This window comes from Lycium ferocissimum, chromosome 10 (assembly GCF_029784015.1).
Source record: "Lycium ferocissimum isolate CSIRO_LF1 chromosome 10, AGI_CSIRO_Lferr_CH_V1, whole genome shotgun sequence".
In the NCBI taxonomy this organism is placed as follows: Eukaryota; Viridiplantae; Streptophyta; class Magnoliopsida; order Solanales; family Solanaceae; genus Lycium; species Lycium ferocissimum.
In genome coordinates this window covers 35821914-35893635 of record NC_081351.1, presented here as the reverse complement: position 1 = coordinate 35893635, position 71722 = coordinate 35821914, and the positions used below count along the sequence as shown (strand labels likewise).

Sequence of the window (71722 nt, the reverse complement as noted above, 5' to 3'; positions counted from 1 at the left end):
GTCAGGGGCGGAGCTAGGTTGGGCCAAGGGGGTTTTGGCAAAAAAATTACACTATATATGCAGGGTTAAAAATATTTTCTACGTATCTATAGTAGATGTTGAACCCCCTTGACTTGTTTATATATTTACTTCTTTATATTTTTTAATCCCTTTAATAAAAGTTTTGACTCTGCCACTTATTATAATAGATAATGTGTCTTATTTCCAGAATTACAAATCCTACGTGATATTATAAACACTTATTCATGTAATCAGTGTATACATGATTTAAAGGGAAAAGGGTCAAAAATATTCCTCTACTTTGGAAAAAGGGCTAAAATTATCCTCCGAACTTATTTTGGGTCAAAAATACCCCTCTCATCCTTAAAGTTTTCAAATATACCCCTGTCTTGACAGAAATTATCCCCTAAAATAACCCGAAATTATTTTTTAAATCCGCTCCATCATTTAAACCCGACCCAAGTAAATAATAACCATAAGATCCCCTTATTCCCCTAATTCCCTCAAATTTCAAACCTACATATTGGGAGAATAAGAGAATCTTATGGGTTATTATTTAGTTGGGTTGGGTTTAAATAATGGATCAGGTTTAAAAAATGATTTTGGGTTATATTGGGGGATAATTTCCATCAAGACAGGGGTATATTTGAAAACTTTAAGGATGGAAGGGGTATTTTTGATTCAAAATAAATTCGGAGGATATTTTTAGCCCTTTTTTCAAAGTAAAGGGGTATTTTTGACCCTTTTCCTTATTTAAACTCTTTATTTTACAAAAACGAAAATGGCATAATTTATTAGGGAGCGGTAAATTTGTAACATGTGAGGGGCAATTCTGTAAAAGAAAAATGGTGAAAGGACCAATTGGCTGTAAAATTTGTCATCTTCCTGGGGTATTGACACGTAGGCTTAGATTCATTAGTTGAAGTGTAGTGGGGAGGCAATGGCTATGTGCCGTTTCAGTCGGAAACTCCAATGATGAATGTGTAGTACTAATTTTGAGAGGCTTTTTTGGATTTTATATCTACTTTTTGTGTACAAAACAAATTATTTCCCTGAAAATACGGTCTAATTTTTTTTTATGAACAGAGGTCTAGTTATATTTGTCAGAAATGTCAATTTTCTACTAATTTTCATTCAACAAACAAAAATAGTTAACCCCCCCCCCCCCCCGGGCCTCACATGTTACAAATTTACCACCTCTGCTATGAACTATGCCATTTTCTTTGTTTTTTTGTCATCAGAATTCAGAAATATATTTTTTCTTCTCCTAACTTTTCATTCAATAAACAAAAATAGCCCCTTTCAAATAATTACCATTATTAGTGCATGATACAAGACTTTTTTTTTTTTGTATTGATGGTAATTTGAAATCGTAAATGTGCACTTCAGTTAACTTATTGCACTATCTAATTGACGCATATAAATTATGTTGTTAAAGTAATCATGTCCACTAAAATTAGATTAGATAGTCCCACACGAATTGGAACTTGAATTTTACATGCGTTAATTCTCATGTCTCAACCACTAAGTCATTCATTAGGATACATGCTATATTGCTTTTTGTAGCTTTTTTTAGATTTTAATTATGTTCTAGTGAGGTGTTTATTATTTCCTGGTAATATTGTGGGATTTTACTTGATCTAATAGATAATATATGATTTATAGCGACAAAAAAATGAAACTAAATAATAACCTCGTTATGTTTACTATGATATTCAGTATATATAGCATCATTCTATTGATCGCACCTTTAATTGAGAAATAAAAACCGTTCAAGGCATAACAAAGTATATTAGGAAGAAAATAAGAGAAAAAGAAAAAAGAAACTACAATTTGGATAGATGAAAAAAAATATAGCTTTATGCAAGAAAATGGATTTGGGGTTTGCCTCGACAATTTTCATTTGTTTATGTAGGTGTTTAATCGTTATTTGACCCCTCTAAATATAACAAATTTCTTGGTTTGTTCCACTAAAAACGATTTTCGCACAAAGTGTCTGTCAATTCGAATGAATTTGATGTGGTCCAACTACCTCATCACTCACAATTGGTTCACTAGGTGTGAAAGTGGCTTGTACTGTGTGTTAAAAGAAAAGAAGAAAAATATATATATTGCGTTTATCTCTAATTTATCCCTTTTCTCTATTTCTTAATTTTTCTGAAATATATAGTCAAGATTGTCCACTTAATTTTGTTTGGCAAGGATATTAATTTTTGTTTGGTAAGGATATTAATTTTTGTTTGGTAAGGAATAAGGATAACCTTGAACTTCTTTACTACTAATAGTACTCCATTATTCTTCGTTATTTTCCATTCGCACCCTCCATAATTTTCACTAAATATCAAGAAATGCAAGTCCTTAAAAAGTAAAATAAATTACTTTATGTTCTCCACTTGTTTTGTTTGATCATTTTCTGTAAATAACCCTCCATAATTTTCTATTGCTTCTAGGATATTTTCAGTTCGCCGTGGTTAATTTGATTTTAGTGGTAATAGTAGTACTTTACTCTTGATCCGGTTGTGGTGCAATGATAAGTACTCTTTCATTTTTAATCAAAAATCTCAAGTTCAAGCTTACGTATGGAATTGGCTTTGTTAGAGAGCGGTTTACCCACAATATGGGACTTTCCGATACAAATTTGGATTTAGTCGGCCCCAGTATAAATACCGAACATCAAAGGAGGAGGAGAAAAAAAAAAAGATACTTCACATTTGGCTATATCAAGAAAATGAAAAATAATTTATATGCAAGAAGAAGCAAAACTGGAAGAGATCTTTAATATTACTGATTGACAATAGACGACGTAGCGACACATTTTTCGAAAGACCGAAACGACAATATGTGGTTAAAAGGGAGTTCAATCAACTATTCAGGCACATCAACTTACTATAAAAGGGAATCCAATCACCTTCAAATGTAAATATTGATTTGCACTCGGACATTATATTGCTTACTGGAATTTTCTCTAATCACTCTTTCTAACAACTTTCTTTGATATAAAATAGACCATACTTAATCCAGCCCTTCGGTTACTAGTTCGGCAAAACCAATGTTATCGACTTCAAACATAAAATGATTTGCATTCGAACATTACATTGCGTATTGAAATTTTCCATAAGTCACTCTCTCTATCAACTTTCTTTAGTATAAAATAAATCATTCTCATGATGGAGCCGGCATTTCAGCTACGAGTTCGGCAGAACGTAATAGTTTTGACTCAAATTTTATAATTGTGTTAATAATTCATTTGATATGTATAGATAATATATTAAGAATCCAGTAAATAAAATCATTGTAATTAAGATTTCATAAACTAAAACTAATAGTTCCGTTGATAATCATGCTTTATCTAATTCTTATCTTATATTGACTGTTGGACGTATTAATTGTACTTAATCAAACTCTCTCACACACCTAACCAAATAAAAATCTTTCTCATGAATTTTGTCAATTGATTCTTGGGAATATATATATATATATATATATATATATATATATATATATATATATATATATATATATATATATATATATTCTTTGTTTTAATTTGTTGTCAAAGTCTATTTCATTAACAAGTTAATTTTCATATCCACAAATACAGTTATATTAAATTTTCCAAATGAAAAACAAATTATCAATGAAATAATCATAGAAGGTGAAAATAAGAAAATAAAAAATCTAGGATTCCATGAGAAAAGGGCTAGTCGTGTATATCGTGTATCTTTGTAAGATGCATCGATCCATTCCAAAAGAAAGTATAAAATTTATTTAAAAGGATGTGGAAAATGTAATATTCCAAATGAGGTGTTGGACTAATTAAAGTTAAATCTCTTTATACTGACCAAAGTTACCACTAAAAGAAATGACCTTTTGCTTTTTGTTGCTTTTGGGAGCGTTTCTATGGGCCTCTCCAGACTCCAATATACCAACTATCATTCAAAGAGTACAATTTTATTTTTCCCTATTTTTCAGCAATGGTGATTAGGACAGCTCAAAAATCAAAATGTTGATTAAGCAGATAATCTGGATGATTATTTAGTCAGCCTAATTATAACTCAAATTTTGCTTGTTGACGATGTTGACTAAGGCAGTCATCTTTTCATTGTTAAGTACTCTCTAGGCATTGTGGTAAAAGTTGGGTGCTAAAAGTGCAACAATTGCAAAAAATAGGACGCTATAGTGTAAATATATATTACACCCTCTCTTTTATTCCTTAACTAATATTCGTACCCGCGAGGTGCGCAGGTGTAGTATATTACAGTAGTCATATCCTATTTTAGTATCACATCTAATTGCTTTAACATTGAAATTGACATTTTTGCAGAGATCACAATTTTTCTTCCTAAGTTATTTTTTAAGACTCCTCTTATTCGTGAAAAAAAAAAAACTTTGAAATTAGTTTTATAGTGATTTTGTTTTCTAAATATTATTTTCAGTTATTTACCCATTTCAATCTATATTAATATTCTTTGAGAAAAATATAATAGTATTATTTAAGACTTTCCAAAAATATTACTCCAATCCTATTTCCTTTTTATACTAAATTTTTTTTTTTTTTATCTTTTAATTAAATGAAGAATTAACTACATTCAATTTAAAAAGTTTATATTTCAGATCAAATTGAAAATAAAAACAATACTCAATTCAAAAATTAACTACAGACCATGCAATTGCATTGCCTGTAGATATTATCCAAAACTTGCCATGTGATATTGTAAAAGCCACTTGACTAAAATTGTTCCACACTACACACATATACACACAGGTGTTATGATTGAAAACTTAGTTTGATCTCTTTATAATTTACCAATATGGTTATCACATTTTCCTTGACATGGCAAGCCAGCAGAAAGATATAAATTTTATTGACTAAGAAAAAAACTTTTTAAAAGTAATTGAATAAAATTGTATACTGAAAATTTAGAATTTACATTTTTCAAACTGTTAAATAAAATATAAGCACAAATTACTCAAAATAAAATTACTAATTAATTTCGATAATAATATATATGCATCTGTACACTCAAACCATATTGAAATCCTCTTTCATATATAGTCAACAAAAACACATAACTTTCCATCATCACTCTGATTCTTTCTTTTCCTTGAAAAATTCAAAGAACGTTGGCCCTTCAAAAAAACAAAAAAATAGAGAAATTAAAGATGGACCCATCAATGCAAAAATTAAATTAATGAAACCAAACTTAAAAAGTATAATGAATAATGTATTCATCATTAAATTTTTGTAAGTTGTTGTCTAAGTATTATAATTTCTTTCCTTATATTACACGGATAATATAAATCTGACAATCTGAAAATCCTTGGTATGTATTCGCAAATTAAAATTAAATTTGAAAAACTTTGATACATATACACCAACTTAAAATTAAATCTAAAAATCTTTGACACATATTCACCAACTTTAAATTCAATCTGACAAAATACTTTCGTTTGTATTTATTAGAAGTACTCTTCCTCTTTTAAGTAAATCATAATGTAAGTTTGAATTGTAAACGAACTCTCGAGACGATAGATCAATAAAGTTGCATCTTATTCAAACTATACTACCAAATTAATTATAAATTCTAACTCCAGTATCTTAGAGAAATCTAATAAAATAATACATAAATTAGAAGATATAGCATCACGTATATGTAGTGTGTCAATTTAAAAATACTTTTTATTTTCAATATAAAGTTTGAGTTTTAATTTAAGTTATTTAAATTTCTATGTGATTTTTTTTAAATTATTTATAGATTCCATTTATTTATTTGTATGTGTAATTGTCTTAACAACGTTCTAAGAGATCTTATAATTAGAGGCAAAACTTAAAAGTAATATATTATTATCTTTCAGTTTTATTGCAATTCAAATTGTATGTTGTATTACTGCTCATCGCTAATAGTATCCTAAAATTGGCAGTATTACACGTATTTCTTCATAGCAATTGTAATGCTGCAAAGGTAACTCCTTCAATTGTAGTAATATGTTAAATCCATTCACTATTAACCTGCAAAATGCTTTATTGCACAAAAGGAAAACAATACATACGTTCCTCTATAACTTATCTAACTTCTGAGCCAAACCAAGTCTTTTCAAGCTCATCATCGGAACCTAAACCATAGCTCATTAATTGTCTTACTAAATATCGATTTTAGATGGTTGACAGAGTTAGTAAATTTCTAAAAACGACATGTATACCAATATATGATTATTTCGAAAAAGAAACTCCATATGCTTCTCTCTTATTTTTTTAGTTTTAGATTTCAATAGTTATTTTTAAAGGATTCTCTAATACTTATACTATGGAATAAATCTGTTTTCTTATAAGTAACTTCACAGAGAAACTATTTTAGGAGTTCTCCGTTACTTAAACTGTAGCAGAAAATAAATCAATTCCACTGAATATGCTTTGAAAGAGAATAACTCAAAAAGAGTAGCAAATATACCTGCTGTAAAAGGGGCTACATGCCAGTGAGTGTACTCTCATTATTGCATAATGAAAACATCAAGTAATTGGAATATATTTTTCAAATTATTGTTCAACCAACAATATAATCTTTGCGACTTATATCATAAAATTTCAAGAAATCTGTAAGGACAAGCGAAGAATAAAATAATGAAGCTAAGAACAAATAAACTAACTAAACAAATTTCTTGAAACCATTAAAGAAAATCAATTTCTGAATATGATAGACTTCTCTAAAAAAGTTGTGTTAAAGATGAGGTAAGTAACGTTTTATAGTGGCAAACTATAATATATTATGGAATAATAGAAAAGAGTCCTATTCTGAATTTGAAAACTACTATTGTGGCATCTATTAGATAAACGATACAATTAATCAAGGGTAAGCTTAGAAGAGGTTTAAAAAAAAAGTAAATAATTTGGCTAAAATTTGATTTTGAATACTAAATTGGAATAAGGTACGTAAGGCTGTGAAGAAAAAAGCAATAAAGTTAAATCATATTCAATTAATTACGACATTACTACGGATAACCACATTTTATCTTTTAATTTAAATGAAATGTAGTATTTGGTTAATGTATTACTCTCTCTCTTTTTTCTTTTCTTTTTTCAATTGAAAAGATATATTTGAGTTTGAATAGTCCTATAATCAGAAAATTGTTAAGAATAAATCTAACCACATTTTTATCTTTTGAATTATAGTTTAATTAAATGTGAATTGGTTCATAAGTAACTCTTTCTTAACAGATGTATTTGTATTTGGATAAAAATCCTATGGAGGTGATCATATGTGTTAAGGATAAAGTGCAAAGCTTGAAAAATGCGGATAAATATGGTTTATTTAACTTTTTTTTTTTAATAGAAAAATTGGATGATACCAACTAAAGGAACATAATTGTACGTTTAAGATTTGAATTCTTCATTTTTGAATATAAAATGAAAAAGAAATCCATTAGGTTTAGATCACATCTTCAAAATTCAAATTTAAATTTAACCAAATCTAATTCAATGATTTTATCTTCTCATTCAAATTTGAAACTTTATCTCACAATTATCAATTCAACACTTGTATTACAATTATTATTAACTTTGTCTTAATTTTCATTAACTTTGTCTTATAATTGCTAAGTGGCTTGTTATTAGCTTGCCACTTGGCTTAACCACGTTGCTTGTACCTCTCCTATTTCATATATATAGATAGATATAGATATAGATGTGTATATCAGTTTTAGAGTTTCGGTTCCCATTAATGTATTATCTTGTAATTAAATCATAATTTAAATTTCATATAAAATACAACAGATAATAATTAAGGAATTTGTTATAAAATAGTATATTTTTGTTTTTAATAATTATTTATATTTTATATACATGCATTGAGTATATATTAAAGAAGTTTTAATTCTCTTCCATTCTCAATTGTGTAGATAAGTTCTTGAGTTTTGGTTTTTTATTACCAAACTTACTGATACGAACAGAATATATTAAGTGTATCATATGATTTAGGTAAATGTATATATTATAATTTTATTTTAAAAGCTTCTTTCTTCAACTATTCTTCGGTCTAATGTTACACTTTTTGTATTAAAATGTTCAAATATTTAAGCTATTCTACTTGCCTACTTACCACCCCCGCGCCATTTGGACAAAGAGATTAAACTGATGTTTATTACGTAAATATTGTATTGTAAAAGTTTGTGATGTTTGATAAATTGTAAATTTATAAAAGTAATAGATCTGTTGTTAAAAATATGGCAAGCTTTTTTTTATAGCACGACCTCGGAACAAAATAAAGAATAGTTGGCAAAACCTTTTCGTGTTTTCTCTATGAATTTGGATAAAGAATGGAGGGTACAACTTGTTTGTTGTGCCCAATTCCGCATCTACTACAGGATGTTGTTGAGGACTGATATTTTGGTGGTTTTTTATTTTTGTCCCTTATAACAAATAGTTTTTTTGCGAGACATAAGTTTACATTTTCGCATTATAATATTTCACAACTACAAGACTGTTGCCCTTAAAGAACTTATGACCTGCTAGGAACAAATTCAATTTTGAAGGGCAAAAGTGTATTTTTCTCAAATAGGGGTGAAAAAAATTAACATTAAAAAACATGAATCCATTCAAGTTTGGGCGGGTCATTGATCCATCATTTATTAAGGAATTTTTACGCGTCATAGCTACTTCTAATACATAATTAGTGGTAATAACTACCTTTTATTTTAATTACTAATAATAACTAAATATTTTTCTAATTTAACTATTATAGTTACACAGTAACTTTCAATTAACATTTCACAAATACACCTAAAAATTAGCATCCCCAATCCCATATCCCCTTTTAATGGTAACAATATTAATCACTTAATATACATTACCGTCGTCTCTCCTTTTTCATAAATTCTTACCTTTTTAAAAATGGAAGAATCTGTGAATGCCCAGTGAAATAGTCGTCTTCTTCCTCTCTTCACCCTTATGCAAAATTCGATTTTCCATTTTGGGATGTTGCAATCCGAAACGGCATTTTCAGTACAGTTATTTCGATTCAAGGCATATGTGGTCAAAGTGGACCTCTTTCACATTCTATCCCATCTCCTTTGTTTCGTGAAATTTTCGCTATTAGTGTTATTATTCTTCCACAAAAACAACTTGGTGGAAGTGATTGTTTTTGCTCTAGGCCGTGGTGGTGGTTATGGCGGCGCACACGAGAGAAGGAGAGAGAGAATTTTTTTTAGGGTTTTTGCGAAGATGAAAAATATATCTATTTGTGTATGTTCTATGATATAACTACCAATTGTTGTGGTTGGTGGTGTATTTTTGTAAGTTTTTCTATATATTTGTGTATTTTGTTCAAATTAATTCCATCGGTTCATCTAGTTTCAAATACACGGGTGACGCAAATACATGGTAAGTTTTCTATATATTTATGTATTTTGTTCAAATTAATCCCATCAAATACATGGGTGATGCAAATTGTTACTCACACAAATACATGAGATTTAATATAAAATACACGGGGTTTGATTGGAAACTTCAAATACATTAGTTATGCTATCAAATACATGGGTAAATAAAAAACGAAATCAATATTGAAAACTTCAAATACATTACCACTAAATACATGGGTGATGCAAATTGTTACTCACACAAATACATGATATTTAATATAAAATACATGAAGTTTGATTGGAAACTTCAAATACATTAGTTATGCTATCAAATACATGGGTAAATAAAAAACGAAATCAATATTGAAAACTTCAAATACATTGGGCATTGTTGAATGTTTTCAAATTTTGAATTTTTGATTTTTTACGTTTGAATGTTGAATATTGGATGAAGGAATAAAAAACGGTTATGGAAAAGAAATCTAAAATCTGATTTTGTGCAAAAGTATGGTAAAAAATACCAATTAATAACTAATTAAATGATCCCACCGTTATGGCCTAAAATCAAGGGATATGTTTTCTTTTTTTACTGTGTTTCTACGAATTTACACGCATCAAATACATCCGAAAAAATACCTTAATTTGGGAAAACATAGTTACAAATGGTAATATTTAAAAGGGTAGCTATAAATGATAGGAAACTACCATAAGGTATTCATTTGAGTAATTTTACCATTTATTAGCTCAGTCCATCTTGCCCATCAAATTTAATCCATATAAAAATTGGGTTGATATGTAGCCTACATTTGACCCATGAGAAATCTTGTCAAAATTTGTTTGATATGTTATATATTGTCATAATAAAAAAAAATTTTAAAAAAAGTTTTATTAGGTACTTAAACAAAGAAATTAAAACGTAATAGTAATAATTTGACAAATATTAACTCATTTCAACCCAAATAAAACGGATCATTTATTAACTCATCCCATTGTGACCCCTCCCCCACGCCCCCAACACACACACTCAACCAGCTCATTTAACACCTTTGTCGGTAACTATGCCATAGAGCTTGTGAAAGTGTAGTGCGGTGAAAATCTGATGATCCAAAATGTTTACGGGAAAATTCCTTTTACACCCTTTTAACCAATTATAACATAAATATTAAATAAGACTTGTATAGGTCACTTGCATGTCATTTAGTCTGAGGATACAAAAAGAATTTCACAGTACCATGAGAGCTAAATTCATTCCTGAATTGATGCTTTCACAATGTGATGAATTTAGACTAGAAAAAGATTTCAACTTTGTGTGGGAAAGGACATAGAGTAATAACGGTGATCATATGCCTACGTTGAATTCTACGCCACGTTTTATTTCCATAATAATAACAAACAGTTCGTTTTAGATTAATGAAGTTGTTAACTTATCAGCCAGACACTTCACTGTTTAATGTAATAATATGATCATTTCTTAATAAAACGTTCAAACACTTTTATACGACCAAAATCTTGTCATTTCCCCCCTTCTATTTTTCTTGGGGATCACAAATAACAATTTTGACCCAACAAGAAAATAAAAAAGGAAAAATAATTCAACCTTCTAAAAAGTCGTAATGATCTAATTCAACGGTAGAAAAGAAATAAGAGAAAATTTTAACCTTGGATTCTTGATGCTTTGTTTACCAAGTTAGCACTGGCCTCATGCATATGCTTAAAACGGGTTCTAAAAAGAGACTTTTAAGACACAAATTTCAAACCCTTTTTCCTCAAATCCTACTTTGGATTTCACCTTTTCATATATTGACCCTTTTTTATTTTGATGTTATTATGTTATATACACCGTCAATGTAAATAATATTTATATATATTAGTCTCTTCGTTCAAATTTATGTGATACTTTTTGCTTTTCAAGAGTCAATTTGACTAAACTTTAAAGCTAAATTGGATTAGATTAAGTCAATATTTTAAGATTTAAAATTTATATATTTGAAAACTACATGAAAAGTACTATCAATTGCAACTTTTCTCATATCATTTGGATGAAAAAATACTTCTTAAAATGTTGGTCAAAGTTCATGTGGTATGAATTTCGATAAACGAAAAGTATCACATAAATTGGACAAAGGTGGTATTAGTCTTTCGAAAAGATATTTACGTGTAAGATCTTTAAAATATGAGTTTTGAATTTTGAAAATAAGATAGACTACCCGTCACAACAAATAAATGTAACCTAATAATATATATATAAAAAATTATTACACTGGCAATGTATAGAATTTAAACCCTTTTCTTTACATATATCTTTAAAAGTTTCAATCTCCCAAAATTCTCTCTTATGCAACATGTCAGGAAGCAGTGTAGTTTTCAATGAGTTTTCACATGAGTCCTTTTTATATATTTAAAGAGAAAAAGAAAAGAGGAGCCCGAGTGAGGACCCTCATTTTAAGACTTGTTTGTTCAGTCTTTATTTTCTTGAAATAAATATGTTGGTCTAAAGATGAGTCTAAATTCTAGTCGTGTTTGAGATTCGAGCTATACAGGGTGTCATGCATTCACCACATGAATTGGGGTCAATTATATAACCATATCCTGATATCCATTAATTTCTTTTAGTTCTTACTGCTGCAAAACCCAATGCTAGGTCACATACTGTGTCATATAATATATGATCATCTCCATCCAGGTAGAAACATGGTTACGGCAAGAGTCTCAAATAGGCGGGTTGAACTGAAATTGAGCATATTAAAATTGACTGAATTTATAAATAAACGGGTCATGATTTGTCCAAAAGTTACTTGGACTAAAATGCATTGGGCGAAAGTGAGCTAAAAATCGGATCTAACTCAACTTGCCTAATTCTTACTAAGTTTTAAATTTCTTGTTTGTTTTCTTATAATTTGTTTGAGTACCTAATAAAACTTTTTTTCCATATTTTATGACTATGTATAACATATCCAAAAATGAAAAAAAAAACTTTTTTAAAAATATTCAGACAAAGTTTTTAATGGGTCATTCTGGATTGTATACCACCCAGTTTTTAAATGGGTTGAATTAAGCAGATCAAATGGATTGAGTTAATTAAATAAGAGGATCGTTAACCTGCCCAAACCTAAATGGGTTGGGCGGGTCATGATTTTATGAGATGATTTTGCCACTCCTAATTACGCATACAACATATAGCCGAACCCAGTAATTTTAACTTAAACAATATATTATACTTAAAATTCATTAAACAAACACCCAATTACTAAGACTTAAAATCCTCATTCCAAATTAAGCATCCATAAAATTGAAATCCTATTTTCGCCTCTCAATCCATCCTCCTCTTTGAAAGGGTGTTGTGTGGCGGTCGGTGGTGGATGACTCCATGTGTCGTTGTTCGTGTTCAGTGCTCCAAATTACACCTAAGATTTTAATCTTAATTTTTGTATTATGTGTGTCTTTGACAAAATTCGATGCAGAAGAGTGTCCACGGTTCGGTTTAATTCACTTTTTATTTTTAAAAGACACCAAACAATTATGTCATCAGTCTACAAATGTACAAAACCAAATCCAATGAAGTATATACACGCACATAAGAGACAGACCCTGTACACACGTATCAAAGAAAGTGACGATTTTTATGACAATTTTAGTTTTTTTCCGGACGAACAAATTAGAGCGACAAAGAATTAAATCTCAATGAATTGTGACAGTCAAGGGTGTACATAAATTGGGGTCGTTTGGGTTTTTCATTTACCAAAACTAAATCAGTTATATCGGTTTTTATATTTATAAACCAAATCAAATCAATAAATCTCGAGTCTTTTATTATTGATTTTTGTGGATTGGGGTGGTGAGGGTGGGGTGGGGGGTGGATTTTCAGTTTTTGAGGATTTGTTAAATTTTTTTGTGGGTTCGATTTGAAGCATCTTACAACAAAAATTCTTTAATGTGCGAATGTAAACGGCATACTATTTCATATAATCATATGTAATCAAACCATCTATAACAACATCACAAAAGTGAGAAATTTCATATCATATATTATAAAAAATTGATTGAACGTAGATGAATTGTTGCCAAGGACAAGGAAAACATTAGAGTTGTAATAGCTTAATTTAAGTTAATATATATGGATAAAGCAAAAAGTATTTGATATTGGTTTGGGCCTCAGTTGGATAATATTACAAGCCCAATATGGTGCTACAAAAGAAACCAAATACTAATAAAGTTACAGAAATAATCACAAAATAAATTATTAAAAATATTAATGTATAAAATAATCTTAAGCAATGTATCTATATAGTACTAGGTTGATTTAATTTCCATTTAACTTATTTTATTTAATACAAAAACAAATAATTATGATTGGTTCTTTTAATACCAGACCAATAATGATCAAATCTTTTTCTTCAATCAAATCAAATCAAACTAAATTACTACGTGAACTTTTTTTTCGATTTAACTCAATTTGTCAATTTGTCAATCTGTTAGGATTTGTCGGTTTTTTGGTATACCGTTAGTGGCAACAAATCCATTCTATCACTTAAAATATCTATCGCATAGGGCTATTTAATTTGATTTTTGGCTTACTTGATTTTTTAGTTTTTCATGAACATAGGATTCCTATATTATCTCCCGTGTTAGGTGCCAGCATTTTGCTAGAGAAAAATACAGCTGGTAGACTAAGATTGATTGTCAAGCTCATATTGATCACTAATTTTATTATGCTGTACAATGATGTTTTGAGGATAATTCGATTCACGAATTGAAATCTATCTCCACAGCAAGCTTCTCAATTTGATCCGATTCATCATGCTTTGGATATCACCACCTAGATTGTTGATTTCTGAATGGCCTCTCTACATTTAATAGTTTTGTAAATTATATATTGTGGAAGTATCCCCTAGATTTATTTGAGTTGTCCCTAGTGGCCATTTGGTCATTGTTGCCTTATATTAAGTTATCAGAACGTCAAGTTGTACCAAACATATCATCAGGTGACTCTACCAATTCTTTAATAAAAAATAAAAAAATAAAAACAAGAGCCATGTCCCCTTTTGATAGGTGATGAACACTAAAATTTGTGTATCGATTATATAATATCTAGCAATTTTGTAGAACTTTTCCACTTTAAGCATGCTTTTTGTTTTCTTATTTAATTTGAATGATAGTCTTAATTATAATTGTTTAGATAGTTTTGTAAAGCAATTATTATTGTTTATATAGTTTAGTAAATAATGTCGTGTATTTAATTTCATTATTTTGATGTTTGAAGTAACATACCTAACGTATTGATCTGTTAGATTAAGGGAGGCAGCTAAAAGAAGGGCTTTGGAGAAACCTATTTAACTCCAAAGGCTACTATGAGATAACGTAATTTATAGGGCCCAATTTGAATATATTAAATGTATAAGGACCAGTAAGGAATTCATTGTAAATCACACGAGAATAGCTCGTCATTGGCACTTCTGCCCCTATTTTGTGCTGGTCTATAATTTTGCCCTCGTAACAAATAGCTTTTTCACGGATCATAAGTTTATATTTTTGCATCGTAACATCTCACAAGTTATGCCCCGTATGACTTTTGGAAAATGACATGGGACACCTACTTAAGATTTTTTATTACAAAATATATAGATAGTTTTCCTTATTTACAAAACATAACGATATTTTATGAAACATGACTGATTTTCATATATTTTTCATTTTTTTTTTAAGAAAATAATATATTTTAAACTTTTTTTTAAAAAAAAAATTTAAATTTTTTTTTTAAACAAAATTAAATTTTTTTTTTGCTCAAAGGTTTAAAAAATTACCTCAATTTTTTTTTGTATGAAAGCTATATGAAATGTGTATGTGTGAGCGAAATTTTTAATATAGTTTTCAGACACAAAATTGTGAGCGAAAACTTTAAGCCTTGAATATTGTATGAAAGTTGTTACAATGTTGTTGTAGTTGTATTAATTTTCCAGAAACCTAATATGAACTTTATATTTGAAAAATGTGAATGAAATTCTAAGTCTTGAGCAAGATATACACATTTTATATCATTCTCATACATAAAATTTTGAGCGTAATGTTTAAGCCTTGATCGAGATATACACATTTCATACGTGTTTCGTACACAAAATTTGAGTGAACTTTTTAAGCCTTGAGCAAGATATACACATTTCATACACAAAAATTTGAGCGATTATTTTAAGTCTTGAATGTTGTATCAAAGTTGTATACAATGTTGTTGTACTTGTATTAATTTTACAGAAATCTAACATGAACTTTATACACGAAAATGTGAGCGAAATTCTAAGCCTTGAGCGAGATACAAATTTTATACACACAATTTTGAGCGAATTTTTTAAGCCTTGAACGAGATATACACATTTCATACCGTTTCTATACACTAAATTTTGAGCGAACTTTTTAAGCCTTGGGTGAGATATACACATTTCATACAACTTACATACATAAATTTTTGAGCAATTTTTTTTTAAAAAAAAGTATGTTTTGTATAGGATTTGTAATGTTATGTTTTGTAAATAGAAAACTATCGTCATATTTCGTAAATATTTATCTTTGATATGTATATATACGTACTTTAACCATGATTTTTTCCTTAAAGAACTTATAGCCTGCTAGACATAGTAAGACATAAATTAAAAACCAGCCCATTTTAAGGGTAAAAATTGAAGGGGCAATTCACAGAATTGCCCTTCTTTTGGGGTGGTCTTTAAATTTTGCCCCTCATATTTGAAATATTTAAATTTTGCCCCTCGGCTAAAACCCATAGGTTCCAGGTTCGAACCCACACACAGTCAAAATTTTTAAAAAATTCGCCAGGCAGAGTTTAAATTTCGCTATGCCTCCACCGACATACACTTGTGAAGGAATTACCAAAGTTATGCCGGACCCGGCATACTTATGCCTTATGGGCAGACTTGGCATAAGTATGCCGGTCCGCAGATAACTTTGATAATTCCTTCACAAGTTTTTGCTGTCCCAAGATAAAAGTTTGCCCATTAAAAGTATGCCCCCACCGTAATTGTGAAGGAATTACCAAAGTTATGCGGACCAACATACTTATGCCTTATGGGCGAAGAACTTGGAATAAGTATCGGTCTGAAGATAACACTTTGATAATTCCTTCTGAAGTTTATGCCGGTCCGCATAAAAGTTTGCCCGATTAAAAGTATGCCCCCACGTAAACTTGTGAAGGAATTATCAAAGTTATGCGGACCGGCATATTTATGCCAAATCGCCCATAAGGCGTAGAGTATGTCGGGTCCCCGGTGATACACGCGACCCAAACCTTGCCTTGCAATTTTTTTTTAATTTATGCTTGAGCGGGGGTTCGAACTCAGAACCTCACATGATTTGCGTGATGAAATTTCCAAGGGAGTTGCAACGCGAAGGGCAAAAATTAAAGACCAAAGAATATATGAGGATAATTTAAAGACCACAAATATGAGGGGTAAAATTTAAAGACCACCCCAAAAGAAGGGCAATCCGCGCAAAAAATTGAAATTGAAGACCAGCCCATATGAAGGACAAAACGTGCAATTTCTTCGACTTTTAAAACAATTTCCAATGAGACCTTGATTGCAATTAAATCCCCATTCATAGGATTCGGAAATATCGACATTCAACCTTTATATGCCAACCGGCTTTGAACTTTAAATAAAATTGACACTAGTGTATCACATGACTTTGTTGTTTTGTTTTTCTTCTTCTACGAAACGATCCAAATATATTAAAGACAACTTTTTCGGAGGTTCATTTCATTATACAGAGGCGGATGTAAATTCTTACCTTGCGATGTAAAAAATATATAAATATTTATAATATAAAATTATATAGTATTGTTAATCAAGCATATATGCTTATACTACCGGGAGCATAACTAAGTAGTTGACCCGCTGGCAAAGGAAGGTGTAAAGAAAAAGTGATCCGATGATTTTACTAGTTCCTCCCATGTATGTCAAAGTTATTTTTGGACAGACATAGCAGGAACTACTTTTGCTAGACAATGTCTAACTCTTAACTATTAGTGTTTAATATATAATTGAATGATCTTTATTACCAAAAAAAAAAAAGGCCTCAAGTCCATAATTAAATTATTCCCCAAAAAAAAAAAAAAAACAAGAGTGAAAGAGGGGGAAGAGTGGTCCTTCTTTTTAGACTTAGAAGATATAGAGTTTTTATTTTTTATTTTTAAATTTAATATATGTTTTTGTTTAAATTTTAAGAAGTTGCTTTTTGGGCTTTGTAATATATTAATGGCTAGATTATGCTCCTTCTCTTGTTGCTTTTAATTTCTCATTTCCTCTAATATTTATATTTTTAAATTAATTTTTTTCATTTGGCCCACAAGCCGACCCAACTCAGACAAACATCATGAGCCGACCCAGTCTCAGACAAACCTCACGGGCCGACCCAGATTCAGACAAGCCTTACGAGTTGGGCTAGCCTCGGACGAATCTCACAGGCCGACGAACTCACATGGACCGGGCTAAAAGCCTCATTCTTAAACGGGCTTTAAAATCTTAGCCCGATTAAATTACGGATCAGGATGGGCCGACCCAGCGGGCCCAACCCATATTGACAGCTCTCATAAGAAGGTGGTCTATCATTGCTTGAGAATCATTTATCACAATGAATGAAAATAAATTCTTGGTATATGTCGATTCTAGATCACAAGTAGCCCATGGGGGTCCGGCATGTAACACAAAAATGTCAATTTCATGGAAAATTCTACTTGTGCGTTAAGATAGGATCAGATCACCTTTTATAACCACATGCGTGGAGTATTTGATATCCCTTATAAAAATAAACAATGTGAAATATAGAGAACGGGAAAAGTAAACAAAAATATACTCTACTTCGAAGTTTTTCTAGCGTTAGCTTATTCAGATTATATATATAGACACACACACACTAACCCTATATACACGACCAATATTAAATATTTGTATTACTTAGAAGGACTAAAACCCCAAAAAATTATTTACCGGTGTACATCATAACTTAAAAGGAATACTGATGCATACAACTATGTCCAACATGCGGTGGTCCAAAACCACAACCACCCCGAATATTTGCCGTGTTTTTTGTGTCATCACAAGTCTAATACGGAAAAAAAAAATCTCACAAAATAAAATAATCTTACACGACGAATAAATAATCCACTAAGGACCATCTCTTCATAGTTCTATTGGTGATTTACGTTCGACTAAACACTAAACAAATCAGTCTTGGGTTGCTAATCTTCTTGTCTTACTTCCAAACTATGTCTTTTACAATTCGTGCTGTTTGGTTCTACTTTGGGAGTGAAGAAGGAACCACTTGCTTGGGAAATTGGGGTATATTTCAAAAAAATAGTTCTTTCATATGTGTATATATTCGTTCTGGAGCCCGACTAATTTGAATTCTTATTTTCTCTGAAAATCGTACTTTGAGGATAAAAGTTAAAGGTAATTTCCGTCCCACGGCTCAATGCCGAGACTCTAATAAAGAATGTAGTGGTACCAATCACTCTACCATGATCCTTGATGAAAAAACAGTAGTTTTATTTGTTCAAAGGCCAAAACTAGGGATCTCGTCCTTATTGGACATTTTCCAGCTACTCTTAACCTAATTAATTTATACTAAAAGTTGAATTTTCAATATCAAGATGCTCTAGGTGTTGTTTAACAGATTTAATAGGTGGATTTGGAGTACACGTCGATTAGTACAATTCAATGACCTGTTTAACGTGACTTAAAAAATCTAGATTCGTTGGTCCTCTGCACAAGTACAGTCATCTTCTTAATTTATTTATCTCCTTTTACAAAATTCAAGCATAATTTCAATTACCTGATCTAAATGTCTAGTTTTCATACACTAAGTCACTACGTTTGTCTAAGTTGTATATAATATAATTTTACCTGATTAAGCATCCAAGTTAGTAGACTTTATACAGAGGAAATGATCTATTATGACGTGTAAAAACGAAGATTTCTTATAAGAAGGACATAAAACTTAAAACAAGTTTGTAAAGAGGTTCAAACTCATTTCTCTCGACGGGAAAAATGGTATGTTTCAATTTATATAATTAAAAAGTTATAATTCTCAAATAATTAGATGGACAATTTTGATAGTGATACCTCTAAACTTCAAAATGGTGGTGTGAAATATCTATGATATTTCTGATGATCTGCCAGAAATTGTGAACAATTAGTTCCAAAGTTACAATATAATTTGTACTGATGTCCTGATGATTCAATAGAATTTGTTTAATCAGAAACATTTGGTGACTCGCTAGAATTTGAGAATAACTTATTTCACAGTTACAACACAACTTTTACAAACGTGCTCCTGAGGATTCGTCGTGCTTCTAGCAAGCCCATTTATCAGAGACCCTGATAATTTGCTAGGATATTTTGTACTGAACTCTTTGTGATCCGCCATGAGTCGTGGCAATGCAAGTGTTCCGGGGATCCACCAAAAAATCGAATTTTAACTTATGACGTAAAAGTTATTTTTTCACAACTTATTTAACAGGGATCGAACATTAAATAATGGTGCAAAATAATCCTATTTGCACAAATCCCGTCGTCCGAAATCAGGAACTTTTGTTTGAACCTATTTATGTATTAAAAGATTTATCAAGCAAGTACAAATAAATTGAATTTAAACCCAACAAATCAAATGAATTATGGTAGAATTTTGAACTCAAATCCATAAAGTTTAAATTCTAAATATGTCTCGGAGTAAAAATTATGATTTTTGCTGCAACTTTTGTCCCGACACCTTGATGGTGTTTTATAAGTATGGATTGCTAATCAGAAGTGCTTAGCCACTGGACATTTCTTTTTTCTGGTAGTGCAATTTATTATTAGTACTCGAGACTTAAAAAATTGCTTTTTTCCCCCTTTGATCTGTTCTACTGTTAATCTTGAAGATCAAGCTACGTGCATCTACCGGAAATGTCATCATATATTGGGATTTTCCCATTTTAGAAACTCTGTCAACGATCTCCATAAGTGAATAGAAAAAAGGAAAGGGGACAAAAACCACAAGGGAATCACTTTTAATCTCTAGACTACATGTACAACTTAGAAAATTTCCATTTGCAAATAGGAAACCTAAATAATTACACGTAGGGTTTTGGTCTTTCATGAAATTTAAACCATGATCTTTTATAGTTTTCACCATTTTAATGACCACTAAACCGCGCCATTGGATGTTCCTGTAATGAATTACACTTGATCGACATAATTCCAATTTCCGGAGTAGCAAGACAAAGAAAGGGGAAAAAGGAGATTAACAATTCGATTGTTATATTGCTATTCAAGTCTCATTGTTAAAAACAATTAGAAACTGGTGCATATGTTTAGGCTAAATAGTAGCCATTGTTGATCCATTTTCAATACATATAAGTTGTAGAAACTTCAATAACAAAGAAAACGCAATGTTATATCTAAGCTAGGTTGTGTTCCAGTCTTTAGCCCAAATAGCATTAACTTAAGAACATCAAACCAAACAAAAAATACAAACTCTGAGCTTAAACAGCCTAACGCATAAGGGGCACAACACAAAAATAAAGAATTAACCTAAATAACCCGTTCACCCAATCGTTTAAACTAAAAATAACCGGCGAATCCATACTATGTGTATAATCACTACATCTGCCTTTACGATATTTACTATGTTTTGTACGTTTCGGATATTACACATTCCCCTTTTTTTTTTTTTTTTTTTTTTTACTGTATGAAATCCATACTTTGACACCTGGGATTTTGTAACGAGTAGATAATTCAGCAGAAGCATAATCTATTTTCTGGTTAAATATATTACGAGATGTATTTCATACTTTCCGCATTCAGTTCTAGCTATATTTTCATAAATAATATGTGTATAACTTTGTATAATCAATCTATAATTTATATGTACCGCCTAGAACAAATAACAGTGAATTCAACCGGCTATTTTATAAACGTCCTCACGAAAATAGGCATTTATTAGTTTCGATAAATTAAGTGATCATGTTTACATTGGTTGAGGCCCAAGAACTTAAAGAATAAGCATTTTGAGTTCATTTGGCATAAGAGATCCGAGAATCCAAGTTGGTGAAGTTATTTGGGAGATGGTAGATTCGAGGTAGGGTTGTCCAAAATCGAACGGCGATCGAAAATTCAACCGCAAAATATATTTATTGGTTTATTGGTATCAAACTATCGAATTAATAGTCAGGGAGCAATTTGGAATTTTAAAGTTAATGGCTTAACGATGCGGATACAATTTACTCATTTTTCTTATCATATCGGGTTAGCCGTTATCATATTACATTTTAACTTTCTACTTTTAGAATTCCCACTTTTCGCGTGACTTCTTTACTTTAGCAAAAAAAAAAAAAAAAAATTAGATGAAAGTTGGTTAAATTAGCATCACAGTTACAATATTCTAAAGGTATACTCTATAGCTAAGTTGATAAAGTCGGGCTCGATGATAAAGCGATATCAATTGTTGCATTAGCTATAATGCTTGTTGGGAGTGGCATATGTTGCTCTTATGATGATTGATGTAACAAAGAAATAGAGTACTATTAATTTTGCTCAACTCCTACGGTACCTTTTTGATTATTTGATAAACCAATCGATGACTGATCGGTAATAGCTTAATTCAAATCAAATCAATCGATATCCTATTAGTTGGGTTAGCAGATTAGATATTTTAAATTTGATAACCAATAAGCCAAACCGTTAAGCGTAAATATTCGACCGGACTAGCAAATAAACTCCATGGAGAAAAATATTTTCTAAAAAATATTTTTCATGTTTGGCTGGTCAAAATTTTAGGACAATATTTGATCTAGAAAAATAAATTCCTTAAATATGAGGAAAATGATTTTCCAAGTAGAAGTAAGGAAAATAAATTTTACGATTGTCATTCCACATTGATGGTCTCTTCTCCATCCTCCAATATCTCACCCCTACCCCATCCCCACCAACCCAAACTCTTACCCCCGTCTGCACCTCTGATAGGCCTCATTTGTTTGCACTTAATGGAGGTCTGAATCTGAATAGTTTAGACTTTAGACCATTAAGTGCATTTGTTTACATTAAGATCTAAGCACTTATTTGATCTGAATAGATCTTAATCATTAAGATCTTGAACAAAGTCTTAATATCATTAAGAGGTATTTTGTATGGATAATTTTTACCACCGGCTCCATCTCCCCCCATCCCCTCACTCCCACCACCCACCACCCACACCCCAACCCTACCCCCCACTCACCACCAACACCACCCCAACCTCCACCCCCACTCCACAAACCCACCCATCACCACCACCCCACCACATTCACCACCCACCTACCTTACCCCCTCACCACCACCCACCCTACCCGCAGACCCACCCCACCTACCAACCCCCCTCCCCCCCCAAAAACCAAAAAAACCCCCACCTACCATCACTACAAACAACTCCATCATTACTAGCAAATATAAATGTTGCATATTTTTATCAAATAATATTCTTATTTTATTAAATTTGTATTTATTTTATAATTTTTAGTTCCATTTTTATTTGAATTGTATATTTATTGTGTTTAAATAAATACATTATGCACATTCAAATGTTGAGAAAACAAACAGTCTAAATCATTCAGTGTTCAGATCTAGAGACAACATCTTAATCATTCAGATGTGTATTCAGATTCAGACGTCTTAATTTTAATGAAAACAAATGAGGCCATAGTATCTTTGTAGATTATACACAAATATTTTTAGAATAATATTTTCTACTTAATACCAAACACAGAAAAATAAATAAGAAAATTACTTATTTTTCAAAAATAACATTTTTCAAGGATCCTTCCGACCAAACACACTCTTGATTTTGTAGTTTATTTTAGTTATATATACTTTTTCTCAAGAATATACTTTTTCTCAAGAATATCAATAAGAAACAATATAAATGATCTATTAATAAACAAGAAATTTTTGTTAAATTATTTTTTGATTCAAATTGTAAGTGAACACAAAAGATCATTTCCTCGTAGAAACATTCGTGTGGATTCTTATGTCCAACATTTATGTCAGTATTCTACGAACATGTAATACAGTGTTCGAAATTTATGTCAATTTATAATATGCAAATATTGTAAATATATTTGGCATAATTGCTTTTTTGCACATTAATTATGAATTAGTTTTGATTTTGGTTATTGTAATATTTAAATAAATATATTTAATTTTGTATTAATTAAACTATGTGTTTCGGTGCCTTTACATAGTAAATAAGTTACATTTAAATTAATAGTAGATCTATAAGTAATACGTAGAGTAAAGATACAGATTGAACATAATGCAACAACAATAACAACATACCAGTGTAATCCCACGAGTGGGATCTGGGAGGGTAGGATATAAATCATAGCTTACCTCTACTAATTATGAGGTAGAGAGGTAGTTTCTAATAGACCCTCGGATCGAAAGCAATGTATTCGAAGCATGATTGTAAGAAAAATAGGACATCAAAGTAGCAAGATACAAACAAAAAGGACAAAACTATGCGATAACTAAAGAATACTACTAAAAAGGACAAAACGCTTAGCTACCTACTAGCCTTCTGCTCTAATCGTCGACCTCATACCTTTCTATCTAAGTTCATGTTCTTAGTAAGCTGAAGCTACCATGTCTTGTCTAATTATCTTCCCCAAGATTGAACATATGCATGGTTAATTAAATGGTTAATAGCCAATAATTCACCGAATTTGTGAAATTCACAAGCAAAATGATCAATATTGCACATTTTGATCAATTAAAGGTTAAATGTGCTTAATTAAGTAAAACAAAGATCAAAGTCAGAGTTTGTAAATATTTCAGGGACTAAAAGCACAAATTTCCCAATATCTTTTTAGCACTGGACTTATGGATTTAATAAGGCTTTCAACTAGCCCAACCCACAAAGCCCAAGTTTGATCCCTTCTAGAAAGTTTCAGGCTTTTAGAGTAAGGGGTTGTTTGGTTTAAAGTCAAGTTATGCTGAGATTCGCTATTCTGATAGAGAATTATTTTTCATTCAGTTGATTATTGTATTAAAAATAACACCCATTGCATAATTATAAGAAGAAGTTGTTTGTTTATAAAAATAGCCCTACCTTATTTAGTAGAAAAAGAGTTTGAGGGAACTCAGAGTTATTTTTATCAGGAATAACTAAGCTCGGTATTATTTTTTCACCATCTGACAGTAATAAGTAGTCCGATACTATTACTATTCTTGAAATAACTTATCTCAAAGTTAGGAACCAAATAAAAAATAAGGAAATACTAATTTTTTTTATAAATTTTTATTCTAGAATTACTTATTATTGCATAATGTACCAAACGATCCCTAATAGTATTACAATTCCTTTCTTTTCTTATGGGGATGACAAGGCATCAAGAAACTAATTAAACCAAATATAAAAGCGGACCAAATAATATTAACAACAGATGGCATTAACACTGTCAGCAATAACATCATCAACCTTAATCCGTCGAAAATTACCCATAGTAGGTGCCTTTTGTGTACTTACTTTTGGTTTCTCTAATCTCTCTATCCCTTTTACCAAACCGGGTTTTGCTCACTCACTTGGGTAATTTTTTTTTTTTTTCTGATCAGAATCTTGAAATTAATTTTGGGTTTTAGAGAAAAATAATATCTGGGGTTCTTTTTGTTTTGTTTAATGTTTTCAGGTTGAAATTAAGTGGTGAAAGACAGAGTACAAGTGTTAGTAGTATTAGAATGGGAGATAGTAGCAGCAAGATTGTTCCTAGTATTGTTGTTTATGTCACTGTTCCTAACAAAGAATTGGGTTTGTCTTTGCTATTATTTCTAATGCTATTTAATTTTTGTTTATCTCTTTTTCCTTTTGTAGTTTTGGTATTTCATTTTATTATCTCTTGATGATTGTCTTTCCTTGATCTTTGTCACTAAAATGGTACTCCCTCTCTCGAATTTAGAGAGTCAAACTTTTTTATTTTAACCGTGAATTTTGGAAATACAAATTTAAGCTTTTTGAGAAATAATTTACATATTTAAAAAGTACAATAAGTCATAATAATTAATAATTTTTAAACGGCATACGAATAAATCGCGGTCAGAGATTTTCTTGTTTGACTCTCATATCCGAACTGTAGCACATAAATTGTGACAGAGGGAGTAATCTGTTGAGATTTCTAGTTGAAATAAGCATGGTCTCGGGATCACATTGTACGTGTTGTTGTTGTTGTTTTTTTTTTTTTTTTTTGGTGTTTTCTAGTTCTATTTTTTAGCTAGAATATGTAGAGAACGAAGAGTTAAAAAAAAAAAAAAAAAGTAACTTCTTCGGATTCAAGCTCTAATTCATGAATCTTGGTCATTGTCTGAACAAAAAAGGAGAACCTCGCATTATACTACTGGACTTGTATCAAAGTGCCAATATTCTGAAGCAATATTTATTATCTGTCCATGTGTACTAGTTTAAGCATGTTATGGAAAGACGATTTCAGCATAAATTTCCGGTGATGCTATCTTTAAGAGTGCTTTTATATAATCTTTGTGATTTCTGATGCTATGGATGGATCTTTATCATCATTATCTTGGGTTCAAAATATTTTACAGGTAAGAAACTGGCAGGGAGCATAGTCAAGGAGAAACTTGCAGCATGTGTTAATCGAGTACCAGGCGAGCGCATCTCCTTATTACTGATCTAACTAGCCAAACAAACCTTCATGTTTTTGTCTTGCACCCATCTGTGAAAGTATCTTTACCATCATTTGCCTGTTTAGACCTTAGCAATTCAACTTCAGTTTAACATGGTGACAATACCACTATGCTTTGGAAAGTGTGGTTCACTCTTGTTGTCGTGAATTCAATTTGAGTACAGAGTGCTAATCCCTCATCATTTGCTAGTAACACTTAGCATTAGAACTTAAAGCTTGATTCCTTCTAATGTATCATCATTTATGGGAAGCGTTATGTTCGTTACAAGCATACTAAGGCTTGTGGTATGACGCATAAGATTCTTCCACCTTAACCAGATGTCTTGAGTTTGAGCTCTGAGAATGAATTTTTGGTTATCAAAAAGTGTTTGTCAAGCATGTTAACCATTAGTGCCTTAGGTATTTTGATTTCCTTATCTTCTGCGATAAAGAATTTGCAAATATGAACTCAAATATATCGTTGTTTCCTTGTTTACTGCCTGTAATGTTGGGTGCTTTTGACTATGCCCCCTTTCCGGAGATTGAACCTAATTGAGCTATTACAACAACAACAACAACAACAACAACAACATACCCAGTGAAATCCCACAATGTGGGGTCTGGGGAGGGTAAAGTGTACGCAGACCATACCCCTATTGATTCCATCAATTTTCTTTGATGTGGTTGGACTGCTGCGATGATACATTGATGTCCACTTTTCTCATTTTTTTCTTGCTGGAAGTAAATTCACGAAGGATCAGTGTTCATATTATTGAAGGAATATGCATTGAAATTTTGAGAAATGTCATTTGAACGTTACTGAACACCAGGGTAATGTAGAATGTGTAGGGGTGATTGTTATTATATAAATATAAAAATTGAATACGGGCAAATTGAGAGGAGAGGCTTTTAGGGCTTAATTTCTCATTCTGGGGTCTTGTGGTTATAGCCTCTGGTAAAATGGAAGAAATTTTGGATGTAAATTAGTAGTTTGCTGGTGTCCTCATTAGTCTTGTTTTCTAAGTTGACAACTTATATGATTAATACAAGTACTTCAAGAAGCTTGTGGATGCATAAGTGAATTGATGTGCTGTGTGTGCAGGCGTCGAATCTGTTTACGAGTGGCAAGGAGAGGTAAGACTCTTCTTCGAGCGACTGTTCCCCTTTGATTTGATTCAACTTTTCTCGATACACAATGTTAGTTTTGCTTTTTGTTTTGGTTAACAGGTACAGACCGATTCTGAAGAGCTGCTTATAATCAAGACCAGGGAATCCTTATTGGAAGCTCTTACAGAACACGTGAAGGCCAACCACGAATATGAGTAAGTCGTCGCATCTTTGTTCTTTTTTCTACCTGTTAAATGACATCAGTACTTCAGTTTGTAACTTGTCATTTAATGTTCAACCGTCTTATTTCTCTGCATTGGTTAGACAAACTTGGTACAGATTATCCTTCTTGAATATATGTTTCCAATGTTAAAAAGGGACTTAGAAGGAAGACAGATTTTTCATGTATATCTGCCTGTTTGGCCAAGCTTTTGGGAAGCCAAAAGGATTTTCTTCTTTTTTCAAAAAGTTGAGGTGTTCGGCCAAACTTTTAGGGAAGTCCGGAAATGTAAGTGCTCTTGAGTAGTTGCACTAAAAAATGTAGATTTTCCTCAGAATTACTTTTTAAACATCGACTAAACACAAAGTATTGCTCTAGTATCGGCAAAGTGTTTTTCAAATTGATTGGCGAAACACAAACTACTATTCTCCAAAAGACTTTTTCAAAAAGCACTTTTGTCAAAAAACGCTTTTCTAATAAGCGGATTTTAGAAGCTTGACTAAACATGCTATTAGTCTTTGGTGCATAAGCTGATTGCTATCTTCACTCAAAACGTTAGTCCCCAAATAGAGGGGAATGGCGGTGGAGAGTGCGCATATATTTTTTTGATCCTTTTCTTGGTTGTTTCTTGCAGTGTTCCGGAAGTGATTGCGATGCCCATAGTTGGTGGGTATCCCCAGTACCTAGAATGGCTCAAGAACAGCACAAGGGATAAATGATTAAATGCCAAGACAGGCTTGTTCAACCTTGAGCTAGAACTTTGTAGGAGTCAGAGACAAAATATCTATGTTACTAGGTATCTACCATCTGATACTTATTACTTAAAGTGTGTCGTTAGTCTTGACTCTTGATGTGAGCTCTTATATCTATCTCTAATAATAATAATAATATCTTAGATGCATGGGTGATTTGGGGCACTGCTTGTTGTATAAGGTCTACAAATGCAATACTACTACTACTACTGTATCCTTTTATGAATTTGGAAAGCAAACTTTGCCAGTTTCTGATGAATATGAACATTTCGAAGGACTTGTTGAGCTTTTGCTGCCTCTTTACCAATTTTTCTTCTGAGACTAAAACTATGGAAAAAATTGCACAGGAGTGGGGTTTACCCAGTGTGCACCCGAAGGTTAGCGGTTGCGGTTCCCTTGTCAAAAAAAAAAATATATATATATATAAATATATATACACCCGAAGGGTAGCGGCTGCGGTACCCTTGTCAAAAATATATATATATATATATATGGTGAAAGAACGAGACCCTCATAAAGTTGTGGGTACTGTGGTATTCTCTCTTATGAGTTGTGATTGTGATTGGACAACTAACATTCAGGAAAGCTCGTTTGCAATTCGAGGTTGAATTAAAATATTCACGGTACTTCTGGACAACATTTGAAGTGGAAACAAAAAATTATTTGAAGCCGAGTGGGAAATAAGGTTTGTGATAGTTTTGATAATTTAATACCAAAATTCACCAACTCAGCTCATTTAGTAAACTTTTAATGCATATTTTCTAGGGCCCTCATAATTAGCTTCTTGAGTTGTCGGTATAGTAGATGGATGAACAGAAGGAGCATGATCACTTAAATTATTTGCTTCTATACATACCTTTTTTTTCAAAAAAAAATTATTATTATTATTATGCAGGGAGTAGGGAAAGGACAAATAGAGGAGGGGATTATAACGTGGGATTCAAACCCTCACAAATAAGGTGAAAGTTCAGGTAGCCAACCAGTATAGCGGATTAAAGCGATTTTACTCTCAGTATACAATAGAACTTATTACTACGTTTAGCAATATGAAAAGACTATGTTTTTAATTTTTAACAATTGGATGACGCTACCTACAGTTTGAAAAGACTATGTTTTTAATTTTTAACAATTGGATGACGTTACCTACAGTTTCAAATAGCACCATTACAAAAATGGAGTAAATTCCCTAAAAGATCACCCATGTTGTCAAAATTCCCTACAATTGGATGATTTTATTACAAAAATGTTCATATTCCACGAGGAGATAACAACAATCGTTCATATTTCAATGTTTTTATACCCAGTTTTTATTCACTGAAGTTAATGGCTCATATTAATAAATTTAATTAGGAGGACAATATTTTCCTCCATATAAAAATTTGGTGTTTTTACTCTATTGAGGAGACAATTAGACTAGTTCCTTAAGATTGATCTAGAAAGAAAAAATTTTCACCATATGCCTTGTCAAAATGTGTGCACAAACAAAGTTGATCTTCAAAATAATAAATTGTAGCAGTAATACTTCAAAGGAGCTTGTGATGAAGTATGTCAAGTAACCTGCTGCAGCCCATAAAATGACCGTGAGAATTTAGCAAAAGAAGACACATAATGTGTCTAAACAGTTTCACATAACCAAGACACTAATACATAATCCCTATATTTTACTAGAGTTCCAATTATTCTTCTGCACAACAACTGCATAATTGTTACGGACTTGTTTGATCGGTTAAATGAATTAAGATATGAGTTGGTTGGGTAAAAGGGGTTTGAGTTGAGTTTAATGGAATAGATGAGTTAAATAAATTTAATAGTATTAAAAATTAAAATTTCATATGACATGGCATGCCAACTAGGAAAGAAGGAGAGTTTTGTGTGTTTAGTATATTCTGAGAAAAATAGTGAAAGTTAGGTGATATTCTAGTTCTAAAAGAAACAAAAGTGATATTGATAGGAATTCTCAATACATGGTTGACATTTTAGGGAATTTACTCTACAAAAATGTGCGTCCCATTAAGACATTTCATTGCTGGGAAAAAAAAAAATTAGACATTTCATTTGATGATACCTTTTGATACATGTCCTTGAAAACACTTTTTTTTAGTTTTCACCTGGTGTCCAATACCCGCTCCGGACTCGACTAAATTCAAATTCTTGCTAGAAAATTTTACATTGTGGAGGATAAAGCGCGTGACTCTACACACGAGGCTCTTGAGATTTCTAGATTTCTGGTTAAGGATGAAGGAATCTTTTACCACTTCACAAAATTATTCAACCAAAAGCTACCAAGGTAATTATCTGGTTACTCAAACTAAAAGAGAAATCTAATAGCACCAAAACCCACATTTTTTATAAGAACAAAAATCAAGGTAGTGCAATTTACCCAAGCATGCATTCAGTGACGCAAATATATAGCAGCTGTTGCGATAAGTACGAGACGTGGCCTCCACGTATTCTTACGATGTAACAGAGAAACAGGGTGAAGAAACAGAAAGCATGCACAATAGGTACACTTATCATTTGCTCATTAGGCAGTGAGAATGTGACATGCTCAACAGACAGATCAAATAGCTAGTCAAGAGGTTTTCTAGTAGCATGAAAACCTCCAGCTGGGCGGGCAGGTGGCAAGTTCTTTTCTGGGCATGGATAGATGCTATGTTTTGTTGTTCCACCTTATAACATTGTTCTAATTTTCTTTATCATTTTTGGGCTCTCAGGGACATGATGTTTGCTGAGGACCACTTGAAAGCACTGGTTTAGAAGCAAAACAATTGTTTAAGTCAAGATCAGATGAGATGATTGACTCCTTGAAACTGCAAGATACCGATCACCATGGAAGTTATAGAATGGTCATCCAAGCTTTTCGTTTTCTCAACATTCAGAAAATATCTCATCATCAAGAATCCCATAAAAGGCACACACATTTAAGGTTTTTTTGTATAATACCTCAAGCTTACACAATACTAGATTCGATTGCATTGGAAAAAGAAAAGAAAAACATTTCTAAAGGCAGTAACTATTACCAAAACAAAAGAAATGCAGCAAATATTGCAAATTTAACAACTAGATTTCCAAGTACCAAACCACCATAGGTCAAATATCAAACATAACATGTCAAGAGAAGCTGTCTTTTTTCTTATACAATAAGTCAGCAGAAAGCAAATGACATTTAGAGCCCATCCCTAACAAGAGACGAGTCAGCATAGCAAATCAAGATTCATCCAACTGATCCTGCATTAAGCACATGACAATCATTAAAGAAAGTTTTATTAAGTAGTAATATCATAATATCAAAGTTTCAGAGTTATAGTACGTGGGTGCATGTGATGATGACTTGTAATGACAGCCTTCAACAGAAGCACCTACCTGAGCATCTGAGGTCCAAAGTGTGAGATTGTCTCGCAGGAGTTGCATTATAAGGGTGCTGTCCTTGTATGACTCTTCACCTAAAGTGTCCAGCTCAGCTATGGCTTCCTCAAATGCCTAAACAAGTAGACAAAGAAATCATTCCAAAGGCAACAAACATAATATAGATATCATAAAAACTGATGGCAAATCCTAAATGTTCGATCTGCAGGTTAGCTTCAACTGAAGTGGGACAAACAGAAGGCTCACACTTGTGACCAACAATTGCTCAAGGTTAAACTTGACTATAGATCAGTTTACAGACAAAACTAAATGGATTGATACGACTGTCCTCGATTACTAACTTCACCAACATTTTAACAGTACACCGGTTCTTGACTTGACTTTGCAAACTTCAGGAGAAGAATATAGACACACCAAAGCAGATCATCTCCCCATATTGCTTTTCAATAACTTATCCTAATGTCATCTATCTTAAACTAAGTTGTCAACCCACTTTCTTTAAATCACTTGGGTTCATCTGTCTCCACCTTGTCGTCTTTCATCCCATCCATCCATTTCGCCATTCATCAATTCTCCCTTTTCTAATAAGTCTGATCACGTTCTTCTCCATGTGTCCCATCCCCTAAGCCTTTCATTCCCCATCTTTCACTGCATCTCACCATCAATATTCAGTTACCCTTTCCCAACTTTATTCAATGACTCTTTTATTAGTCAAAGTCAAAACAACAGTTCAGCACATATAAAAATTGCAAATGAAGCAGAACCAAATTTTACCTGTTTTGCCATATTACAAGCTTTGTCAGATGAGTTCAGTATCTCAAAGTAGAACACTGAGAAATTAAGTGCAAGACCCAGCCTTATGGGATGTGTTGGAGGCAGATCTGTCAGTGCAATTTCCTTCAATGACGACAAAGGCAGGAAAACAGAATCAGTGAAACGCAATTTTCCAACCATATGATGGAACGCCATATACAAAACGAAATGCAAACATCTGAACATACAAGATTTGACCAACTGTAGCACAGATAAAATCACATACCAGACTAAACAATTCTCGAAATTAACAGTTCATCAAGAGCCACTGGGAGCAAAGACAGACAGAACTGATAACTAGGTAGCAATCAACCTAACCTCCTATGTACAGTGTCCAAAAATGCGCAGCATAATTGGAAAGCCTTTGCATGTGAAGTTAATTTTGTGAATCACACACCCAACCCAAGTCAAAAAAATTGGTCCTAGAGTGTTCCTAGCTACGTCAATGCTACAACTACAGCTAAATTGGTGTAAGCCTTATTAATTTGCACATCCTTGGATATTTACAAACAGTGACCAATCATCAAGCTATGTACAACAAGCACCTCTTATTGTTTCAGTTCAATCTTTAATTTCAAACAAGCAGCATCACACCAATTTGGTGTTGAAAGACCCCTCTGGCATGGAAATGACACTATCTGATACAAACATGAAACACCACAAAATAAAAGTGACATCGCTTAGTAACTAACAGAGTGAGGCTACAATCTGCAGATCACAAAGTTCTGTCCCTTGTTCTCTTAGTTGCCGTACATGTACCTGTGGTTTCCTCTATAAAGATAATACATTCACTCACAAACCTCTTTCAATGGTCAAGGATAATAATACAAAGGAACATCATCATATTGCTAATTAACAACATTTTAGTAAAATAGGCGATGAGAAAACAAATTTGCAGCAGAACAAACAAAAGTACACACTAATGTAATAATTTTGATGAAAACACACTAATGTAATAATCTCCACCACAATCTCAATACAATAAACTAAATCCAGTTTGCAATTGCTAAATCTGTACAATTCATTTTGAAATCTAGCTACACCATCAAGATGCATCGTCGCTGTCACAACAGAAATCCTGCTAAGACCTAGATGCAGTTTACCCTAGAGACTCAAAGTAACATCATCTTAACCTCGAGCTAAACAAATCATTTCTCACAATCTTTTTTTTTTTTTTTTTTTTGGATAAGTAATTCGTTTCTCACAATTTAAACCATATTAGTGAGATCGATATATATATGTGACACAAACTGAAATTCAATGGAGAAATCAAACCCGATTTTACAATCTCCACTACATTCTCAAAGCAAATACTTCCTCCGTTCACTTTTACTTGTCGCGTTTCGCTTCTCGAGAGTCAATTTTACTAATCTTCGGAGCTAAAATGAATTAGATTAACTTAACATTTTAAAATTAAAATTTAGATGTTCAAAAACTATAAGAAAAATACTATAAGTTGCAATTCTCGTCATACTAATATGATGAAAAAATACATCTTAAAAATGTTAGTCAAAGTTCATGTAGTTTGACTCTCAAAAAATGAAACGTTACAAGTAGTAGTGAACGGAGGGAGTACATAAATCCAGATCAGAATGGCTAAAATTAGTTCTCTACATTGACATATCGAAATCATTTACAGTTCCTACATTTATTTCAGATCTCAACGAAAATCCTACTATCGCAACCACTAAATACGAAAACTGACATGTAATTTGCCCTAATCTGAACAACAGTAAAAAGCAACAAACAAAAACCAAACTCAAAACCTAGAAAATACTGCAAATAGTAAGATCGATATATAAGTGACACAAAAACTAACATGCAATGGAAAAACAACCTGATTTAACAATCTCCACCACATTTTCAAATCAAATACATAAAATCCAGATCAGAATGGCTAAAATTAGTTCTCATCCATAATTTCATATCGTAATCATATACAGTTTCTACATTTAGCTCAGATCTCAACGAAAATTCTACTATCACAACAGTTATATATATATATATATATATATAAAAAAAAAAAAAAACGAGATGTAATTTGCATTAGCCCTAATCTGAAGAACAGTAAAAAGCATCAATGAAAAATAAACTCAAAACCTGAAAAATACTGCAAATAGAAAACAAAAGTCAAACTCAAACAGTATACCTGAGCAGCCTTATGAGAATTCATATCGAATTAATCAACAGTTTCTACAATTATTTCAGATCTCAACTTAAAATCCTACTATCACAACAACTAAATAAGAAAACCGAGATGTAATTAATTTGCCCTAATTTGAACAACAGTAAAACAAAAGTCAACTCAAAAAAACAGTATATACCTGAGCAGCTTTATAAGAATTCATAGTATCTTCAGCCGCCTGTTTCCTTTCATCACCAGCTTTAAACTCAGCTAAATACCGATAATAATCACCTTTCATCTTAAGGTAAAACACCTTAGATTCACTTGACGAAGCCGAAGGAACCAAATTCAAGTCAAGTAACTTCAATATACCAGCACAAACTTGAGTTAATTCATTCTCAACTTTACCTCTATACTCCTTAACTAAACTCACGTGTTCTTCATTCTTCCTTGATTCTTCTTTCTGTTCGATAGACGAAACAATACGCCACGCGGCACGTAATGAGCCGATCACGTTTTTGTAAGCTACGGAGAGGAGATTGCGTTCTTCGACTGTGAGTTCAGTTGATGGAGTTGAGGAAAGGACGAGTTTGTCCATGAATTGTACCATTTCTTCGTAACGTTCGGCTTGTTCGGCTAGTTTGGCTAAGTATAGGTATTGTTCACGGTTTAGATTATTGGATGGAGCCGCCATTGATGGATGGTGTTGCTACAGAGGAAGGTTTGGGGGAAAGAGAATGGAATGTGTGTGTGTGTGTGTGTGAGAGAGAGAGGGGACTTTTTGTTGCCCTTTTTCTTTGGTTTGTTTTTTTTTTTTTTTTTTGTGAGAATACTGTACACGTGGAATCGAATATGCTCTTCCTTTTTTTTTTTTTTTTAATGTATTTCGAAAAAAAATAAATGAAAAAACTTATGTTGGGAAAAATATAGCTCCCGTTTAGCATAGATTTTGAAGTTGAAACTTGAGGTTTTTGAAGTTGTAATTTTTTAAACTAAAGTTGTGTTTGGACATATATTTTACTTGAAAAAAAATTGAAGTTTTGTGAGTGGATGTCCCAGAGTTTTTAGAACTTGAAAAAATTTTAAGACAGATTTTCAAAATATGATCCAAAATCTACGGCCAAATAAATATTTGAAGATAAATTTTTAAAATCTATGGTCAAACGCTAGTCTAGTACTTCTCTATTTCACACCGAAGAAAAAAAAAGGGAAAAAAAGTAATGCAAAATACGGAAGTAAGGTATCCAAATATTGGAGTAATAGAGCTTGTTTAGATTGGCTTATTTTAGGTATTTTTAAGTTAAAATACTTTTAAGTACTTTTTGTAATATTTGACTAAGATAAAAAGATGCTTTTAAGTATTTATTTTTAAATTAAAATATCAAGAATAAGTCAAAAATCATAAGTTACAATTCCTAATATATGGCTAATCCATCCGAACAGACTCATAACGTTCTTTATAATTTATAATTTCTTAATTTTTTTAAATAAAAAGATTCAAAATATTTGATAAAATCATAATGGAAGATAGGGGTTTAATGCTCCAAATAATAAGGGGATGTTCGTAGCTGATTAGAGTTATGCAGTTTTTAGTAATACATGAATTAGTTATGTGGAAATCGATGGACTAGTTTATGCAGAAATTAGCCATGCAGAGCTAGTTATTTATGTAATAATTGTCACATAATAACGTTGCTTGATGGTCTCCAAATACAAGAGTATTCGAAACATTTTATGGTAAAGTTATTTATGAATATTTTCACCGTGGATTTGATTTTATCAAAAATGATAATAACGTGAATTCACAATCGTTTATGTGTTGGAGAGATCATGTCTTATTTTGTTCCGACATTATTTATAAAGCACGTGCTAAAACATGTGAAATTATAGGACACTGCTTAAATGTTATAGGAGTACTACATATGCATATAAAGCACGTGCTAAAATAAACATTTATTTTTTTTATATGAAATTAGATTGGGTATGCTGTCGTTGTTTGTATTAGAGGGAAGTAGTATCATTTTTAGAAACAAGTTGTTGAAATTAATGTCGATCTAAAATTTTAAGCTGGTAAATTAAGTAATGATACTTGACATTCAAAAAGAACCAAATAAATAAATAATAAAAGAGATTGAGAAAGAATATACATTGATATTCATCGTATGCATGCTAAATTTTTCATTTTAGTTGTGTACCTTTTGTCGCTTATTGTACTTTTGATGTGAGTTCTATTAACTTTTTTTTCTAGATAAAATAGAATTTAAATTAATTTAGTCCTTGGAAAAAATTATTGACCAACTTAACACAATTTGTGAATCTTGAAAGGATGAAGAACAAAAGATAAAGGGCTTGTTTGAAAAGCCACCCAGGTAATTGGAATTGGGTGTAATTACACAGTTTGACATGTTTGTTTGATCAGGCAATTATACAGTTAGGTGAGAATTGGGTGTAATTGAGAGGATGTAATTACATTCTCCAATTCTCAAGGGGTGTAATTACAGGGTTACTTTTTAATCTATTTCTTTTTAATTTTATTTTAATTTCTTTTCTTTTCTTTTTTAATTTTTTTATTTCTATTATTTAATTTCTTTTTTACTTTATTTTGATTTATTTTCTTTTCTAATTTATTTTTTATTTCTATTATTTAATTTCTTTTTATTTTTACTTTTTAATTATTTGTATTTTTAAAATATATTTTTCTTTTTATAGAATTTATATTTCATTTCCTTTCTTCTCATTCCCAACTTTTACTTCTTGTGGTTCCATGTAATTGCTCATATTTTTTTAGTTTTTGCTTTATTCATTAACCGTGTTAATATTCTAATTTTTTAAACTACATCTCTTAATATTAGAAAGAATGAGTCATTAACAAATTTGGCATATAATAAGTGATGTTATTAAAGAAGAGTTTCGTTGTCAATGAGGTTATAGACTTATATTTTCCCTTTCTTTTGAATTATAGGAGTATTTACTTATGTTACATTGAAACTTACTTATGTAACGTTGCAATTTGACATAAGAGTATTATGTTAAAAAAAATTCTTTTGGATTTTGAATTTAGTTTATATTTTCTATTTTAACAATATTTGTTTTAGTACTATTGGCTTGTTATTTTCACATTGTATGTTGTTTATTTTTCACTTACAGTTGATAGAATTATTGTCAAACATTTGATTAGTGTTATGGCATTATATTTATAAATATTCTTTTTTTGTCAAACATCCAATCCCATGATGTTCTCACAAAAAAAGTATGCTTTTAAGTTTTATAATCAATTAAAACTTAAAATATTATTAATTTTGAAATTATATATCAATTATTTTTTACAATATTAGTTAGAAATATATGATTATTAATTAACATATTTTCAATAAACAATGTATTATTAAATAACTAATTTAATATCATTTATAAAGGCACATATTTTTTAAATATTAATTTTAAAATTTTTATAATTAAATTTTATTTTTAAATTAAACTAACTGTGTAATTACACTTGTGCAACCAAATAGCACGCTTGTAATTACACTGTAATTATATTATGACAAACAAACAGGTCGTAGTAATTACAATGCTGTGTAATTACTAGGGTAGTAATTACACTAATTCCAATTACCAGGTGGCTTTCCAAACAGGCTCAAAAGGAACTTTAATGGACTTTAGTTAGGAACTCAAATAATACATATAATGAACTTCAAGTCAAACTCGAAAAATTATCCATATTACTGCACATGAGAAAATATTGAACAAAGATTGGTATTTTTATATAATCACTGATATTTGTAATTTGCTATCCGATAAATTTTAATTCTCATTGTATAAGACTAATTAAAGGAGAAGCGCTTCTTACTAAGAGTTTCTTCATTTTCAATACTCGAACTCGAAATTTCTAATTATAGATGGAGGAATTTCATCCATTCCACCATATTATTTGGCGGCATTAAAGGCTTAATTTTAGTATAACCATCTAATGTTCGAAATCTAATGACCTAATATATTCATATTCGCATTGCGTATGACCCATAAGGGGCTTTATTTTACTAAGAGTTTGTCTATTTTCACGAATCAAACTCGAAGCCTCTGATTAAAAGAGAAGAGATCTCATTCATCCCACTACACTCTTTGATGGTATCAAAAACTATCTTTTTATTACAATAATCAGATGTATAAAATTCATGTCGCATAAGACCTATAAGGAGAGGAACGCTTTCTACTAGAGATTCTTCATTTTTAGGGCTCGAACTAGAAACATCTAGTTAAGAGAGAAAAAGTGTCATTCATTCTAACACACTTTTTGGTGGTATCAGAGGCTTTTTTTATGTAATCATTTGATATCTGAAATTCACTAGCCAATTAATTTAAATTTGTGTCGAATAAGATCCATAAAGAGGCAAAATGCTCCCTATAAAAGTTTCTTCATTTTCAGGGTTCCAACTTGAAAATCTCTAGTTAAGAAAAAAGAGACATCTCATCTATACCACCATACTGTTAGGTGGTATCAGAGATTCTTTTTTAGTATCACTATCTGATATCTAAGATTCACTAGCCTAAACTAGTCCAATCTCGTGTTGTATAAGATCCACATGAGCGGAACGCCCCTACTAATAGTTTATTCATATCCAAGGCTTGAACTCGAAATCTCTACTAACGAAATGAGAGATCTCATTCATCACACCACACTCTTTGGTGGTATTATGGACATTTTTTAAGCATAGTCATCTATTATTTGAAACTCACTGACTCGATTAATTCAAATTCGCATCGCATAAGATTTATAAGGGCGGAAATCTCCACACTAAAAGTTTTTTCATTTTTAAGGCTCGAACGCGAGACTTCTTGTTAAGAGATGAGAGATCTCATCCATGCCACCATATTTTTTTGTGGTATCAGAGACATTTTTTTAGTATAATCGTCTGATATCTTAAATTCACTGGTTCAATTAATTTAAATTCGCGTCACGTAAGACCCATAAGGGGTAGAGTGCAACCTACTAAGAGTTTATTCATTTACAAGACTCGAATGCAAAACGTATGGTTAAGAGATGAGAGATCTCATCTATCCTATCACCACCCTTAGAGTTATTAAATATTTTTATTAAATAAATTTATAATATGCTCTTGGTTTCCCACATGGTGGTTGATATCCTGCTTTGGAATTTTGGGAAACGATTCTTTATACTCTCTATGTTTCAATTTATGTAGAACATTTTATTTTTTAGTCTGTCCAAAAAAGAATATCACTTTTCTATAATTGGAAATAACTTAACTTTAAAATTCTCCTTCTACACTTAATGAAATGATTTATAGTCATACAAATATCTAAGGTTATTTTAGACCACAAATTTCAAAAGTTTTCTTTTATTTCTTAAAACTTTGTAGCAAGCCAAACGGTGTCACATAAATTGGGACAAAAAAAAGTAGAATTTTTTCTATTGTTAATGGTTGAATTCAAAGTTTTTGATTAAGGATGGATGAATCCTATTCATCACGCAATAATTCTAGATTGTTAAAAGAAGAATTCCATCTGCTTTTGTAAGCACAAAAAACTTCAAGGCCAGGTGTCAACTGTTAAGGAAGTAATTGTCAAAAGTGAAACTATAGGACACTGCTTATAGGAGTACTACATATGCATTCAAAGAAATGATCTAAGTTTATTCAAAAAAAAAAAAAAAAAAAGTGAATCAAATGACATCTAGACATATGGTTAGAAATTGTTATAAACAAGCATGGGGTACTACTTATCATATAGTACTGAAAATTAAACAAATTCTGCATGAACAGCGGCTAATAGAGATTCGTAAAAGTTTATAGTTGAAATATAATGATCATAAAAGTCTACTAACCAAAATAGTCATGTCGTAGGCTTGATATATTTTGATACTTTACATTAGTCAATCACTGGATTTAGCTAAATACGTACGCATTTGCTAATTGTTAGCAAATTAATTAAAGCCAACTACTTTGGAAATTATATTACTTAGTTACCTAGAGCCTGTTTGGATGGGCTTAAAAAAAAATTATAATTTTAAAAATTTATAAGTCGCTTTAGATAAACTAAGCCAAACGGGTCCAATTAATTTTTTTGACTATTTTAAGACAAAATGATTTTAAATTTGGCACCAAACACTCAAAAAAAGGAAAAGCAATTTATAAGCAACTTATAAGCCAATCCAAACGAGCTCCTAATATTCTACTAACCCTGAATCCTGATTGAAGAGTACTAATTTAAGTAATTAAAAATAGCAATTCTAAAATTCAAGGCAGATAACATTTTTTTGATTGAGCAGACATTGTTAATTTCATATCAGAAGTAGAGAATCAAATGTTGAACAAAAATAAATAAATTTTATTGTGAAAGTATTCCCTATAATGGTTAATTAAAGAAAATACAGATAAAAGTACCTAAATGAATTGGCCTACCACAAATTTAACCCGAAGTTAACAAAAATCGTTGCTCTAAGTCCCGAAAGTTACTCTTAAAAATGTATAATATGTAATTAATGTCATAATTATTTATTATTATTGACAAGTAAATATTTTTCAACTATTTGCAGCTTGTCAACAATTATTAATCGCATAGTTCCAAATGTTATAACGGATGAAAATGGTAAGGAATTAGATTAATTAATTGTTATTTTTTTTTTTTTATTCACTTCAAGCTGAATCAGTTTTCTTTAATGGGTCTATGCACCGATCCTGACTCAATAGGACAATTCAAATAGGAAAACGAGGACAACTAACTACCGCTACCGACCCTTACTCAATAGGACAATTCAAAGAGGAAGACGAGGACAATTGACTACGGCTAAAAATCATATTAAGAGTACACATGTATGCTTGAAAATTGCCGATGCATGCTAGTTGGTGTTTGTAGGTCTTACCGGTGTCTTCTCTCCAACAACTACTTCAATTAATGTTAAATTTAACTACGCCCACTTTCAAGCTAATTAGCTCCATATTGATGTCAAAATTTGGGACTAAAAGTGCTTAGAGAAATTGTACAAGTAGAATATTTCAATCGATATACTCAATCAAAATAAAAAAGTTAATTTTTTAAACGCTTTATAAAAGAAATTATCACACCTAAGTCAAAAGAAGCTTTTCAAAATGTAAACTTAATAAAATTTTACCTAAGATTAATAATGTATCAAGAACACTTAAATAAATGGGCTATATTTTCAATAAAATAGATTATTGGAGATTGATTACAATAAATCAAAATATACATCTCTACATCAAAAAAGTTAGAAGAATAAAATTCAAATAAGAATATATATATATATATATATATATGTATATAAAAATTTATGAAATAAACTCAAGGCTTCTTGCTAAGAATTGATTTTTTTGTCATCTATTTCATTGAGTTGTTCTGTTGCTGTCCTTCAAAGTATTAATCTATAAATTTGTTTTGACAAAATCACTTGCCGAATAAGTAAATTAGAAAAAGTTGACAAAGGTGAAAAAGTTAAAATGTCGAATCGAAAGAGTTGAAAACTTGCAAAACTTAAATATTTTATATTCCATATATCTTGTTAAATAAAAAAGTTGAAAATTTCCTTCGCAGCTCTCCGTAAGAAGTAAGAACACCAACATTGAAGATAGAACACCAACATTGAAGATTCTATTATATGAATTATATTGTTAAAAGTTAAAATCACATTAATCTCAGCTTGTAAGTAAAATTAAAAGAAAATTAATCTTCCTAAGCATAAAATCAACTTTGATACGTAATACAAAGGAAATAGAAAGCAAAGGGGTCGGCTTGAGCCTTGGGTAGTTGGGTATGAAAAAAATTATGTTAAGAGGGCTTTCCCCATAAATGGGCCTCACGCGTCGCGAATCCTAATTAGTCAGAGTCCAAATGTGGATATCGAACACCGAATGAGAAATCAAAAGAAGAAAAAGCAAAGGAACACAGGTATTCGTCGAGAAAATAACCAAAATGACCATTTATATTTGGAGATGTTCTTGAACCGAGGGTCTATCGAAAATAGCCTTCCTACCTCCCAAGGTTGGGATAAGGTTTGCGTACACTCTACCCTCCCCAGACCCCACCATGTTGGAATATCTTTTGGGTATGTTGTTATTGTTGACCATTTATATTTGGAGATAGGTTCAAAATAGTTCCTAAAGTATTCTTCGAACATTTTTTTTCTATTAAGTTGTCAACAATGAACATTTTTGAATCTGTCAAATATTTAACGATTTTGTCTGTTAGACACGTGAGAACCGTGGAATAAAAGATTAGCCATAAATATTAGAAAAGTCTCATCAAATCCTAGAAACTGCAACACCAAAAATTATACTAGACATTAAAAAATAAAAGTATCGGAGATATTGCACATAAAAAAAGTATACCAAACTTTAGAATAGAGAAAAAAATAGAACAAGCTGCAAATATTATACCTCCCAATATGAGTTTTCGCTAAATTCTTTTATTTCAGAGTTCCTACCAAATCTAACACCAAAGTTTGTTAAATATTAAAGGAGCCCAAAGTGTTCACCTTTAACAAACTTAAAGGATAAAAATAGTTCAGATCATACTTGAGGAACTGTTTTGAACCTACAGAAACATAAAGGACCATTTTTGTCATTTTCTCGGGTTTTTTCCATTTCCTTAATGATTCCTTTATACAAATGCATTTTTCCCAAAAACAAAATTTAGTAAATTAAAAACTTGCAATTGCAAAGGAAAAACCCTGAGCCTACAAAAATCCCTCTACTGCAAAAGTTGGTGACTTTATATCTTAATTGACGTCCTAAATCCAGTTCAAGATTACCCTTCCCTTAATTTTCTTGAATATTGGTGAAAAAGAGGATCTTGAATGCAGTCAATCAATTCTATAAAGCTTTATCATTCATTCACTGGTAAACAATTTAACTATCATTAGTATGTTATAGTGATATCTCTTGTTTTGCTCTAATTTTGTTTCCAAGTATTGAAAAATAGTATAGCATTTTCTGTTTCAGTCTATTGTTATCTGTTGTTTTGAATGCTTCTTGATATTGTGTGAATTGTCTGACTTGGTTTGGATTGTGTGTCAGGACTTTCATGTGAAAAAATGTGTTTTTTTTAAGTGAATGACTGATGCTTTAGGGTGTGTTTGGTATGAAGGAAAATGTTTTCCTGGAAAATAAATGAGTGTCTTACTTATTTTCTGGTGTTGGGTAAGTAAGCAGAAAATATTGTTTCAAAAGTATTTTACATAATCTAGGCAAACACTATGAACAGTAGGGTGGAGGGTAGGAGTATGGGGGTGGTGGGGATGGGGCTATAGGGGTGGCGGTGAAGGTGGGGTGTGTTGGAGGATGGTAAGGAGACATTAATATGGAATGCCATTTATGAAACTTGTTTTCCCTACTAGGGAAGTCATTTTCCTCATTTTGAAGGAACTTATTTTCCTAGGAATAATGTTTTCGAAAAATTTTGACCAACCAAACATGGAAAAATGAAAAACACTTTCTTCCATACCAAACACACCCTTAATCTGAATGTTTGATATGGTCTAGTTGAAGTATGCAACACTTTCGCAATGTCATATGGCTTTCCAGTTTAAAGATTCATTAGAAGCGAGAAAATGAAATTAGGGAAAGAGGGGAACAGAATCTTTACATGAAAACGGGGATATGTTCAAGACTTTGTCCGATTTTGATGAATGAGCTGTAAAAAGTGATTGTCCCGCGAAATTAAGACAAAAATGTTGATTTTGCAGATCTAAACTGAAAAATATAGTTAGCAGGTGCAAAGTGTTGTGTTAACTGTATATTTTTATGAATTTCCTACAAAAAATAAAAAAAATTCACTATGGAAACTTTTTGGGACCCCAAAAATGAAAAGGCTTTACTAGTCTCCCCTCGAGTCGCCCCTGCATTTTTTCTCATGTCTATATGAGAGTTGGGATGCGGCATAATTTTTTGCCTCAACCCTAACAGCTGCACATAAATCTTCAGGTGGAATTTGAATCACAGATCCAGGAGTTCCATTAACTTGGATGAAAGCTATTGGGCACAACAGATGCAGTCTCTGTTCATCATCTAGGTTATTCTCATCTTCAGTTCAATGGATTTCTCCTCTAAATTACCAGAACAGGAATTCCCTGAGGCCAGATGCTCCTATCAAGATAGATGGCACTGCAGAACAAATACCAAGAAAACGCAAGTACATATCTCATGAATCCGCAGTCAATTTGATAAAACAAGAGAGGGATGCACGGCGTGCCCTTGAGATTTTTAACAAGGTTTCTGATCAGAAAGGTTTTAATCACAATAACTCCACTTATGCTGTTATTCTCCATAAACTCGCGGCTTGCAAGAAATTCGAAACGGTTGATGCTGTTATTCATCAGATGAAATACGAAACTTGTAAGTTTCATGAGGGCATATTTACTAATCTCATGAAACATTACTCCAAATCCTCTCTCCATGAAAAGGTTCTGGAAATGTTTGATGCAATCTTGCCTATTGTTCGGGAAAAGCCTTCGCTCAATGCCATTAGCACATGTCTGAATCTGCTTATTGAAGCAAATCAGATTGAACTGGCGAAGGAATTTCTTTTAAATGTGCAGAAGCATCTAGATTTGAAGCCCAATACATGCATTTTCAATATCCTGGTTAAGTATCATTGCAGAAAAGGGGATATCGAAGCTGCATTTGTAGTAGTAGAAGAGATGAGAAAGTCGAGAGTTTCTTATCCTAACTTGATTACTTATAGCACCCTCATGGATGGCTTATGCCGATGTGGAAGGCTTCAAGATGCACTTGACATGTTCGAGAAAATGCTTGCTAAGGATCAGATTCCGCCAGATGCATTGACTTACAATATCTTAATAAATGCATTTTGTTGTGAAGGAAAGGTGGATAGAGCTAGGAAAATAATAGAATTCATGAGGAAAAATGGATGTCAGCCAAATATAGTTAATTATACAGCTTTGATGAATGGATTTTGTAAGGAAGGAAAAGTGGAAGATGCCAAGGAGGTATTTCATGAGATGAAGGGATTAGGCTTAACACCGGATATAGTTGGCTATACAACATTGATAAATTCCTTTTGCAGGGCTGGTAAAGTTGGTGAAGGCATCGAGTTACTCGAAGAAATGAAGGATAAAGGGTGCAAAGCTGATGATGTGACTATAAAAATCATACTCGGGGGATTGTGCAGAGCGTCTAGATCAAGTGAGGCTTTCGATATGCTCGAGAGGTTACCTTATGATGGTGTCCATCTAAGTAAAGAAAGTTACAGGATCGTGTTAAATTTCTTGTGTAAAGAAGGTGAGCTAGAAAAAGCGATGGAGTTGTTAGGTTTAATGTTGGCTAGACGATTTGTGCCCCATTTTGCTACGTCAAATGAATTGATAGTTCAACTATGCGAGGCTGGAAAGGCAGCTGATGCAGCTTTGGCATTGTTTGGGCTATTAGAGATGGGGTTTAAGCCAGAGCCTCAGACATGGAGCATGTTGATTGATGTGATTTGCAGGGAGAGAAAGTTGTTGCCTGCATTCCAATTACTTGATGAGTTGATTCTGCAATAGTTACTTGTGTTGTGATTGTAGGCTGTTTTTTTTCAATTTTTTTTAATTACATAAGGGTTAGGGGGAAGGAGAAATGGGGAAGGGGATTACATTGTGGGGATTCGAACCCTCACCAACGAGGTGAAAGTTCAGGTAGGCAAAATTTTGATTGATACTGTTTGTTTTCTTGTTCAGTGACTCTTATAAAGGAGATAGTAGAACATGCCGATTTCAGCGTCATTAGCTTTCTGTAGACATCAACATATGTTCATTAGAAGTTTAATCTACATCTGTTATGCATTTCACCACCCTAATATTTGCCTCGAATGAATTACTAGTACATCTTAGAAATTGCTACTTCTCGTTATGACTCGGCCTCCAAATACGAGAAAATTTTCCAGAAAAAGGCCGTAGCTTGTTCTATGGCTTTTTCAACTAATAACATTTTATTGGTATCATAATATTGACATGAGATCGAGTATAAATTAAGTAACATGATCAGTGAAGATTTAGATAGCCAGCACCAGCTTGTTTGGAACTAGTTACTGAAGATTCATATAGCTAACCCCAGCTTGTTTGAACTGAAGCACAGTTCTTTGTATTCAATTAATAACACGTAAAGACCATAGCTGAAATAGTTCACAACCTTTATACGAGGGGCAAGAAGAAATGGTCGATAGAGAGCTCAACAGGATACCCTGATAGAGCAACGATTCAACAATAATCTGTAATTTGATGGAAAATGCGTGCACATCCAAATTCGTTCTCAACCATGATTTGAGACAACATAAAGTCCACTGATATTCTTGCAAGAAATCTACGAAAACAAGAGGCCACCAGTTCTTTAGTCGATCCAAGTCCCAAAAAGAAAAGAGGATAAAATAGAAACAAGAAGATTTCATATAAACAGTCCTCTAAAATGAGGTTGGTGATTAGGCAGCTTCGCTATACATGTGCAAAAGATAGTACAATTGCCTAATTGACGTCAACTACAGATCAAACTGTGCATCCCAACTCCTGTAATATGCGATGGTGCCAGTAGGATCACGAGATATACTACAATGGGGATGGTGCATATCTTGGGGCTTTACCAAATGGAGTGCTTCATACCAAGACCGTTACACGTTAGAATTAGACCCTTGTAGCGATTAAGGTATTCCTGCAATCAAATGTCAGAGCAGTGTTAACAATGAAGACATAATCAAGCACCTAAATCTAACCAGAACGAAAAAGATTGGGAGGAAACTCACGACGATATCGTAATCATAGGCTTGTAGCATCCCTTTATTGTCGTATTCTTGTCGTTTCACAGGATCAATCAAAACTGTTATGTCACAATTGGAAAGTTAAATATAGGGAAACACGACGAATGCCCTTGAGATTAATCCGAAACAGACACATAAAAAGGTGAAAGTAAGAGTGGATAAAATATCTTAAGACATGTAAAAAGTTGGTGACCGGGTCACTATAGTTTGTATTATCACACTGTCCGACAAGGCATCCGCATCAGCTATTATCCCGTTACATCGCTAACTTCTTACACACAATCAGATTATAATTTGTTTTTAATTGGATTGTTTTTTTCCCACAATTACTAAATGCAACAAAAAAGGCAGCTCAGAAAATAAAGACACCTCTTACAAAAACACCCAACAGTTTATACCAGTGCTAATTTGGAAAGTTAGCTTGAATTAAAATTCTCACTTACAATTAACTAAAAAGATCACGATGAAGGTCCTCTCCTGATATATTCGGAGTTCGCCTAACAAACAGTTATTGAAGTCCCAATTTAGTGAAGTTGTATTTGCTAGATCACTTAGTCTACACAGACAGCATAGCCAAGTCTATCCCCAGATAAGAGGAGGTTACAATAGACTACCCTAAAAACAGGCGACCCTCTGAATATTGAATGAATAGAATGGGATGGATTCACATAATTCATATAATCAACTCCAACTAGTTTGAGACTGAGACGCAGTTGAGTTGAGTAGAGCTAATGTTGTAAACTCTCAAAAAAACAAAGCCAATGAGAAACATAAGTCTTGACAAGCCTGTTATGAAGAAAATTGACAAACGTAAGTCTTGACAAGCCTGTTATGAAGAAAATTGACCATTCTTTGCACCAGACTCAAATCTAACTTGCACTCTCCAACAATTCTAGAACCTTCATAATTACTCTATCAACAACAACAACAAGAAGCCCAGTATAGTCCCACCATAATTACTCTATCAGAGTAGCTCAAATTTTCTTTCTCACTATTCTAAACTTTCATGATTAGTTGGAAAATGCAGACACAAGTGTTTGGAAAACCGAATGTTAGTCACCGTCTACAGGACCATTTTAGAATCTAGGAGTTCAACTTTAGCACACAATTTTGTCTTTCCAGAAAATAATCATTTACCTGAACAAACAGATTCATCTCAAAGACTAACGTGCCAATAATTTTCTATTAATTCTAAGTTCTTCAATAGAACTGATTTTCAAATATTCTAAACCTACATTTATTTATTTACTGAAAAGGTAACATATTCTAAAACCTATAATTTAGCTTACAGAATATGATAGTTGGCATATAAACAGGAATGTTTTGATACTGACAATACAATGGATGGGATAGCAGCGAGAGAGAGGAAAAGAGGTGGCCCCAAAATAATACTCCAGGGCTAGCGCGCTATCCAAGTTAGGTAAAAGACACACGTTGAGGTACCCAGACCCTTTTGATTGAGGAAGAAGAAGTGCGGGTATGAAACTTTGGTAAATAATAATGTAAATAAGGTTTCTTTAAATGGGCCCGCTTAGCTCAAAGGTTAGAGCTTGCATTTCAACCAATACTCAAGGTTGTGTAATTAATACTCGGGCTGATATCGTTAACTGTGGGTGTTGGTTTCTTTCATGACAAAAACCACTTTGATCAAAATTAATACAGCCATGTATGACATGTCACATTTGCCTAGCTGTTCAACTTAAAGATAACTGAGATAAGCGTATATGCACACCTAGTATTTGAAGCTTATACTCTATAACAGCATTCTCAATGCCCACAAACTTGACAAATAATAGTCAAAAAACACCAGGGCGAGTGCATGTACAAATATATTCTTAGTTAAACAAAGATAAGCTCTTGCAATGAGATCAGTCCGTTACCTTTTTACTCCCATAATACTGATACACAATTATATAATCTAACTACTTTTGATGACTCACTCTTTACTGCCTATTTTGTCCCTATACCAGGAGCAGTAGTTATCTTTAATTTTCAATTTTTTTTTTGTTGTTGTTGTTGTAGGAGTTATTGCTTTTATTAGGTTTGCACTACAGTGCGACATTAGTGCGTTATGGATGCTCCTTACATTACTGAGAAGTGAATCCTATAATCTATTTTCTCAAAAACAAACTCATAGAGTGACCCATACCTCCTACGAAATAAACTATGAGGAAAATTCTCTGACCTACTCTTTACTATAGACATCCCTTGTTTCTGGAAATCATGAACTTGAATCCCTCTTCTGCAAGCTTGGCAGAAATCCATGCTATTTTGCTGAACATGGTTGCAATTAAGTAGCACACGTGGATATCGGCTCTCTACAACCATTCCCTTTACCTGAATCTAGACGGACATAAGTATTTGATTCTCAAGTTACTCAATCAAGCATGTTGCTTGCAGAAGACATGTTATTAAACAAACAAACTCCAAGAAAAACCAGATATGAACTAAATATTGACTGATTGCAGGTTGAAAACTCCGTATAAATCAACTTTGATTTGTCAGAGGCTTTAAAAAATTAGCCAGTTAAGAACCAAATAAACTGTTACAGCTTTGAAAAAGAACTAACCTTGGTACGCCTCATTTATTTCCTGAAACTTTGAGGTAGAACTATCCTGATCTTTTTGCTTATCTGGATGCCATTTCTGTCCCCAAAACGACAATTATAAAACGAATGCTAGAACTAAGAAAATGAATAAATGAAATGTTAATAAAAGAATTGGTTTATCATGGATAGACTGAAAACTAACCAAAGCAAGACGGATATAATTGGACCGAATGACCTCCTCTGTAGCATCATAATCCACTTCCAGTATTCTATAGTAATCCTACATCCAAGAAATGCAAAAGCACAAGTCAATACTGCAACTTTACACAATATTCCAGCAAATAAAACCAAAATTTACTTCCAGTATCCCATTATAATCCTATATACACATTTGAGACTGGGCGGAGCCAGGTGCAGGCCCCCCTTCAGCGAAAAATTACATTGTATGGACAAGATTAAAATTATTTGTTATATACACACAGAGTAGATGTGGAATCCCCTTGGTTTCTTCTTGTGTTTACTTTTTTTTATATTTTAGAGCCCCATAATGAAAATTCTGACTCCGCCACTGTTTGAGAAATGCAAAACCTAAACTCAGACACATATTTATAGGAATAGGATAAAACCAAAATCAATTACCAGTATCCTATAATAAACATACACAAACATTCAAGAAATGCAAACCCCACCAATCAAAGTTACAAACTTGACACAAATTTAACAAAATAATACCAAAATCCACTACCAGTATCCTATAATAAACCCCCACAAACATTCAAGAAATGCAAACCCCACCAATCAAAATTACAAACTTGACACAAATTTCAACAAAATTACAAACTTGACACAAAATACACATGAATACCTTGGGCTTAGACAAAACTGAGAAGAAGTCAAATTTAAGATAAGAATCATCATCCTCTTCTTGCTGCTGTTGCTCATGTTGTTCTTCCTCGTAATCGTGTTGGAAATCATTGCTCCACTCGTCCCACATCATCTTTTCTTCTCAACAATATTTTCAGCTCAATAAAAATAGGCAACCCATAAAAGATTTATCTGAAAAGAAAACAGATGGAAAAAAATATTACCCCCCCTCCCCCGGTCCCACCACCAAAAAAAAAAAAAAAAACCTAGCGTTTTTTTAAGTTTATCTTGTCTAGTCTAGATAATAAAATGCAGGTCTAGATACCCGCTAAGATGAGGAAAATTCTGAGAGAATTTATCTAATCCGAAAGGTCAAGAGACAATCCCCATAAAAAAAGGGAGATAAAAAGAAATTGAAAATGAAGAAAAGTAAGGAAAATTGATTAATTAGGAATTAAGGTGGATACCTGTTTTGTGTTTTTTGTTTCTTTCAAGGGTGGATTTTTTGTGCCTTTTTTTTTTTGTCGAGAGATTGATGTGTTACCACGAATGCACTTTTTTGTTAGGACACTTGGCTTCTTGATTTGCGTTATTTATCTCACTGAATTTTCAACATTTTTTTGCGCGGATGCTCTTAAATTTTCATTTTTTCGCGGGTTCTGAATTCGAATCTCAGCTCAGTAAAAGAAAGAGAAAATTTTACAAGATAAAAGTTTAGATTCACAAGGTAGAATTTTACCTTCATAAGGCAGAGTTTTACCCAAAACTCTAATTTGAGATTTTTTTTAAATTTTAATGAACGGGAGTTCAAAATCCGAAATCAAGAATTTTTTAGCAAAGGCCAATCTTGCAAATTTCCCAATTTTCAAAAGGAGAAAATATTTGGGTCAGCTGGGTTTGGGCTTGGCTCTTATTCATCTTTTTTGGTTAAGTGACCTGAAAACTTAGTAGGCGTTTGGCCATAGAAATTAAATATTTTTCACTTTATTTGAATTTTTTTACGGTGAAGTTGTGTTTGATTATGATTTTTGTAAAAAAGCAAATGATTGTTTGAATGTATAAAACGTGAAAAAAAACAAAAATATGATTTTAGGTGTTTTTCAAGTTTCAAATACAACTTCAAATGGTATATGAAATTTTCATGGCAAAGGCTGGTTTTCAAATAAAGTGGAAAAAAAATGGAAAAAAAGTGAAGACATGTACTTACATTTTGGAGCAGGGGTCACTCCAAATATATGAAGTAAATATAATTTATATAATTATTAATAAAAGATTTTAAATTTTAATATTTTTTAAAATTTGACAGAGGTTGTATGATTAATAAGTAAAGATAAGTTTTCTCTAGTTAAATTAGATACAGTACACTTACCTTCTAATAATTATTCCTCTATCTATAATATTTTTTCATGTTTATGGCGATTTCAATTTTAAATTAACTCAGTTTTTCTGTATTAACTATATATTTTATGTCATTTTTTATTGGTCTTTCCATCAAAAACAAAAGTTCTTTTTACCTTTTTTCCAGTTAAGCAATTATCCAATACGAGCACTTAATGGGAGTAATATTTTTTCAATTATGAAAACATAGATTGGTAGAGAGTTGAGTAACGGTGAGTACACAAATTATGCCGTAAATTTCGTGCAATAAGTTATTAATACTAGGGAATCTTTCTTGTTTTCCCTTGCGAGATAGTGAATTACCATGATTTTCTTTTAAGATTGTGTATTTAAATTTAACATGGGAGTAGGTGACATACAATTATTTCTTCTAGGCTTTGTGAACGTAAAACAATACCCATACTATTCTAGGGTAGACCCTATTTTGGGAATCTTGGAAAACAAATATCTAGATTCACGTAAAGAATCACAATAATTGCAACGACAAAAATGCATTTCATACTCTTTCAAATTAGTTGATTCTCGTCAAAATAAAATCTCTGTCAATTGAGATGGTGTTGAAGTTGAAATAGAATCACAAGTCGGTCTCATGATCATTACTACTTGGACTATGACAAGGTAGAACAATTTGAATGGTCGCAGTACATCCAAATGAGGTGGCCCATAATGCAATAGGAATTGAAGCAAATGATCTTCAATCAAGTGACTGCATTCTCATGAGTAGAAGAGGATTGATTGCTCATCTCTCTTTTGTAGGTTGCAACTTGTACATTGAAGGCTATGTATAGTGGCAGATCCAGATTTTTCATCTAGGGTGTTCGGAAACAGCTGAGCTAAACTTTTCCATGTTGTTGAGGGTGTTCAAAACATATATATTTACATAAACTCATAGAATTTACCCTATATATACAGTCAAATTTTTTGTCGAGGGGGTTCGAGTGAACACTCTGGCCTACCTTTAATCCGCCCCTGGCTATGTATATAAAAACGTAGAATTTTGAATCTACTAAAATATAAAATTTAAATTCGTCTACTAAGCAACTTGAAAATGTAGAACTTTTACAGTGCAAGTGGTCATTCCTCTTTCCGCTTGTTGCTATTTTTAAATTTGTCTTCCCTTAATTAATAAGGTTGAAAAATATATATTATGCATGAAAAGATTAATGAAGAGACCTTTCTTAAAATTACGTTATCCATATTAAGGAACAAAAATGATATATTGGTAGAATGAAATAAGCTGGGAAATTACAGTCACAACATCATCAACCTACCAAATACAATAATGGATTGAAATGCTAGAATTACAACTCAAATTCAAGATCATTAGCACAATACAAATTAACCTTCAAGCATAATGGTAAACATGATACCTGTAAAATGTGAGTAGTTCATTGTAGTGCCCGGTGCTAGGGCAAATCTATAATGTCTCCTCCAGGTCACATGAACTCCCTAGCTTTTATTCAAACTTTGTGTATATATTTTAAAAATCATTAAATGGCTATAAATATTTAACCGTTAACTTGGTTACTACTATATATTAACCTAAAATCGATACAAGAACTCATAAATCAAAGAATTTGGATCTGCCCCTGCCCAATGCTTATGATATTTGTGCAAGTATGAGGGCCATCGAATCAAACAACATAGAAGAAGAATATCCAAGGAACCCGACCCATGTCCTTGGACTACCACAAAATAGCACAATACCTCCAAATTCAAAACCATAGCCAACCAATCTCAGCCTGTAATTTTACACCAACCCCATCTTGGTCCATTTGGGCTCCCACGAGCATCAACTTCTTGTTTTACACCGGTACTTTCTGTCTCAATTTATGTGCCACAATTTTCTTTTTAGTTTATCCTAAAATAAGTAAATATTATTTTTTATATTTAGAAATAATTTAATTTTACAAGACAACCATAAATCTTAAAAGCCTTCATTTTTCTCTTAAATTTCATATCTAATTAAATAGTGCCTCATAAATTGGAACGGAAAGACTAGGTAATTTATTATTGTCACGTACACCCTGCGTGTACACAACTCTCGCACAACATCATGTGTTCACAAGTCACAAAATACAAAAAGTAAAATATGAACTAACAATGATCATCACAACAGTACTATGTCGTTTGGTGGACGGTATAAGTTGAAATATGCCAGCGCTAATTTTTTATATCATATTTGGTAGAAAGTATAAATTTATCTTGGGATAAATTTATATCTTATACCAAATAAGATATAAAATACATCCCATCCCAAGAGATGAGATATCCCTTCTTATTTCACTTATACTAAAATTATTTTATATCATTTTTTAAATGATATAAAATAATCTCAAAAAATGAGATAAATTAATTCCGAAATTATAATTTCGCTATAATTTTGACTACCTAACGAACGAGCGCTGTTGGTATATAATGCAAGAACTGCCTTTGCCTTCCAAAAGCCAAATAAAACCCAAAAGCACCTTTTTCTAATGGCTTCATGATCTCTCTCTTTCTCCCTTGTTTATATCGCTTCACAAATTCCTCTTTCTTTTTGTATATGAATTAATAAAAAATGGCTTCTTCATCTCTCTCTAGTATCTACTCACCTTCTTCATCTTTCAAATCTGAATTAAAATCCACTCACAAAATCAACTCTTCCCAATTGAGTTTTTTATCGAACAAATCAAGATTCCATGTACACGCGCTGGCGCGTGAAGTTTCCACTGACAACAACAACAGCGTTGTACCCAAGTTAAACAAAGACAACAACATTGGGTTAGTGAAAAACCCAAAGGCTTTATGGAAGAGATATGTTGACTGGCTTTACCAACACAAAGAGTTGGGTTTGTATTTGGATGTAAGTCGGGTCGGGTTTAGTGATGGTTTTCTTGAAGAAATGGAGCCCCGTTTGCAAAAAGCGTTTAAGGACATGGTTGATTTGGAAAAAGGTGCTATTGCTAATCCAGATGAAGGTAGAATGGTGGGTCATTATTGGTTGAGAAGTCCTCATCTTGCTCCAAATTCATTTCTCAAGTTGCAGATTGAAAATGCTCTTGAAGCTGTTTGTCAGTTTGCAAATGATGTTGTTGGTGGTAAGGTCAGTTTGGTGTCAACTATTTTCAGCTAAAAGTCAACCCTTTATTTGCTTTTTGGTCTGTATTAAGAACCCCCTCATTATTGGTGAAAGACAACATATATATAGAGATTGGAAAAAGAAAAAAAAAAAACTTATATAGAGGACTTGTATAGTTTGCAAATGATGTTGTAAGAGGCATTTCAAGTCGCATAGTTAAAAATTACTATTATGATATGAGTAATGTAGTTTCAGTGATTGTATGGGAATGGAAATTTAGTATAATAAGCTTATAAGGAACTTTTGTCTTTAGAGTGGTAATGTATGTTCCTAACTTCTAAGCTACAATTTTCTGATTTCAATCCTTTATTTGCCTTTTGTTCTTCATTAAGAACCCCTAATTTGTGTTGAAAGACAGCTTACTTAGTGGACTTGTAAAGCCGAGTTGCGACGTAGTTGATTGGTCTTGATTTCCTTTTGTTCTGCTTGAATAATCTTAATATATACAAATCTTAATTTTGCCACTTTTGACGATCTCTATTTATTTTTGATGAATCAACCTCAAGTGCACATAGTTAAAAATTATTATGATATGAGTAATGTAGTGATTGTATGGGATTGGATATTTGGTATAAATTGCTTATAAGGAACTTTTGACTTTAGAGCACCCAGGGTGTGGCCTAGTGGTCAATGAATTGGGAGGAAAACTATGAGGCCTCAGGTTCAAATTCCAGCGGAGGCAAAAACACTAGGTGTTTCTTTCCATATGTCTAAGCCTTTGTGACAGAGTTACCCGGTACTTATTGCTGGTGGGAGTAGCGGGTATCCTGTGGAATAGTTGAGGTGCGCAAAAGCTGACTCAGAAACCACCCTTATCTTAATTTTTTTTTTTTGGAAATTTTGACTTTAGAGTAGTAATGTATGTTCCTAATTTCTAAGCTACACCTTTCTGGCTTATTATCTGGTTATCCTTTAAGCCTCAACATCTGAAAAAGCATAACTTGGCACCTTTGATTGGTTACGGACTGTTGTATCGTTAAGCTTTGTCAACTTATTGTGAATTACAACATCTACTTTGCAGATCAAGACTCCTTCTGGTGGTCGATTTACGCAAATTCTTTCTGTTGGAATTGGTGGTTCAGCACTTGGACCACAATTTGTGGCTGAGGCATTGGCTCCTGACAACCCTCCTCTGAAGGTAATTGGCAGTTGTATTCAAGATCAACAGAAAAGTTTGTGGGTTAACTGAACTCACTCTTTTAGCAGTAAAGTATTTAGGTGTTTTACCAAATTTCCCTCACCTTCAAATCCTATGAGAACAAAAAAGGAACAAATCTTTTTACTCAGTTTCCTGTATCAAGCATCTCAACATGTTGTGAGTACCTATATCATAAAATTTGCAGCACTTCACCATCTAATGTGCACCTTTGCTTAATTAGTTGTTTGTTCAACGTTGTAAATTTGGCTTAAAAGTTCTATGTTTACTTTACCGAGCATCGCTATCAATGTTGTAAAACATTTTTATCTTGCCAAACTGGTGCTGCACAACATCAAAGCCAAATGCAAGTGACTTGACTTAGTCCTATCCTTTATTCTTGCGTCTGTAGTGATCATGATAATATTGTTTCTCTTATTTGACGTGTCAAGCACTAATGAATTTCTCCATGGAACAGTTTTTCTCTCATTAAGTGTGTGGATAACATCAAACGATGCAAAAGAACTTGTGCATAAAATTTAGTGATTAAGGATATAAAATATAAATTGCCTTTTACATAGTTCATAATAATTCTACATGGTGCCTTTTGTACACATATGTAGAATCTTCCTTACCTTTTTATCTGTTTCTCCCACTTCTCTCTCTCTCTTTATATATATAAATATGTATAACATGCTTTACCATCTCTTGGCAGATAAGATTCATCGACAACACAGATCCAGCAGGTATTGACCATCAAATTGCACAACTTGGCCCTGAGCTGTCTTCAACACTTGTTATTGTTATTTCAAAGGTGGTTATGCGTCTAGTTTCTGTGTTTTTTTTTGTTTCGTTTACAAAAATAGAGATTTTTTTTTTTAATGAGAAATCTCCAAGGGCTTATTGGCGCACGGTTCGAATTAATGAGCCAACTCCTCTGCCTTCTCCACTAAATGGCTTTTGTCTGCAGCAGGGTTCGAACCCTGTGCCAAAGCCCTGGGGGCTGCATGAATAGAGAATTTTCTAATACTCTTGCTGATCTTTTTATGTTACTTAGAGTGGAGGCACACCAGAAACCCGAAATGGCTTGTTAGAAGTTCAGAAGGCCTTTCGTGAAGCTGGCCTGGAATTTGCAAAACAGGTTTTGACCCCAGGTTCTTTTTTCTGCTTTCATATTTTTCACCATAATGTGGAGTTGCTTTCTGATGAGTACCATACTTTCAAGCAAATCAAAGCTCTCTGGAAGAGATTTGAAAAACATTATGACTGGTTATCTCTGTTTAATCTGCATCTGCTGGTTCAGGAGTTTTAGTAGGTCTATGAAAAGATTCTGCCAGATCTGTTATCCTTTGGATCTGTCTTTCTGTTCACTCTCCAATGTAGTTTACATCGCCGGCTGTGCATAGCATTGCTCTTAAATAGTTCTCATCGTTGCTTACTGCCACTCATATGCAGGGTGTTGCCATTACACAAGAGAACTCGTTGCTTGACAATACTGCTAGAATTGAGGGTTGGTTAGCCAGATTCCCTATGTTTGATTGGGTGGGTGGAAGAACCTCTGAAATGTCTGCAGTTGGTTTACTTCCAGCTGCACTTCAGGTTTGTTACTCCTAAACGCACATTTCTACTGTCTTTGTTTCTATATCACAATTTTCACCCCTTTAAACTTTCCAAACTTTACATGAAAGTCACAATGTTCATGCGACTCTCACTCTCACAAGTTTAAAAAGTCAAATTAATTTGTGTAAATTGAAATGTGATCTTGTCTTTATCAAATTAATCTATATATAACCTCCACTACTTTTTAAGACTTCTAATTTACCAAGCATGTATTATGTAAGTGCAAGTATGACAACGCTTATTATAATCAAAGGTCAGCCAGACTTTGTTGCATAGAATGAGACACACGGAAATATTTCATCTTGTCCTAGAACATTTCTATCACAGGATGACTAATGTTTTTATTTTTCACTCCAGGGAATTGATATTAGAGAGATGCTTGCTGGCGCTGCATTGATGGACGAAGCAAACAGGACAACTGTGGTATGACTATATGGCTTCTTCACGTTCTTTTGACAAATAAAAGTTGATTCTTTTGTATTTGGAAATTTGAGAATAACTAGTAAATTTTCCAAGTACAGGCCATTGAAACAAATTTCTTTGTAGAATTATATGAGCTATATTATTTTTTGGTTGGCTGACTTCAGGAAAAAATAAGATGGGCTACATTTTTTTTAAAACTTCAAGAATCTGTCTTTGATCTGTACTAGAACAAATTGATGATTGCTATTGCAACAACTTATTATTTGTCATCAGGTTCGGGATAACCCTGCTGCGCTACTTGCTTTGTGTTGGTACTGGGCAACTGATGGAGTTGGATCCAAGGTCTGGTTCACCTTCAGATTTGTGATTGTGATGTCGGAGGAGCATATAGTTGTGTACTTGACTATGTCGATATGCTGTTTTTTATGTGTTGCAGGATATGGTTGTCCTCCCATACAAGGACAGTTTATTACTATTCAGTAGGTATTTACAGCAGCTTGTCATGGAGTCTCTTGGAAAAGAGTTTGACCTGGACGGTAACCGGGTATGTTTCCAATAGCTCCAATGCTTTTTAATTTTCGTGGAAGAAAACCACACAGAATAGAGGCATTTCCACTTACTCATGTAACTGTACGCGCACCAACTCAGTTAACCACTTCTCACAAAAGGAACTCTGTAAATTACTAAATTAAGACAATTTGTTCAGTGGAAACATTTGCGATTTTTTTTTTTTTTTTTTGATGACATGGAAACCCACAGCCGCTACCCTTCGGGTGCGCACAGGGTAAACCCAGGAAACATTTGCGATTTTGCTTCATTTAAATCCTTTAATATCTGTTGTCTACCTGCCTTTTCCTTTGTCCAGTTATCTAGGCTGTTGAAGATCTCCCTTCATTCACTAATTTAGATTGTTGATAGAATTTCAGTTGTGAATAAGATCTCCTGGTGTTTATGTTTATAATTTTTTTGCTGCTCACAGGTGAATCAAGGTATCAGCGTTTATGGAAACAAAGGGAGTACGGATCAGCATGCGTAAGTTTGGATTGTGCTTTTCACTTATGACTAAAGGAAGACTAAACAAGAAAAGGAAAAAAAAAAGGCTTGTATTCTTTTTTCTGAAGTTTGTGTAGGCAAACCTGTCCTCACTTCACCATAAAAATTTTATCCTCTTTTTCTTGGTTCTAGCTATATTCAACAACTCCGAGAAGGCGTGCACAATTTCTTTGCAACATTTATTGAAGTATTGCGTGATAGGCCCCCTGGTCATGATTGGGAGCTTGAACCTGGTGTTACTTGTGGTGACTACCTCTTTGGAATGTTGCAGGTTTGTTCTTCTAATATTTTAGTTTAGTGATGATCTTTTCTTCTTTTCTGTTTTATTTTTCTTGCTATTTGTAGCTTTATTCAAAGGGTTGATCCATGTCTTGCAGGGAACAAGGTCAGCTCTGTATTCGAACGATCGGGAGTCCATCACAGTCACTGTGGACGAAGTGACACCTAGATCTGTTGGAGCTCTAGTAGCACTCTACGAGCGAGCTGTTGGGATTTATGCCTCACTTGTCAACATTAACGCTTATCATCAACCGGGTATTTCCTTTATCCTTTTGTTCCCTACATGGTCCTTAGTAAGAGCTAAATGCTGACTGGTTGATTTGGTTTAGTGGCTTACTACATTTTTTTTTTTTTTTTTAAGTTTTATGTCAAATCTCCCAAATGATCTAAAAATAAAACACAGGTCCACACATTTTCTTCCGTTCAAATTGTAAAGGGTTAATTGAATTGAAGTTAATATATGTCCTATTCACGCAAGGCCAACTAACATATATTTATGGCATCAGGTGTGGAAGCTGGCAAAAAAGCTGCTGGAGAAGTTCTTGCGCTTCAAAAGCGTGTCCTTCAAGTACTTAATGAGGCCAGGTATGTTGATGAGAATATCTTGGTTCTCATTGTTCTTTCTTTGGTAGAAAAATACTGATGCAAATTCTATTAACTTCAAATTCTATCTTTGGTGAGATGGCGGCTATTAACTATGTTATTTCTTTCTCCAGCTGTAAAGAGCCTGTTGAACCACTTACTCTAGTGGAAATAGCTGACCGTTGCCATTGTGAAGATGATGTATGATCCATCTCTTTATGTCTTGCTTATTTTTTTCTTTTTCTTTATTTAATATACAACAGGATGCAATTTTTTTTCTTATTTTTTCTTTTTCTTTGCAATTTGGCAGATTGAAATGATCTATAAGATTATTGCACACATGGCTGCTAATGACAGAGCTCTTATTGCCGAAGGTAGTTGTGGTTCTCCTCGGAGCATAAAAGTTTATCTGGGGGAGTGTAATGTTGATGAGTTATATGCCTAGTAGATCTTTCTTATATTTCTTCATACATCTGAGAAATACATATGTGCCCGAGATAGGGTCCGGCCTTGTGGTGGCTGATTATTGGGGATTCCTAACTGCTGTTAAGAAATAAAACATCCATTTTTTTTCTTTTCAAAGCACCATGTTCACATCTATTAGCTGTATCCGAGCATATTTGCTTCCCCGTGATCAAATAAATTTCAGAAAGCTGAGTTTGTAGACGTTCCTGTTTATAATTTGCTCTTGTTCACTGTATTTTTTGTTATTGATTGGACATACTTCTGGTAAAACCAACATATGTTGGTGATATTTTGTGAAACTTGACATTCTATTGATACCATTGTGATCTCGTTATCCTTTCATGAACCATTATAATGCACCAAAAGTTCCATAGGACCATCAGAAGTGAGGTGGAAGAAGAATTCCCTTTGTTTGGGAAACTTCTGATTCTCGTATTCTCTTGCTGATTCATGATTTTGTCAAGTCAGAAGGAATTGGTGTCTGACCTAAACTTCAATGTGGAACACTTCCTTTTAACTTGGTGTATAAACAATAGTTGGTTTGAAAGAGGTGGAATCTTCATAGAGATATATTGGCTGGTTGTCCGGTCCTATTCCTTCATCGGTTGTGAAAGGGTTTTCAAACGGCTTCAAATAGTCTCATTGTTTTAAGGTTCTGGGTTGGACATTCAGATTCTTTCGCAGCTCCCATCTTTTATAGTCCTTTTCCATGCTGTGGTATGAGGGACCAGTGAGTTGGTCTATTCCACTTTGATTTGAACATCTGGGCTCCACCGGAGAAAGGGACCACATTGTCCTGAGATCTGCCTTGGATCACCATATATTTGTTAGAAAATGACTCACAACTCAAGCGCCCAGGCTTAGTTCAAGTGTTGAGGGAGGTGTGACTCAGGATTTAGCCCTGCGCCATGCGAATTAAGCCTGGTATTTAAGTGGAGAAGGGTATAGGGGTGGACCTATTATCTCCGAGTTTTGAAGGCTGCAGTTGGTCCTAAAGGTTGGTTCCGGATTTCTTGGTCATCCAAAAAAGGAAGAGCCACAACTCTCCTAAACAGAACATATGTTGTTTAGACCCGGAAGGGTGGCCAAGTTGGTTGAGCATGAATCTCCCAAATTGGGAGTCTTGGGTTCAAATCCCTTGGCATGCTTTCTCAGTTGAGCTCATCACACGGGGCTTGCCTAGTGCGATTTACCTCTACCATCCGGTTTGCGGGCTATTACACTTGAGCGAGGTTTATGCTGTGCGCACCCGAAGTGTAGCGGTTACATGTTCCCTTGTTAAAAATATCTGTTGTTTAGTAAATGACGGATATCTAATGTTTATGGTGTGCAATATACTCAACTGGAAAACTACTGGACCCACAAGTAGTCAAATGCAAGAAAGTTGAGGTCAGTATCCCAGAAAATTACAGTTCTAAAAGTAAGTAATTGATACTGTGATGTAACTTGGTTTCAGTTGATAGTGATTGAATCTGCATTTTTCATACTGATAGTTGCTTTCTACCAAGTTACATGACAATATCAATTAGTTCTAGAGATCAAATCAAGTTTAAACAGCTAAAAGGCAATAAGTATTGGGCAATTTGCAGGATTGACCTTCGCTGGGGGTGATCTTTAACTTTTATCCCTCAAATTGGTGGTCTTTAATTTTTTCCCTTCGCTAAAAATCTCTTGGGTTCGGATTCGAACCCCGCTCGGTCAAAAAAATTTTTTAAAAAAAATCGCAAGACAAGGTAGAGTTTTGCATGCTTCAGGTAGAGTTTTTGGACAAAACTCTGTCTTAAAGCAGAATTTTTCTTCCAGCTGACTCTTTGGAACTGCCCTCTTAGCTTCACATAGATCTGCTTGGTAGAGAATTTGTGCATGTGAAAAACTTCAGACATTAGGTAGCCAGCTTGAGTGTAGTTCTTAGTAGCATTGAGAATTTTACACATTAATGTGGCCTGTGGTGCTTACTGCTTCTTGACCATACCCTAGCTGCTTATTTGTATAGGAGCTAACTGCAGCTTTTTGTAATCACTTTAGGATTCCTCCTCTTTCTTAGCTTTTCTTTCTCCTCTATTGAGCTTCATTTATGCCACTTGTTGGGTTCTTCCTTTCAGCATTAGCCACAATTTCCAATCTGGGCCTTGCCTTTAGGCAGAATTCTGCCGTTAGGCAGAGTTTTGAAGGCAAAATTTTGCCTTGCGAATCCAAATTTCTGTCTTGCGAAATTCTTTTTTTTTTTTTTTTTACTGGGTTGAGGTTCGAACCCAGAGTCTCGGGGTATTAGGCGAAGGGCAAAAATTAAAGACCACCCCAAAAGAAGGGCAACCTACGCAAAAAAAAGATAAGTATTCGGGTGTGTTCTCTTTTCTCCTTTTACTTCTTTTTCATGGTAATTCGAAATCCACTGACTCGATAAATTTGAATGTGTAATACAAATGCCTACTAAGAAGGATATATTGCACTCCTCCTTCGAAAGGCTTTTTAATATCTGAAGTTAGAACTCGAGATTTCTAGTTAGAACTATTGACACTTCACTATACCTCTCGTTGGGGTGACGTACTGGATTAACTTGTTAATTAACTGTTTCTTTCCATGTTGGAGAAATTATTAAGGGAGCTTTAATTTGAATACAGAAGAGTTGATAGGCTCTTTGGCAGCAATATATGCTATATTATTAGCTGATAATCAAGTTGAAACAATTGGCCTTTTACGCTAAAATGACAGACGATGTAGTTTGATTATGTCGGTATGTCATCATCAGCAAAGTTGAAAATCTGTTCGAATAATTAAGCTCTAATTAACCGCCGGCAAAATATAACTACCAAGAAATCAATCCTGAAATAAACTGTTGTTACATAAACCTGTGGACAAAAAAGGCTTTTTGAACTTCATAGAAAAGTTTCTAAAAATTGAATTGTAGTATCACGAATTTGAATTCACGTAACCTTTAACTACGTACAGATTAATTGAATATTCACTACTTTAATGTAAGTAATTATGTTAAAAAGGTTACAAAAAGCAAAACAAAATAACGTTAAAGTGGCATAAACAAAGATTAGAGCTCCTCGTACTTCAAAAAAACCAACAAAAAAGGAGTTTGTATCATTGGAAAAGATTAGTGAGTAGTTTTGTTTATGTTTTAAACCTTTTTATGTAGGGTATACATTATGGTTGAAGTAATAAAGAACAAAACCAAAGTTTTGGCCCCAATAATAAATTAAACTTGCTGCTTGTTTTCGAAGTTCAAATTAAAGTTGATTCTTTTTAATGTCAAAGGCGTCAACACCATAATGCTAGAATAGACCTACTAGGTTAATTAAGCCAGCAAGCTTTATACAATTTAAAAAAGATAGGTATTAGCTGGTTAATTAAGTTGTCAGATCTGAATCCTTTTGAACTTAACTTGTTATTTCATGTTATATAAGTTCAAAATTATTCTTCAATTTATATTTGTAATGGTCCTTTCTAGCAATCAATGAAGTAGGTACATATCACAAGAGATAAAAATTATTCAGTAATTTCTTTCATTTGTTTGAACTTTGATAGACAGAGTTACTTGATACTTATCTTTTATCTTTGGTGAAAGATAGCAAATATTAAGTAGAATAATTAAAGTGCACGTAAATTGTCATCGACCCTGCCGTTATAAGCTATTTTGTCCGTATGTCTACATACTTCAACTATAGCATCTGACATTCCTACCAATCATTAATTTACCTCAATTATTGGTCTTTTATGTTTTACTAGTAGTTGTTAATCTAATTTAATGTGTCATTAATAGAGACACAAAAATATAGAGTTGCTATTCAACACATCTTTTTTCTAATTATTGTGTCGAAATCTGCCATCTTCCAAAAAAAAAAAAAATGCTTTAAATTTTAAACTAGTCGGTTTTCAGATTTTGAATACCCCATGTTATGAAAAGAGTGAAAAAGTGAAATTCAGTAAAATCTGCAAGCTATAGGACGCTATTTGCCAAAAAATTACTTACATCCGTGCTTACATAAGATCAAATATTAAATGAAAAGATATGTCTTTCAAATCATTTAGGATCAATTAATTATAGTTAAATAATATATATTTTACTTTTATTTTCAACTGTTAAGATTAAATTACCTAGCAAGTCTCGTATTATCTTTTCCTTTCACTTTTTAAATAAAAAATAAATGGAGGCCTATGCCCAACCAATAAGCTTGCTCAATATTTTATTCTTTCAAATTATTAGCATTTGTCTGATATTATCTAATATTACCAATATTCTCTCTCGTTGTTCGTTATTGTATTTTTTGTTCATTCCATAGGATTGATGGTCACAAAAGTACCGTTGCATATTGAATTGCCCAAATTGCCCATATTCCAACAATTTCAAATTTTCCTTGATATATACTAACATATGGTTACAAAGTGTTACAAGCATGATAAAGTTTGGTGTAACCGATGAGGCTCCACCAAGTCAACACACCAATTTACTCTTTCTTTAAAGCAGCATCATTACACGTTTAAGTGAATCTTTGTTTAAGGGTAAGTTCTCGAAGTATCATAATTCTCAACAAAAGAAAAAAAAAAGAATTGATTCGGATTTTGATATCATGTTGAAACAATTGATTTTGAGTCTTTTTTATTTTTCTAATCATTTTTCAAACGATTATGTTAACGAAAATTAATTTGTAATTGATTCTAATAGGAAAGTCTATTAACTCTCTTAATATTTTTTCTCATTTTTTCATTCTGTTTCAAAAAAATGACGAGGAGTTTGTGATAAATTGAATATAAAAAGTTTCAGATTTTCTAACAGTATTCTTCATAAGAAATCCACTTAATTACCCCCGGATTACTCTGATAGACACTATGTGAATTGGTACCTATAATTTAAAATTAACTTGGTTACCCTATCATACTATTACTAATAAAGTTAGTTTAACTTACTTAGAAAAATAATAGATAGGATTTTCGACAAAAACATAAGTAGGTGTTCTAAATATGTCGGAGGAAGAACAATTACCTTCAAAAGGTATAGTCACATGTATGGCATTTTTTTATCTTAATCATAATTTTCTATTTCAAACTCTACAAATAGTAAAACCGTGGATAAGGAGATTTTTCTTTTAAAGATAAAATTTTCATGTGATGGCAAGTTTCCAACTCACTATTTACGCTATATTCATTTTTCTTTAAAATAATATTTAATGTGCAGTGTTAACAAACTTTAAACAAAACGTAGTTGCTCCTCCTTAGCTTATTCTTCTTAAATGGCAAGTTATTTTGTTGCTTTTTGAACCAACTTCAGAGTTGAGCTATTCCATCTTCAGATATTTGAATTTAAGCTTATGCATGGTAGATTCAAAATTCAGACACATAGATTCGAAGTTACGGATAGCCTAATTTAACTTTAGACCTAAATGTCTAAAGTTCTAGTTGCACACGTAATACATATCAAACCTAACTTCAAATCTATATGTATAAAGCTTGAACGATTAATAAATCTGTAGCAGATTTTAAAGCGACTTAATCTACCGAAAAATATAAATTTCTACCATCCTTCCTTAATAAGCAAGCATCCTCAAATAGGTTTATCTGTGCAAAAGATGGGTCCCAACTCCCAATGAGAAATGAAGAAAAGGATACTACAAAATTTCATTTCTCAAGGGTCAAATGTGGAAATGAGACCTTATATTATAACTAGAAATTTGAAAAAAACCAGAAAGAGAGAGAGAGAGAGAAGTGCGACCTTGTGGGTCCCTACAAAGCGCAATAAAGGTTGTTCCCATTACAACGTTCGACTCCACTTTTGTTTTTCTCCAACCCCCCACGCCCTTTTCCCCCGTACCCCCACTCACCATTTGTACTTGCTCATTACTTTTCGGCTAACCATGTAACAATTCCCCCCCTTCTTCTGCCATTTTTTGTAATTTTTTTTTTCTTCACGCAAAACCCCAGTGAAGAAGTAACACTATTATGTAACATGCTTCTTTAGAAACGACACCGTTTAAGGTACAAGAACCGACCACATTTGTTAATCTTCATTATTTTATTACTATGAGTTTTTTTAAGCAGTGATAAGCTTACTTCTGGTTTCTGGGTATTGATTAGTTTCTGTTCTCTCTCTCTCTTTCTCTAGATCAGATTTTGCTGATTTTTCTTCTTTCTGCAACACTTTCTTGGTCCTCTGTTACATTCTGGTAATGTTGTTGTTTATTCTCATGTATAAGATATAGTCTTTTTGTTGTTTTGCTTTTTAGTTAAGTGATGCATTGTGATTTTTTCTTACTGGGGTTCTTGTTTTTTTGATTACACAGGCGATTCCAGAAACAGATGTTCACTGAGGGTCTTGATAATAACGCCCTCAAGTGGGTTAGACAGGTCTCTTTTCTTAATTCCCTCATTTTTCTGTCCCCTTTATCTTTTGGTTCTATTTGGGTTTTGTTTTGTTTTGACCTTTTGTCTAAGTGGGGTTTCACTATATTCTTGAAATTTCAAATTTTGAAGTTCAATTTTATGATGTCAGATTTTCTTTTGTCCTGTTGTGTGACTGACTCTTGATTTTAAATTTTGAAATTCAGCAAATGATGTGACGTTTATGAAGTGGTTGATTCTTGATTTTTGTTGCATTGTTTGAAAATTGAACTTAAAATTCAGGGTTCTGGGCAGCAGACAAAGGAAGTTCCTTACTCTAATTCAAGCCAAAGATCAATTCTTGATCCTATTGGCACCATGAGAAATGGCAGTCGCAATGTCGGACTTCCACCCCCTTCCAAATTCCGGAGTGGCCATTTATCAGGGGTTATTCCTGTATCTAGAGTTATACCTGGAGATTTAGATTTAAGTGCATCAGCTTCTGATAATGACATGAACACTGATTCGGAAGAGGAGGTTTACGGGGGGAGATACTCGTTGGATTCATCGCCACATGATGATAGAGTTCCTAGTACTACTGCAGCTACTAAGAGATACTATAATCTCCCACCGAGGCGTGGGGCCCAGTATGCAAGTGATAGTATGTATTCTGATGATGTTAGTTCGTCGATGGAGACGTTGGGGAGAGGCCGTGGACATGTGGTGGATAGATTGTTGATGAGAGGAGCTAATAGATATCCGATTGGAAGTAGTGTTTATACTGAGGAGGAATCTTCTGATTCTGCTGCAAGCTCTGAGTTCTCCTCCACCCAAGTTGCGACAAATAATGGAACGATTCCACGATCAACAAATTATGCATCTGTGGGGTATGCATCCAGCGTTCCTTCGAAATTGAATGCAGGAAACAAGACTCAAAAGGTATTAATTTGCTTTAGCTATGTTTCAAATTGAGTTTCCAATTGTTAAATTAATGTATTCTTCGAAAATGGAGTTACACTGAATTATGCTACGATGTTATTATCCAAAATTGAATCAGTCTTTCAAAGATATCCTCTTAGGAACATATGGATTATTAAAAAAGTCCTTTTAGGAATATATAATATAATGTTCCTCACTAATGTTACTCTTACGCTAGATTCTGTGCATTGTAACAGTGCCGATGAATCATTTTGGGTATTTTTGTTACGATATTCAAAGACTTCTTTAGTGGCAGAACTGAACAACATAAAGTAGTTAACATAAAGCATGTTAAATGGATCATCAAATGCATCATATCTTCAATGATATCTGACTATTGGATCAGCTGGATAAATTTCCATATTTCTCATGAATGTTCCTAGTAAGCTTAGCAGATTTACAACCACTGAAAATTGATGAGGATCCATGTTTAGTATAAACTTTTGAACTTGCTGCTTATTACGGCCGTGCTTCATTCTACTGGCATAAGATTAATGTTTGACGGAAGAATAGTCTGATTAGCTATTATTGATGGCCACATTTTCCTTTTCCAATTTGCAGAATGTTTCTCAGTTGAATTAATTTGTTTTACTTTTGCAATGGAACTTTTCTCATGTAGCACGTGGTTCCTCATATCTTTTAGAGAATGTCCACACTCGTGTGAAGCTAATTCAATCGCTTGCAGGATATGACCTCTGGGAATTTACAGAAGAAGGTCGCTTCTGATGAAGATGTTCCCAGTGCACCTCCATTTTGCGGTTCTGCTGCTGAAATCAAAGAAGTTGATGAACGGATCCCTGCCTCCAGCACAGCTGATGTGCAATCTATGGCAGAAGATAGTGGTCTCTCAACTATGGCAGATAGTAACATTTCTTCTGGCATAAATCACCAGGTCAAGATTCCAAATCATTCTGACTCACCTGTGAGGTTTGTTCCCGAACCAGTTACAAAATCTAAAGCTACATCTTTTTCATGGGCCTTATTAATGCCTTTCTTCTTTGAAAGCACAATATTTCCTGAATTTCAGCTTATATATATTACACCTGTTTTTCAGGACGACTGCTGCTGCTGCAGAAAGTGGAGGGCCGTCAGGTTCTTATCCTGCTCGCCTTCCAACTTTTCATGCCAGGTATCGTTACTGGTAACACAAACAAATTTCCAATGTATAGTTACTCCTCCAGTATTATCAGTGATTAATTTCTATCCAATACAGTGCACTGGGCCCATGGCATCGCGTGCTTGCTTATGATGCATGTGTTCGGCTTTGCCTGCATGCTTGGGCTAGGGGTTGCATAGAAGCTCCGATGTTTTTGGAGAGTGAATGTGCTCTCCTAAGGAATTCCTTTAGGTCAGTTTTTTCTCCTATTGCACGCTATTGAGCAGTTGCTATGATCTTTTCTGGTTTAGTGTCATTTTGAGACTAAATCTATAACACACACTGAGATGTAGAAGGAAAAAAGGACAACGGTTGAGTAAAATTTTTGGCCACCAGCTAAAACTGAATGATTTGATCACATTCTAGCAGTAAATCTTGATGGAAGTGTTTAACCTATATATTGTGTGCATGTAGGCTTTTTGTGTTGTACCTTTGTAAATGAAGAACTCATTTAATCATGTCTGTTTTTCACTTTCATGGCTAAAAACTCTCGTCTCCTATATGGATTTACAGGTTACAGCAAGTTCTGTTGCAATCAGAGGAGGAATTAATGGCGAATCGCTCTTCCGAGCTTCCTAAGGAAGCGGCTGCCCCAAAACCTAAGCAAATGGTTGGGAAGATGAAGATCCAAGGTAATCCATGATATTTACCTGTAATATTTCTGGGTAATACTACTGAAGATTCTCTCTTTAACCTTTTTTCTGATTTTGCAGTTAGAAAGGTTAAAATGGGCCTGGACCCACCAACCGGCTGCAGTTTTTCTTCCTTAAAAACACCAAAAATAAAGATGGATTCTGTTAGATATCACCTATCCAATATGCGGTCATCAATCTCTTCCGGATGGCGAGCGATTCGCAAAGTCCATTTTTCCCCTCGTGTGCCTGCAAATGGTTCCTTCTCGCGCCAGAGTTTGGCATACATGCAGGCGAGCACCCAATATATAAAGCAAGTTTCCGGACTCCTGAAAATTGGTGTGACATCTCTCCGCAGCAGTCCATCGTCTTATGATGCTGTTCAAGGTAAAGAAGTTCATGTCTAGTTCATTGCTCTTGAATGTTGATTCTTGTATTGCTAGTTTAGGTATCACTCATCCTGTAGCTCCTTGTCACTTTTGACCCATTGGAGATAAAGTAACAACTTATTGTTCTAAGCATTTAGTTTCAGCTGTTCCTGACAAAATTATCTCAACATCCTCATTTATTAAATGGATAAATTATCAAAAATCTATCCATTGTAAATAGTTGTTTCACTTACAATATGGACATGTTAATCCTCCTTAATCATCAAGTATCAGGTATACATTCATAAGACTTTTGTATTATCATAGTATGTGAAAGAGATTCATTCTTGTTTAACATCATTTTTCCAAGATGACGAAATATTCTGTCTATTGTGTGATTAGTCTGCTTTTTACCATATGAATGATTTCTTTACCTGGTCCCTCGCACGTCATATGCCTTTTTTAAGGAGGTAATAATTGTATTCAAAGAGCACTAAGTTGGTGCTGCAATAGTATTTTCATCCGTAGCCCCGAAATCCAAACACACACACACACAGTGTATCCCTGTCCTATTATATTTACCTCATCATTTACATATTCTTCTTTTACACCAAAATGATTATAGCAAAAAACAATTCAGTTTGATCTTCTTGAGTTCTCTCTTTCAATATTGTCTGCAAAATGCTAGCAGGAATGGTATTCCAGCACTTTGCTTATTATTTGTCCATTCCTGAGCTGTTCCAATAGTTTAGAAGGTTGTAGGGAGTAGGAGCTGCCTCGCATAACCCACTGAAACCCCGTGATGGTCAAAATAGCTGCCATATCTGAGATACACCCCTGCAGTGCAAAAATAAACGGGAGATGGTTTCTGATTCTATTTCTAACCGCGGTGTTTGGGCCAGCTTGCCCGCAGATATTTTACAATATTAATTGATGTTAACAAGCTAACAAGACTAAAACTGCAAAAGGAAATAAATTGCCAGTTCAAGTTGTTGCATTGTTCTCAATTAAACAGTGGGTCTGAAATAGTTGGTCTTATGAGAAAATTGTATGTATGTGACCTTTCTTTAGTCCTATTCACATTTCATACTCTCTCACTTTACATGGGTATGTGTGGCACAAAAATTCTGTGACCATAGAGGCACTTTATTTTTACTAGAACATATAAAATATAATGAATCTGTTTGCTATATGTTATCTGACCCAAGAAACCTAATATGTGATCAGAGACATACTATTGCTTCTTACGACTAAAAAGTTCAATGGAAGAGGATGCTATCAAAATGCAACCTGGATCAGGCGAAACCCACATTTTGTAAGTTTTTCTTTGTCTGTCATCCTATTTTCTTTCTATTGAATTCTGTTACATGCATCTTTTGTCTTTGAAGAACTGCTATAATATTTGGATTGTGATGTGAACATCTTTACAGCTTTCCAGATAGTCTTGGAGATGACCTAATTGTTGAAGTCCTGGATTCCAAGGGAAAGCATTATGGCCGTGTCCTTGCTCAAGTTGCCACCATTGCTGAAGAACCGGTAAACCTGTCTGAATTCAACTTAGTTATCGACTGCAATTATTGC

At 33.0% G+C, this 71722-nt stretch overlaps 6 protein-coding genes across 8 annotated transcripts in view; 4 read left to right on the top strand and 2 right to left on the bottom strand.

Annotated features, from left to right (window-relative positions):
• Positions 1-24762: 24762 nt before the first annotated feature.
• LOC132033647 (protein CutA, chloroplastic) lies at positions 24763-28408 on the top strand. Its single transcript, XM_059423677.1, has 6 exons — positions 24763-24954; positions 25055-25173; positions 25962-26024; positions 27144-27175; positions 27269-27363; positions 28003-28408. The coding sequence occupies exons 1-6, from the start codon at positions 24812-24814 to the stop codon at positions 28085-28087; spliced, it is 537 nt and encodes a 178-aa protein (XP_059279660.1). The 5' UTR covers positions 24763-24811; the 3' UTR covers positions 28088-28408.
• A 2619-nt stretch (positions 28409-31027) lies between these two features.
• Positions 31028-35212, bottom strand: LOC132033646 (14-3-3 protein 10). The gene is made up of 4 exons (XM_059423676.1): positions 34624-35212; positions 32261-32383; positions 31484-31600; positions 31028-31348 (listed from the first exon to the last, which is right to left on the bottom strand). Exons 1-4 carry the CDS (start codon positions 35116-35118, stop codon positions 31328-31330), a joined length of 756 nt encoding a protein of 251 aa, XP_059279659.1. The 5' UTR covers positions 35119-35212; the 3' UTR covers positions 31028-31327.
• Positions 35213-43065: 7853 nt separating this feature from the next.
• Positions 43066-46190, top strand: LOC132033644 (pentatricopeptide repeat-containing protein At5g18475). The gene is made up of 2 exons (XM_059423671.1): positions 43066-43294; positions 44378-46190. The coding sequence occupies exon 2, from the start codon at positions 44419-44421 to the stop codon at positions 45952-45954; it is 1536 nt and encodes a 511-aa protein (XP_059279654.1). The 5' UTR covers positions 43066-43294; positions 44378-44418; the 3' UTR covers positions 45955-46190.
• A 519-nt stretch (positions 46191-46709) lies between these two features.
• On the bottom strand, positions 46710-51223 carry LOC132033645 (uncharacterized). 3 transcript variants are annotated; one of them, XM_059423673.1, is made up of 6 exons: positions 51078-51223; positions 50612-50802; positions 49949-50026; positions 49768-49843; positions 47184-47257; positions 46710-47092 (listed from the first exon to the last, which is right to left on the bottom strand). In XM_059423673.1, exons 2-6 carry the CDS (start codon positions 50741-50743, stop codon positions 47021-47023), a joined length of 432 nt encoding a protein of 143 aa, XP_059279656.1. In that variant the 5' UTR covers positions 50744-50802; positions 51078-51223; the 3' UTR covers positions 46710-47020. The 3 variants fall into 3 exon arrangements, with proteins under 3 accessions (XP_059279656.1, XP_059279657.1, XP_059279655.1); XM_059423674.1 differs by lacking the exon at positions 51078-51223 and adding an exon at positions 50936-50953; XM_059423672.1 differs by lacking the exon at positions 51078-51223 and having other exon boundaries at positions 50612-51059.
• Positions 51224-54437: 3214 nt separating this feature from the next.
• Positions 54438-60887, top strand: LOC132033640 (glucose-6-phosphate isomerase 1, chloroplastic). Its single transcript, XM_059423670.1, has 14 exons — positions 54438-55093; positions 56151-56267; positions 56980-57078; positions 57322-57405; positions 57720-57863; positions 58242-58307; positions 58581-58649; positions 58744-58851; positions 59287-59339; positions 59493-59631; positions 59738-59894; positions 60146-60224; positions 60356-60422; positions 60532-60887. The coding sequence occupies exons 1-14, from the start codon at positions 54569-54571 to the stop codon at positions 60664-60666; spliced, it is 1842 nt and encodes a 613-aa protein (XP_059279653.1). The 5' UTR covers positions 54438-54568; the 3' UTR covers positions 60667-60887.
• A 5877-nt stretch (positions 60888-66764) lies between these two features.
• Positions 66765-71722, top strand: part of LOC132033639 (uncharacterized) — a 10545-nt gene continuing 5587 nt past the window's right edge. Inside the window, exons 1-10 of the mRNA XM_059423669.1 lie at positions 66765-66853; positions 66971-67034; positions 67311-67946; positions 68671-68912; positions 69040-69114; positions 69199-69333; positions 69655-69773; positions 69855-70160; positions 71369-71456; positions 71572-71677. Coding sequence (XP_059279652.1) covers positions 66987-67034; positions 67311-67946; positions 68671-68912; positions 69040-69114; positions 69199-69333; positions 69655-69773; positions 69855-70160; positions 71369-71456; positions 71572-71677 — 1755 coding nt within the window. The 5' untranslated portion in view covers positions 66765-66853; positions 66971-66986. The remainder of the gene's footprint in view (positions 66854-66970; positions 67035-67310; positions 67947-68670; positions 68913-69039; positions 69115-69198; positions 69334-69654; positions 69774-69854; positions 70161-71368; positions 71457-71571; positions 71678-71722) is intronic.

What these genes read in the sequence shown, in the direction of transcription:
- LOC132033645 (XM_059423673.1), bottom strand. Translation starts at nt 50,743, where the DNA reads ATGATGTGGGACGAGTGGAGCAATGATTTCCAACACGATTACGAGGAA. An exon ending in CAGTTTTGTCTAAGCCCAAG is followed by an intron (nt 50,027 to 50,611) that starts GTATTCATGTGT and finishes TCTTGGATGTAG; the next exon opens with GATTACTATAGAATACTGGA. An exon ending in CCTATGATTACGATATCGTC is followed by an intron (nt 47,093 to 47,183) that starts GTGAGTTTCCTC and finishes ATTTGATTGCAG; the next exon opens with GAATACCTTAATCGCTACAA.
- LOC132033646 (XM_059423676.1), bottom strand. Translation starts at nt 35,118, where the DNA reads ATGGCGGCTCCATCCAATAATCTAAACCGTGAACAATACCTATACTTA. An exon ending in CTTGTAATATGGCAAAACAG is followed by an intron (nt 31,601 to 32,260) that starts GTAAAATTTGGT and finishes CTACTTGTTTAG; the next exon opens with GCATTTGAGGAAGCCATAGC. An exon ending in TTTGGACCTCAGATGCTCAG is followed by an intron (nt 31,349 to 31,483) that starts GTAGGTGCTTCT and finishes TGCTTAATGCAG; the next exon opens with GATCAGTTGGATGAATCTTG.
- LOC132033644 (XM_059423671.1), top strand. Translation starts at nt 44,419, where the DNA reads ATGAAAGCTATTGGGCACAACAGATGCAGTCTCTGTTCATCATCTAGG.
- LOC132033640 (XM_059423670.1), top strand. Translation starts at nt 54,569, where the DNA reads ATGGCTTCTTCATCTCTCTCTAGTATCTACTCACCTTCTTCATCTTTC. An exon ending in GCCTGGAATTTGCAAAACAG is followed by an intron (nt 57,406 to 57,719) that starts GTTTTGACCCCA and finishes ACTCATATGCAG; the next exon opens with GGTGTTGCCATTACACAAGA. An exon ending in TACTTCCAGCTGCACTTCAG is followed by an intron (nt 57,864 to 58,241) that starts GTTTGTTACTCC and finishes TTTTCACTCCAG; the next exon opens with GGAATTGATATTAGAGAGAT.
- LOC132033647 (XM_059423677.1), top strand. Translation starts at nt 24,812, where the DNA reads ATGGCATTAACACTGTCAGCAATAACATCATCAACCTTAATCCGTCGA. An exon ending in TGTTCCTAACAAAGAATTGG is followed by an intron (nt 25,174 to 25,961) that starts GTTTGTCTTTGC and finishes AATATTTTACAG; the next exon opens with GTAAGAAACTGGCAGGGAGC. An exon ending in AAGGCCAACCACGAATATGA is followed by an intron (nt 27,364 to 28,002) that starts GTAAGTCGTCGC and finishes TGTTTCTTGCAG; the next exon opens with TGTTCCGGAAGTGATTGCGA.